Source organism: Lutra lutra, chromosome 2, assembly GCF_902655055.1.
Source record: "Lutra lutra chromosome 2, mLutLut1.2, whole genome shotgun sequence".
Taxonomy (NCBI): domain Eukaryota; kingdom Metazoa; phylum Chordata; class Mammalia; order Carnivora; family Mustelidae; genus Lutra; species Lutra lutra.
In genome coordinates, this window is record NC_062279.1 from 53,686,001 (window position 1) to 53,758,089 (window position 72,089).

At 38.3% G+C, this 72,089-nt stretch overlaps 1 protein-coding gene and 1 long non-coding RNA gene across 3 annotated transcripts; one reads left to right on the forward strand and one right to left on the reverse strand.

Annotated features, from left to right (window-relative positions):
• Positions 1-13,830: 13,830 nt before the first annotated feature.
• Positions 13,831-14,474, forward strand: LOC125092920 (uncharacterized). Its single transcript, XR_007125103.1, has 2 exons — positions 13,831-13,991; positions 14,045-14,474. It is a non-coding gene; the product is annotated as an uncharacterized LOC125092920 (long non-coding RNA).
• On the reverse strand, positions 14,262-45,528 carry HPGD (15-hydroxyprostaglandin dehydrogenase). 2 transcript variants are annotated; one of them, XM_047717424.1, is made up of 7 exons: positions 45,264-45,523; positions 44,847-44,970; positions 41,431-41,537; positions 33,416-33,512; positions 19,969-20,045; positions 17,497-17,660; positions 14,262-16,512 (listed from the first exon to the last, which is right to left on the reverse strand). In XM_047717424.1, exons 1-7 carry the CDS (start codon positions 45,354-45,356, stop codon positions 16,374-16,376), a joined length of 801 nt encoding a protein of 266 aa, XP_047573380.1. In that variant the 5' UTR covers positions 45,357-45,523; the 3' UTR covers positions 14,262-16,373. The 2 variants fall into 2 exon arrangements, with proteins under 2 accessions (XP_047573380.1, XP_047573381.1); XM_047717425.1 differs by lacking the exons at positions 14,262-16,512; positions 17,497-17,660; positions 19,969-20,045 and adding an exon at positions 33,116-33,131 and having other exon boundaries at positions 33,346-33,512; positions 45,264-45,528.
• Between the last annotated feature and the right edge of the window lie 26,561 nt (positions 45,529-72,089).

A 72,089-nucleotide genomic window follows, 5' to 3' on the forward strand; every position in this document is an offset into this window, starting at 1 on the left:
TCCCTGTTCAGCAGGGAGTCTGCTTTTCCCTTGCCCTTGTGTGCACTCCTGTGCGCGTGGTCTCTCTCCTGCTCTCTCTCAAATAAAATCTTAAAAACAGATATAATTGAATGATTGATTTCAACTTGTAATTTAATTGAAAATCAGGAGAGAGTTTTTCTAAGTTTGCAAACACTGCTAAATGCATGAGAGAACTTCATATTTGGCATATTTATGAATTTAATTTATGAGATTTACTAGAGCAATTTAATTTTTTTTTTTTAGATTTTATTTATTTATTTGACAGAGAGAGATCACAAGTAGACGGAGAGGCAGGCAGAGAGAGAGGGAAGCAGGCTCCCCGCTGAGCAGAGAGCCCGATGCGGGACTCGATCCCAGGACCCTGAGATCATGACCTGAGCCGAAGGCAGCGGCTTAACCCACTGAGCCACCCAGGCGCCCCAACTACCAGAGCAATTTAAATAGCTGAGAAAGTACCTGAGAAAATTTTGCTTCTTATGTCAGGCCAGATCAGGCAACAAATACATTAATTATAAATGCGGTCTGTTAAAAGCAATTAAATCAACTAATTTGTAAGAAGGCTGATTGTTCAGTGAGTTCTGCAACCTGAGCTATTCAGATAGCAGCAACCAATCTGAAAGTGATAGTTAAATTTTACTAATTTGAAAATAGAATTACATGATATATATAAAATAAAGTTAAAAGCTTAAGGGAAACTTAATTCTAGAATTTTTTCACTTTACTAAACTGAATATTAATTTTAAAAAATCCCAGTAACTAAGATTTGTCCTCTCTGTGCAAAAAAGAAAAAAAAAAATCCTGAGAAAAAATAAAATCTTACATTGGCAAAAGCCAGTCTGTGGAGAGAGAAAAAGAGAATTCAAATAGGTGAGAAGAAAAGGGCTGTGATGATACTTTGGTGATCTTTCCAGCAGTCTCTCCATCCCTGTCCTTCGATTCTTGGTATGCTAAGAATTACTTTCACTTTAAACTAAGGGTGTCAACTCAGATACGTTTTTTCCTAGAATCCCTTCTGCAGAAATGTCATTCGTGAAACACAAACTGGACATAGTATCTTTTCCAGTAATAGTAAATTTCTGAGAGCCAGAAATGTTCTCCAGTGTGGGAACCCTGAGACCCAGAGCTCACTCCTGGGCTGCCATCATTTCTTTCCAGATCAATTTCCTGTTTATTAAAATAATGTGAATTTAATACTTGACCACTGCTTCATATGACTATTGAGAAAATAAATAACAAACTTCGACATGTGTTGAAACAAATATTTAAAGTTGCTGGCACTGCAGTTCCATGTCTGTGGTCTCCCTAAGGTAGTTTAAATTTCATGTGTTTTGTAATATTGGGATAATAATGGCATATGTCTTAGAAGATTGTTACCAGGTTGGAAGTGCAGAGCTTGACATGACGTCTGGAACAGCATAAGCCCTCAATAAATGCCACTGATGATGTTGATGCTGCTTTTTTAAACTTTGCACATGGCACACAGAAAATCTGTCAGTAGCTCTCCCTCCTTTCCATTGCTCATTCCCCATGCAGCGTGGCCAATTCTGATCTGTGATTGTGCTCCTGTCTGTGCTTACCTCTTCATCTCCATTATTACTACATTTATTAAGGCCTCGTTATCTCTCCTATAGGATTTTGCACTCTTTTCCCATTTAGTTATCTGGACATCCAGGACAGCTTTTGTCTATTCCATTCTGAACACATCCCAAGAATATCTTTTCAAACACAACCTTTTCCTACTTTTCCTTATGAACATCCATGAAAGGTTCTTTATTGCCAACACAAAGACACAAAGCACAGACCTCTTAGAATGACACATGGGATGCTTTACACTAGCTTCCAATCCTCAATTTTATGCTGAACTCACAGAGAACTGATTATAGTTTGCTAAACTAATTATGCAGTACGCCTCTCCCTAGAACATCTTCCACACAAATTCTTAAAACTCTTTTGAGGTGGGGCTCAAAATTTTCCTTTTTTATGAAGCTTCCTCTTCTCTGACTCACTCAGAGCAAAGTTTCCATTATAATTTTCCCATCAGCCTTCTGCATAAAGCCATTACGATCTTTATGTTTGTTTCCCAAACACAATTGAGGGCAAGCATGTGACTCACGTACTCAACCGTGGCTCCTTGATGTCTAGTACTATTCTTGAAGCAAGGTGATTATTCAGTAAATATATGTAAAATGGAAAGGTAGATCTATTGATATTCTTGAAATGTATAATATTAAATGTAATTTAAATTGAAAATTAAATTTAAAACTTCAGTCAGTAAATATCTTACTTAAGATATCTAAGAAGATTTTTTTTATGTTATTTGTTTTTTTTATTTAGTGATCCATCACTTAACATATAACACCCAGTGCTCATGACAAGTCCTCTCCTTAATGCCTGTCACCTTTCTAGCGCATCCCCCACCCACCTCCCTCTGTCGCCCCTCAGTTTGTTCTCTGTAGTTAAGAGTCTTTTATGGTTTGCTTCCCTCTCTCTCTGTCTCTTTTTTCTTCCTATAGGTTCATCTGTTTTGTTTCTTAAATTCCGCATAAGTAAGATAAGAAAGTTATTTAACTTTCCCTCCTATTGGGGAAGACTATTTAGACTATAATACAGAACTAAATTAGTAAAGCAAGTTTGTGGGACGCCTGGGTAGCTCAGTAGACTAAGCGTCTGCCTTCGGCTCATCATGATCACATGTCATGGTCCTGGAATTGAGTTCCGCCTCTGGTTCCTTGCTCAGCGGGGAGCCTGCTTCTCCTTCTACCTGCTGCTCTCCTAGCTTGTGCTCTCTTTCTCTCTGGCAAATAAATAAATAAATAAAATCTTTTTAAAAAATAAAGTAAATCAAGTTTGTCCCTTTAGGTAGTGGAAAAGGGAAGAACAGAAAAGTGTTTCATTCTTTGTTTTTACGTGCAGCTTAAGACACAGAGTAAGCTTTTCTTTTTCAAGGTCTGTTCTTTGTTGTGTAATTTTACTTTATTTTATTTTTCCAGTGTTCCAAGATTCATTGTTTATGCACCACACCCAGTGCTCCATGCAATACGTGTCCTCCTTAACACCCACCACCAGACTCACCCAATCCCCACCTCCCTCCCCTCCAAAACCCTCAGTTTGTTTCTCAGAGTTAAAGCAAGATTTGTCACAAACTGCAATACAACAGAGTTGATGGACTATATTCAAGTGAAACAAAAGGGAGCTTTAAGAATGACTTACTATTTATTTTTTGTTTCCCTGTTAATGGGGGAGAACAGCAGAAGAGATGGATTCAGGGAAGCTTGTGACTGAAAATTCGTATGGGGATTCAGCCTCTTCTCTCTACACCAAAATGCTTAAGCAGCCAAGAAAAGGTGAATGAAAAAAGACGCTAGCATTTGCCTTAGAAACCTTTAAAAATGAGTAGTTTTTTAAAAAAGAAAGTTTTAGTGGAGGTTGCCATTTCTATCCTTTCTGGCTTTCTAGACATCAAGTTGTGTTGTGTTTTGTGTGTGTTGTGTGGTGTGTGTGTGTGTGTGTGTGAAGATCTCCAAAAAGTGTTTTTCTGCTGATTTATTTATTTATGTCTCTTTAAGTTTTGAATGTCTTATAGCAATGACAGAAAACAGGATTGTTTGGAGTTGGCAATTCCTCATTACGAGCTCACCATAACTTGTAATAAGATGAACAAAGATAACGGGAAGAAGAGATCAATGCCTGCTCCCTTGTATTGTGCATGAAGTGATACTGAGAGGCAGCATCCCAGCAACCCTGGTGACTGACTTGTGGTGTGTTAGAACACATGAAAAAATAATTGTCTGGGATGGAGTCCTGTGATGGATGAGGGGGTTTGGGATCCTGTCTCATACTCGTCCCGCCCCCTCCAAACCACTAAACAGTTCAAGTCAACTGGATAGTAGAAAACACTTAACTTGAACCAGTGGGGTTTGGGGAGCCATGGAAAGGCCTGCTTTTCTGACTTAGGTGCTACTATTACAATATGAAAAGCTTATTCATTGTTCAACTGAATCTGAGTCAACGCTGATTACAAACATCTGTATGCAGGCAATTAAATTCAGAAATCTATGCCTTATGCTTTTAAACCAGGCTAAATCTGAAAAACATATTTCTCTCTAGTTTAGCTAAATCCCTTTCTAGTATCTTTAGCCTAAAACTCCCTTCACCCCCATCACCCATCCCCTCAATTTTAAGTTTCTCCCATTTGCAGGAATCCTATCCTAACCATCCCCCTTGCACATAGTCCTATGCCTGCCTTATGGGACAGATTCAGAAAGAGGATAAAAGAGAAACAGGATAAGCAAAAGCCAGAGGTGGGGTTTGGGGAAGCCTGTAATTTGATAAGGATTAGCTCAGATTAGGCAGGATTGGCAAATTGTGGTCTGATGGTGAAAGGTTTGGAATGTCTGGCTGGAGCTCCAGATTTCATGCCTTTGGAAGTAGGAGGCAGGAAGTTTTGAGTTGGCGAGTGACCTGGTTAGATGTTACAAACAGAATATTGAGGGTTAATTGACCAGGACAGACATGGGAAGCTTGAGAGTAATTATGAGAAAATTAAAAGTATATTAGCACATGTAAGATGTTATGAGAATCTGATCTTAGGCAGTAGAAGTGGGTCAGAGAAAAAAGGATAGGGAAAACAAAAAGACCTCAGGCTAGAAAGATCGAATTCTCTGTTTCAATTTTATAACAGCATCATGTTCACCATCATGAAACCCTAGGTGTCTGCTTGGGTAATCTCATAAATATATAACACCCCTTAACTGATAAGATATGGGAAGAGGATACAATAAAAAAAAAAATCAATTTAATCATATCATCTTAGTGACCATCAGAAAAGAGTGATAAAATTCATTTAAGAAAACTGATGCTTAAACCATCCTCGTTGCCAAAGAAACCTCCCCACCCTAACCCTCACTCCTACCCTGATGGGCAGGAAGAATGGAGCAGACTGTTAATCGACTAATATTTTGTAAGCCCTTTACAACAATTCTCAATAAAATAAGCATTGATTTCTCCAAAATTAGGTGGCCACAGTGATCCATTTAAAAAGGTCCTTGCTTTTATAAATGGATCACAAGGTAGGCTAGGAAGGTTAGGAATTAAGGCCGCTCAGTTCTGGAAAGTCTCCTACCAAAATGCTTAGCTATTAAATCGATATGAGAAAGTTAGACAGGAAGCAGAGTAATGAAAGAATACCATAGTTACCCTTTATGATTAAGAAAAGTGTGACCATAAATGGTATAAACTTTGTATAAACTTAATTGCAAAGACCATTATGTAGTATTATAGAATAGACCTGAAGTTCAAAGTAATTTAAAGCTCTTTTGGCCAACTTCTCACCTGTGCAGAGATGCCGTGTACAGGATCCCCAGCACATGCTTAGTATTAGACTTCGCCTATCTCCATGATCAACACATTTTCTACTTTCAGGGCAAATGTATTTCACTTGGAGTATTCTCATTCCAATGGTACATTATACCACATCCCTTACACCTCTTCTTGTCACAGCCCTGTTCCCTGGAGAAAACTGGGTCTATTCTACCTTCCTCCAAACAACTCCAAGTATGTGAAGCTTTGTGCATTTCTCCTTCTTGTGCAATAGGAGAAATGCACAAGAAATAAGAAATTAGGAAATAAAAATAGAATAATAAGAAATTAGAAAATAAGAAATAAAAAATAAGAAATAAGAAAAAATAAGAAATAAGAAATAAGATCCAAACTCCAGATCTCCAAAGTCCTCCTAGAATGCGATACTTTGACTCCAACCCAGTATCCTAAAAGTCATCTGATCAAGACAAAGGAGAGTGGAAATGTTAACTTCTGGTGTTTGGGAAACTTATGTTTTTAAAGATAGTCTAGAATGCTTTAACCACTTAATAGACATTTCATTCTGCAATTCAATAATCTCTATTTGATGCACATCATATTCCATATACTGTTTTTTGTTGTTGTTGTTTTGGTTTGGTTTTTCGGTTTTTGGTGTTTTTTTTAAGATTTTATTTATTATTTATTCAGAGAGAGAGAGAGAGAGAGCATGAGTGGAAAGGGCAAAGGAAGAGGGAGAGAGAAAATCCAAAGCAGAGTCCTCGCTAAGCACAGAGCCTGTTGTGGGGCTCCATCTCACAACCCTGAGATCACGACCTGAGCCAAAGTCAAGAGTCCGATACTGAACTGACTGCATCACTCAGGTGTCCCCCCATGCACTCTTTTCTATGCTGGGATTAGATGGAGAACAGAAACCGATAAAGTTCTTATTTCTGTAGAGGTTGTATTAGAGCAGAAAAGCCACAGCGATGCAAAAAAACAAATGACCAAGACAAACTCATTGACAATCAATGCTGTGAAAGTAAAAACTAAAACAAGTGTGATGCGATGGCCTAGGGTAGGAGAGCTAAACGGTTAAGTTAGAGTGATGACCATAACTGGGGCTGACTCTTAAACTGTGTTCTTCCCCACATGTGATGCTGGTGCAAACAATGTTTAGTTTTCCAGTCTCTTAGCAGCCACTTTATATTAGCTTTTCTGCCTCTGAAACCAAGATGATTATGGTTTTTGAATGGCATGTGCTGAAACTGGCTCCCAGCTTTTGGCTTTCCTTTCTGTACTTCCTTTTTCTCTGTAATTCTGCTCTCTCAAATCCTTGCTACTTTGTTGTCCTAAGCTCCAATATTTGTCCTGCTGCCATGTACCATTTTTTAAAATACTCTTTTTTAAAAGATGTATTTATTTACTTTACAGAGAAAGTGACTGAGTGAGAGAATAGGAGGAGGAGCAGAGGGAGAGGGGGTGAGAATCTCAAGCAGACTCCCCATCGAGTGTGGATTCTGATGTGGGGCTCAATCTCATGACCCTGAGAATCGTTACCTGAGCTGAAATCACAACTGGACAGACACCCTTGCTTAATTGACTAAGTTACCCAGCCGCCCCTGTGCAACATTTTACCTCTGTTCTATTTCATTTCTCTGCACCTTAGTAGCTGTGATCTACTGTTTTTCAGCACTCTTGAGGATTTAAAAATTATCCAGTGTCTCCAAGGAGAAGTAGTAAAAACACCACACTTATTTCAGTGAGTTTCTATTCTCTCCAGCATCTTGGGCCCTCAAAATTCTGATTGCTTGGATAGCTTTCCTTTGCCATCAATGAGATGTGTTTTATTATTATCACTCAATCAACCTTTCTGGTTTTCTTTTTTTTTTTTAAAGAATTTATTTATTTGAGAGAGAGAAACAGAGAGAAAGCATGAGATGGGGAAGGGCTGGAGGAAGAAGTCGACTTGCCACTGAGTGGGTACCCCAAGTGGACTCCATCCTAAGACTCAGCATCTTGCCCTGAGCTGAAGGCAGACACTTAACCAACTGAGTCACCCACGCACCCCATTAGTTTTCTTTTTCTTTATATCTCCCTTTCCTTCTTCCTTCTCTTCTCCCCTCCCTCTTTCCCCCTTTTTTTTTCTTTCTCTTTCTTTGTCTCTCCCTCCCTTGCTTGCTTCCTTCCTTCCTTGAAGCCCATCAAGACCAGAGACTACTTGGTAGTTTTTGTATTAAGCATACTGTATTTTAAATATTTTTTTCTGTTTTTAGATTTATCACATATTTTTCTATACCATCTTTGTTTTCAGAGCCTTCTTATACCAGTTAGCATTTTCCCCATAACAAAGAACTCATACATTTGTGGAATAAAACAACAATTTATTTATCTCACAATTCTATGGGTTGGCAATTTGGGCTGGGCTCAGCTGAGTGGTTCTGCTACATGAGTTAGGGTTGGCTAATCTTGGATGGTTCACTCACACATCTGCAGCAAGCTACTGAAGTGGCTGGGAACTGGCCAGTTGGCGTGGTTGGTTCTCCTCCATGTGGTCTCTCATGCATCAACAGGTTAATATCAAGCTTGTTCATTAGGAGGCAGGATTCCATGCACAAAAGTAGAAGCAAGCAAAACCCTCATCAGATATCACACAATATTGATTCTCCTGCACTGTTTTGACAAAGAAGGTCACAAGATCAGCCCATGCTGAGGTGCAGAAACAGACTCCAGCTGTTGTTGAAAAAGACTGCAAAGAATTGTGGCCATTTTTTTTTTTTTATAGCCTACATGCTTGACAAATCATTAATTCTAATAATTTAAGTTTCTTGGACTTTTGTACATTGATAGTCACATTCACAGAAAATAATAACAGTTTATTTTTTCCTTTCCAATTTTTATACTGCCTTTTCATTGCCTGATTGTACTGGATAGATCATTCAATCTCAAATGAAAGCTGACATAGTGAACATTCTTGATTTGTTCCCAATTACAGAGGGAAAGACTTTTTAAAACGTTTCACTGCTAATATCCTTTACTTTTTTGGTGGATGTTTTTCATGAGACTAAAAAATCACTCTTCCATTATTAGTTTTTTAGACACATTGTTGTCATAATTAAGAAAAGATGTTGAATTTCATTTTTTCTGCATCTTTTAAGATAATCATATGATTTTCCTTTTTATTTTGTTAATATGTTCATTTTCACAGAATATATTTGAAAGTTGAACCAAATTCAATTACTATAATAACCCAACTTGTTTTTGTTGTTTTTTTTTTAATTTTTTTTTTAAGATTTTATTTATTTATTTGACAGACAGAGATTACAAGTAGGCAGAGAGGCAGGCAGAGAGAGAGGAGGAAACAGGCTCTCTGCGGAGCAGAGAGCCCGATGTGGGGTTTGATCCCAGGACTCTGAGATCATGACCTGAGCTGAAGGCAGAGGCTTTAACCCACTGAGCCACCCAGGTGTCCCTGTTTTCTGTTATTTTTTGATGTGGAAGAATTTTTTTGTGTTTTAACTTTTAGGATTTTTATACTTATATTCATTATGGGAAAAGTGTGATTGGTCTATTTTTTTTTTAAATATTGTCTTTGGCAGGTCTCCAAGTCAAGGTTACAAATTGTGAATTGTCCACTTTTTCTGTACTCTGGGGGAGTGGATATAAAGTTGGAATCACTTCTTCTTCAAATATTTGGATGGATTAACTAGTGAAGAAATCCAGGCAAAAAAACTTTCTTCTTGGTCTATTGTCTTCCATTTTGTGGGGGAGGGGATTGATGGTACCAAATCTCCTGGGAAGTTGTGTCATTTTTACACATTCTGTCCTGTCAATCCAAGTTTCATAACCCAAAGTTTATTTTAAGTCTTAAACACTTAAAAGGTTTTTCAGTCTGATTTATAATTTCTTTAGCTGAGCAATTCTCTAAAAAATTAGTAGACTTTTAATCTATTTATTTTAGTCAATTTTGTTTACCTGAAATAAGTCTCAAATACCTTTAATTGTGATGGTAGTCATAATTCTCAAGCCTGATATGTTTCTTTGCACCTCCTCCCCACATTCTTCTCTTCTTTCAACACAATGGCAGCTGCCTTGAGATAAGGAGGCTTGGGTGGAGCTCTATACTCACAATTGTGCAGACTTACACTTTTTTTTAAGTTTTATTTTAATTCCAGTTAGTGTAATATTAGTAATATTTTAGTGTAATATTAGTAATATTAGTTTCAGGTGTACAGTATAGTGGTTCAACAGTTACACACAACAGCCGGTGCTCAACACAGCAAGTGCCTCCTTAATCCCCATCTCCTATTTCGCCCGTCCCCACCCACCTCCCTGCTGGTGACCATTAGTGTGTTCTCTACAGTTAAGAGTCTGTTTCTTGATTTGCCTCTCTTTTTATCTCTTTGCTCATTTGCTTTGTTTCTTAAATTCTACATATGAATGAAATCATGTGGCATGTCTTTCTCTGACTGACTGACTTTGTTTAGCATAATACTCTTTACTTCCATCAATGTAATTGCAAATGTCAAGATTTCATTCTTTTTATAGCTGAGCAATATTCTTTTCTGTACACATACCACATCTTTATTCACTCACAGTCAATAGACACTTGGGCTCTTTCCACAATTTGGGTGTTATAGATAATGCTGCTATAAACATGGGGGACAGACCTATACTTTAATGCATTTTTAATGCATCTTTAATGTAGAAAATATTTCTTAGTCTTACCTTTTTGTATTTGAAGTCTAAAGCCAGTTAAATTTTCCAAACCAAAGGCTCCAAATTTCTGGATTCTTCACTCTCCTCCCCCTGCCATTTTTATCACAAACTAGCCAGTTCCAGCCTGAGCTCACCTATGGTTTCTATACCTTGCAAATGTAACCAGAAAATACTCAAACACACTACTAGCATTCTGTCTTCTAACCTCTTCACCTAGAAATCATCCTCAGAAGGCACAGAAGCAATATCATTAGCAAACGTTTTATTTTTGCTTTACATCGTCCTCCATTTTTCTAGCCTCACTGCCCACTATCCACCTACTAAGCCAATGCCACATAGGTAGGATTTGGTTGTTGTCTGGCAACATTCCATTTCTATAACAACTGTATTAGCTAAGGTAATGTCTAGTGCTATAGGAGATGCATCCCCAAATTGCAGAAACTTAACCAAATAGAATTTATTCCTGTCAGACACAGAATTCAATGTAGGTGTACAGTGGGCAGCATTCCAGACAGTGAGTTAAGGATTCAGGCTCCTTCCATCTTGCAGCTCCACCATCCTTCAAATCCCCAGAGTTTACTCAGAGAGTGGAAAAGGAAATTCCTCACTTCCGGGAGAGAGACCTCACAATGCTTACTTGTAGGATTGCTACCACTGCTATTGACCAGTGATCCTGGCCTCCCCTTTTCCAAGAGAGATTTTACTGTAGATTTTCTCCCTCTGGTCATCATTACAAAGGGTGTGTGTGAACAAGTTAGATAAATTTTCTTTTGAGTTCACAGGTCACTAGCTCATGAGAAGCCCATGTCCTGATGGAGAGGACTGTGAGTCTACCAGAGATCTGGATTTGAGTTGCATGTGGTAACTGCATGGGATATTAGGTTGTTTCGCTTGAGCAGGAGTGTGTGTGCTCAGTGTGAGGAGCAAGGGCTTTATAGAGATTGCTAGGTGTGGCAAAAAATACACAAAGAATGCATTTGCTCATCAAAAATGCATGTTCCCTTTCTATTGTGTAGAGTTGTTTTGGGAAGCCTGTGTCTACAGATTCTACATTTCCCAGCATTGTTTGCATTTGGATAGGGTCATGGGACTAGATCTCACCAATGGGCTATGAGTAAAAATAATTTATGTCACCTGCAGGCTGAAATGTTTAAGAAGCAGTTTTCTTTCCCAGTCTACTGCTGAAAGTAAATTACCCCAAAGCCCTAGACAGTGGAGCTATAAGGCAGAGGATCCTGAACCACTTCTGGAAAGCTGCGCTCTGAATACCAGCATTAGATTGCTGTGGAAGCCAAGAAAAAAGTTTGATTATGTTAAGCCATGAATTTCCAGGTTTGTCTGAATCTTCTGCTACTCTTACTCAATGATTACAAAGTATACATAGTTCTAAAAATTTGTTTGTGATTACAGGAGCAAAACATTTGGAAGCCACAGATCTATTCTAGTTCTTCCATTCTATCTATCTATCATCTATTTATCTATTTACCTATATCATCTATCTCTTCGTGTATATGAAACTTATGTATATATATATGCACATATATGAATTTAAAGGCAGATAAAAATTTATTTACGCTTACACATTGAAATTTTAGATAATGGTGTCTGATTAGCATGAAATTGCTTTAGGGCAACCTAAATCTGGGAATTTACCACCTCATTCTCTTACAATTTAAACTCAACCAGTTGAGCCCAAGCATGATAGGATTTACTATGATGATCAACATGTTTTAGTATCACTGAATCCTTTTTTAGCTTCTATGCAGTAATGGTGAGACAGTATTTCTTTTTTTTATTTTTGCAACAGTATTTCTTAAGTACATAGCTAAAGTCACAGCGTAAAACAAATAAGACAAATGATCTTAAGGATGAGTGATAGGAATTAGTAATAAATCCGTACATCTCAGTGCATAAGTGCATGGGCTGTTAGTTATCTGCAAGATGTCTGCAGGGTCATTAGCTACTGAGCAACCAAACCCCAGACCACAGCACCATTTTATTATGGAGTTAGAGTGCTATCTTTACTCATGGCTCTTAAAAAATAAGCTCTAGTGGGTGCTAAGTAGCAAGCTCAAATCTATGATTGCAGCAGGATAAATATCAAATGTATGTTGTGTCTGTCACTTGTCGATTTATTCTCAAATCCATTCCCTTCCATTATATTGCTCAGCCCTTTATCACAAGGGACAGATCCTGTAAACTCCATTTTCCTTCCTCAAGAACAGAACACTGAAGGGCAGGCAGATAGGAGATTTTAGGATCATTTCCTCCCTCTCCTCTATCCTAAGGTCGCATGTCTGTCAGTGGCTGCCTCCTGCAGGGTTCCAGCTCCCACCAGGCAGCTCCAGCCCTGTAATCCTAGCCTTGCTTGGTAACCTTCCCAGTTGCTTCTGGGTTCTGACACTATCCTGAGTCCCACCAAGATATGGAAGTGATTGGGCTTTCCTGCTGGTTGCTTTGTCATCCCATCCGTTTCCTTTGGCTCTTCAGTTCCTCTAATACCTTTGTATCTATTTCCCCATATTAGATTCCTCAGACTTGAATGCTCTTTGCCAGATCAGACCTTAATCAATGCATTAATATTTGCACTAATATCCACATAGAACACAATTTATTGAAACATGTACATATAAATGTACCAACAAAGTAACTGGGAATTTTTTGTTGAATGAGAGAATTTATGTGTGAAAGTGTCACTTGAAATCTGGGCGAAAAATATATTTTAATGGTTTAAAATTAAACATAAAAATTTCTGTTAAAGGGGCAGCTGGGTGGCTCAGTCGGTGGAAGATCTGACTTTGGCTCAGGTCATGATCTCAGAGTCCTGGGATCCAGCCCTGCATCCAGCTCTGTACTCAGCAGGGAGTCTGCTTCTCCTTCTCCCTCTGCCCCTCCACCTGCTTGTGCTTTCTCTGTCTTTAAAAAAAAAAATCTGTTAAAATTTAGTGTAACTATATGTTGATAATGAAATTTTAGTAAGAAACAAAAGTTGTGCTAAAACATTTGAATGGTGGGTGCCTGGGTGGCTCAGAGGGTTAAAGCCTCTGCCTTGGGCTCAGGTCATGATCCCAGGGTCCTAGGATCGAGTCCCACATCTGGCTCTCTGCTCAGCAGGGAGCCTGCTTCCTCCTCTCTCTGCCTGCCTTTCTGCCTACTTGTGATCTCTGTCTGTCAAATAAATAAATAAAATCTTTCAAAAAAAAGCAAAAACAAAAACACATTTGAATGGAACCATTGGATTAAAATGGTAGTATAATTAGAAATTCAAAAATAGTGGGGCGCCTGGGTGGCTCAGTGGGTTAAAGCCTCTGCCTTCGGCTCAGGTCATGATCCCAGGGTCCTGGGATCGAACCCCGCATCGGGCTCTCTCCTCGGCGGGAAGCCTGCTTCTCCCTCTCTCTCTCTCTGCCTGCCTCTCTGCCTACTTGTGATTTCTGCCTGTCAAATAAATAAATAAAATCTTAAAAAAAAAAATAGAATTAGAGGCAATGCTTGCAGTCAATATTAAAACAAGTAGCTTTTGAACCTTTTTGAAACTGACTGTGATTCACAATAATAAAGATCTTAGATTGAGAATGTATATATTACATATCATGAGACAACTGCCGTGTTTTCTACTCATTTTCTTCCATTCTCTTTCACCATATCCTAGTCAATGTGACCCACAGAGTTTTGAAAACATGGTTCTAGGTGTGTTATAGGAACCATAACAGTCTTCACAGATTTATCCAAGAGATTAAGATATTACTAATCCTCGTTCACTCTGTCTTCCTCTATTGCTTTTGTTAGCTCAGCATGTTTTCCCACATTTTGGTAATGGCCGCATAATTTTCCACTTGGAATTATTCCTGCCCACCTCTCCTGTCCCCCAATGCTCTTTTTTCAATACCTCTGGGAGAGGCATGTCATCTGGTTCTGGTCAAGCAGAATGATCTTTGACCACACGGACTGCCTCAGTACCCAGTACATAATCTACACAAGGCCAATGAGATCTTCTGTCGGAAACAAGTTCTGCCAGACTGAAAGCTGGTGGAACTCCGGCTGTCGATCCTGAAGCCATCATATGGACAGAGCTGCCTAGGAGGGAAGCTAACCAAAGGGAAGAGACGGAATAGTGATGCCAGCATTTGTGAGCCTGTAGTCAGTCACTGTCCCCCCACAATGTGCATGAGTAAATTCACCTTTAGAAATTCAAATGTGAGAAAGAAGCTCCCCTTCAGATGATATTTAGTATGTGAAATGACTGAATTTTATTAAAAATTTACATCCTCAGACCTCTTCAGTAGCCTCAACTTGTGAACAGATAGAACAAAAATAGAAATCATCACAGTCACTTAAACTTTAAATGGCACAGTAAGTATCTGAAATTATTTGGATACAAAAATTAAGTTTGTTGGACATTTCAATGCCATTATCAAGTCTTAATCTTATTTCATTGTCCACATATTTTTAGTTAGGCTGTTCTGGGAACTCCCCATTTATTAAGAAAAGTACATTTGAAAAAAAATACACATTATTTACATTAGGATTTTCACTGAAAAAATACAATTAAAGAAATTAAGGCTTCCCCTCCCCAAATTTAATTTTTTTCCCAACCAGTATGCAGAGATATTGTATAACAGTATATATTTATTTAAAAAGCTATTTATAGCAGATACATTTTAATGTAAAATAAACTTTTACAACATAACTCCCTTTTTTTCAGTTCTACTCCGTATTTGATTTTAAACGTCTGCAGAGTTCACTGATTTGAAACAAATTCCATTCAAAGCACAGAGTATACTAAAGGGTGCCCATACAAGAAAATCATCCATAAATGAGAAGTTTTAGCTACAGTGGTTAACATTACAGTAGGAAAATATGTAAGGTAAGTGACATTTCCACATGCCTGTATTATTCCCTGATGAGTTACCACCACAATGTATGAACAAGCTTATGCATGATTATAACCCTTCTCTATCAGATATTCACGGATGCTCATCGCTTGTTTTTCAAATATATTATGTGAAACTCTGGACAGGAATTATTCTTATTAAAATTACTCCTAAAAAGTGAAGGCAATATTTCCCTATGGCAGAATTAAAACAGAGCAAGTTATGGTAACACTCTGGTGTCTCTAGAAAATCCTCATGAGTCTCTCACATGGAGGCCATTTGCTCCGAGATGGGAGCTTTGGACTTAACAGGCAGAGTGAATCATTTATACAATTTTCTACGAAAAAATGATTGGTTTGGAAATCTTGTGCTTTCACTATTTGTGGCATTAATTGCTTGCAAATAATGTTACCCAAAGCAGTTGCATTTACTGATCCTTACTGAAAATACTTGACTGGGAAAATAGCAAAACTTCACAGGCTATCTTTACCTCTTGTTATTATGACTTGGACACAAAAACATTTACAACTGAGGCTGTGACAAAATTGATTTCTTCTTCTCAATAGCTATATATAGAATACTAATTAAATTCTGGAGATTAGAAAAAGAAGAGAGTTCTATTAAAAATTAGGCACTATGGAACTTGGTACAAATGAAGTAACCTGAAAAATGTTACATTTGTATTTTTTTTCTTTAATGAGGTGATCTTAAATATAATATCCTAGGAGCACTATCATTTTTGCTATAACTGTTAAATATTTCATTCCTGAGATTTCTAGAGGAAATTAAATTTCTTAAAGTAAGCAAACAAGAAAGAAATTGTTTTCCTAGATGGGAGGCTGAACTGTGGATCAATATCTCAGCCAGTTACTTTGTCATTTTCCCATACATCAGATTCCTCATTTGGGATATATTCACACGGTAGTTTATTCTTTAACTACTGGTCCCAAAATATGCCACATCTGTAAAGAGCTGAAATGTTCAGCCAAAAGATGGAATATAAGTAAAAGTTATTGTTACTAAAAATTTGCCATTGTAGGTAGCTTCCCTTTTTTCAAGTGAAAACGTAAAAACAAAATGAGATTTTTACATCTGGATTGATTAAATAACAATTCAAGTATCTCCTTTAAACTGATATTCTGAAAAACATTAATGTTTATGTACCACAAATTTAAATACATTTTCTGAAATGCAGAATATTCCTTGGATATTCTTTGTTTTAATCATTACATGGACTATAAAGATCAAGTTAGCTTTGGTTCACATCCTTATTTTTGATAGTTCCTGATTTTTATCCAAATACCTAACTAATCATCTAGAAATAAAGTTAATATCAAATGCATGGAAGAAAGCTTCAGACAATAACACAATTACATTTCATTTTAAAAGCTATATTCTAATGAAGATATAGTCTAATAGAAGTCATTTGTTCTTATTTTCAGTTATGGCAGGTATATAAGATGTTCACTGAGTTTTTGCATGAAATGGAGTCGTTTCATAGTCTTGAAAATGAATTCCCTTAGAAGTTGTGATCTTCATAATAGCGCCATTCAAACCATCATCTTCAATGAGTGTTATTAATCCACTTGCAATCATTGATGGGCTAAAAATAAAGGAAACATTGGTTTTTAAAAACTCAATATAAGGCATAATTATCACTACACTTTGAATTGTTTTTGAAAAAAAAATCTACCTTTAACATGTAATAGGGAAATGGTATCATGAAGCTATGGCTACCTCTGTATTTTAGTCAGTTAGATAGATATCAACTAAATCAGATGATAAACTGAGTGGTAGATTTCCATGTCCAACCTTCTGCCATTCTGACAGGAAGAATTTATGAACTTATATTTATTGTTCAGAAAATGATTATTTTCTCATCTTTATCTTATAGTAGATCTTAGGCTTACCAGATAAAAATGGTATCAAAATAGAAATATGAGGAATTATAGATAACATTAACTGAACATCTATTATTTAATTGTTGCTCTTTTAAAAACCTTCCACCTATTAATGTATTCACGGACTTTCCAAAAATGCTATTTTAGCATTTTTTTCTAGTCTATAGGTGAGAAAATTGAGGTATCCATGGGTTGACAGATAAGTTTATGGTCAAGGGTGGAGGCACAATTTGATCCCTTTGTCATGACAGTTATGATTCTGTGTTGTGAAACCAACTGCTTGAACTCAGACACTGTTCGCCAAATATGTGCATTGAGAAACCATTTCTTAGGAAAACAGTTGAAGCTAGGGGGCCATATGAAATTTCACAAAAAGTAAATGTGAATATTGCTTGGAATTTAGTCAAATTAGGTATCATAACTTCCACAGGCAACTAAACACCATATATATTTTTTTAAATCTCATTATGGCCAACGGCATTATGATGCTCTGTTTCTTGGAATTCATGTGTAAACATTCTATTCAGACACCCCCAAAAATATTTTTTAGTGTGTCTGCCAAACCAGCACTTTGAAGCACCCTTAGTTTCTCAGATTTAAAGGGTTATTTTTTCCCATTTTATTGCTTATGTCCAGATAGTACTTTGCTCCATCATAAAAAGGAAGATTGGTATAGTTTTACTTACTCCAAAATTCCATAGAACTTCATCATATCCTTAATATGATCCTTATATTCTATATATTGTCCCATGTTTTCTTCTTTCTCAATGGATTCAAGAATGGGTGTATTAACAAAGCCTGGGCAAATGGCATTCAGTCTAACACCACTGTTCATGAGATTAGCTGCCATCTGTGGATCAGAAGTAGAAGGTTGCAGGTTTCAGTTGCTTTCTAAATGTATACCATGGGACACACTGATAATTAAAACCATTTCAAAGACTCTGATGTGAAAAATACTAGTCAGATATTCTTCTAGCGATCTAACAAAGACAATGTTAAGGTTGACTGGTAGCAGAAAATAAAAGAATACATACTTAAAGCATTAAATTAATTCCTGAAAGCTTCAGATAATTAATTCTTTAAAAATCAATATTTCTGGGAAACTCCTGAAAATACTTGATTATCTAAGCTTCTCTTATCTACTGAACTCTGCAGGAAGCGAAACGTAAAAAGCCAAGGCTCAGAAATTAGTATCTCAGGTTTGCCTTCAAAGATTGTATAACAAGAGAATATTTCCTTAAAAAATACTGTTAGGGGTAAGTCTGGGACTCTGATTCTAAAGACACTCTTGATAATATGCACTATGCAGAAGACAATGTAAGCATCTTCAGACTAGCATTTCTTGGTTCAAATTCAACCTATTGATTTTATTTGAACTATTTACAAAACAAAAGATAGTCAATTATTTTTGGATTCCATTTACTTACTTGCTAAAGTTTCTTTGTAACCCCTAAAATCAACAGTCATGGAGCACTTGGGGTCGTTTATGGATAAGCACAGAGCAAATGTTCCAACTACGATTAAAAAATGCCCTTGTTTCAGCTCTTACACTATAAACAAACATCCTCTTTGTGATATATTCAGTCTATGTCTTTCCCATTTTTGTGCCTTTTGTTGGTGACTTTGCTACTTAAAACGCCTCCCAAGCATAGTGGTGAAGTGCTGTTCAGTGGTCCCAAGCGAGGGAAGTCTGTGATGCGCCTTACAGAGAAAGCTCATGTGTTAGATAAGGTTCCTTCAGGCATGAGGTATAAATACTGTTGCTCATGTTCATATATTACATAGTGAACACCATGCATATTAAATAACATGTCTTCACATAGAAATATATGTAAGACTAGGCTATGTATGGTCAAGATGCTGTGAGCATAGGCTCGAAGGAACCCCACATTTCCCTGAGGAACAACAGTTCAGTATTCTCTGATGCAGTGTTCGCAAGTGATTTTATAGAGCTAACTACCACAAATAATGAGAATTGACGGTACGGATTTACGTTCTTATCATTGTAAATAGGAAATTCCTGGTATTTAAAAATTGTTTTATTTTTTTAATTTAAATTCAATTAGCCAACATATGGTACATCATTAGTTCTTGGTGTAGAGTTCAGTGATTCACTAGTGCATATAACACCCAGTGCTCATCAGGTTTATTTTGTTTTGTAATACTTTTATGTGTTCATTAAAAGTTGAATTAAAGATTAAATCTATGCAAAGTAAATAAAATATTTCAATAAATTTGAATTAAGAGCATGAGAGCTGCTTATCTTCCCTTTTGACTGAACATTTACCATTCATGCATCTAGTTTCTCTATCCCCATCTCTTCTCCATCTGTCTGGCCCTTCTCTTGTCTCACCTCGATTAATCACGGCAGTGATTCCCCCAAACTGTTCTATCCTCTTCTACACCTGTCCTAATACATTCTCTAAACAATAGCCAGAATGGTCTTCTGAAAATGGAAACCTGATCTTGTCACTCCTTTGCATAATAGACTTGCTGATGGCTGCAGTTAGAATCCATCTGAGCTCATTCCTGTGGTCCATAAGCTGCTTTTTGATTAGCTTCTGCTTCTGACTCTCCCCTTGCTCCTCAGGTTCCATTCAAAATGCCCCCTTTCAGTTAATAAAAAGGCAAGCATTCTTACTTCATGCCACCAGTGCATGTAGTCAATCAGGCCTAAGATATTTTTCTTAGCTCTGTACACCTGTCACCCTAGGCCCCATGGAGACGTCATCCTTGACTACTCTCTCCGGTAAATTCCCGTCCCATCCCTCTGTGCTAGCCTTTTTATCTCCAACGATAAGTAATATCTAGAGCACAATACATATTCTACTCAAGAAGGCCTGAAGTTAACAATTTTTACATTTGGAGTCAATTTTAAAAATAAAGAGTGCCTTCCTTTTTTTTTTTTTTTAACCCTGAGGAAATTTTTCAATAACACATCTGTGTTTAGGGACTTCATTTTTAAGAGATCTCTTCTTCATTTGCTCCTTGATGGGATCTGAAAACCACTTTTATAATAACGATTATAGGATAATTTATTTTTCTCTCTTTAAACCAGATGCACTGAATTCCGAATTTATTCCTTCTGCTTTCTAGAACTCATGTTTCACATATGCACAGAAAGAGAACAAGAGATAGTGCGGTTGTTAGATCCTCACCGCTGCTGAGCGTGTGAATCCAATTATGCCGTGCTTTGAAGCACAATAAACAGGCTGTTGTGCCACAGGCATGAGCCCTGAAACAAACAAAACATTTAAAGAATTTCACTAAAAAATAAGCAGACAAAAATCCAATAATTGCTACACGATTGAGTAATTTGTGCCTGTTCCATCTGAAGCTTATTCTACAAAATACACGAAAATAATTACGAGACAATTTTCCTTCCATGATCTCTACTATACTGGCCAGAATTGATGGCGTGTAAGTTACAGCCTAGGAATGAAGCCAAGAGTGATATGGAAGTCCGTCTGTCTTCCTGACCCTTGGTCAAGACAAGTAAATGTTATCTGAAACATAAGCAGAATCACCTTTAAACCCAGTAAGTTACCACCAATTTTCAGTTTTTAAGACTTGATTTTTAAAAAGTATCTATTCTACATTTTGTAAAACTTCCAAATGGCTGAAGTGTAAATTTCGGAAAAGAGACTTGGAGAGGACTTGTCTTTGCTATGAATTAGTAGACATTTCCCCCATCACTGACTGTACTGATGATCCCTCTAAAGGATTTAAGAAAAGTCAAAGTAACCGCTTTTGATTCTGATCTGTAAAAGATGCTTAGTTCTTCTTGTCCATGACTCAGGTAAAGAAGGCCAGAAATTAAAAAAAAAAAAAAAAAAAAGAAAAGAAAAGAAAGCCAGAAATAAAGATGTATGGTGCTATTTTGTTTCATTTCATAATCATGTGCTCTAACAGAATTCAAGCAATTTCAGAATTGGTTTAAATTTCCACACATACACAATAGTAAGTATTGGAATGTATGATTAAATTCTTGGCCTGCAGAAACAGTAATTGTAACACACTTAGCATCTCTTCCCCCTTACCTCCTGCCCAACCCTCAAAAAGATACAAAACAATAGGCAAGACCTTTTACTGAAATGTTACTATCTAGTTTATTTCTCATCATTGTCAATTCCATGATCAACAGCAATTAGAGTTAGAGCCATCTGTACATTTCAGTTTTTAACAAATTTCCCCCATTAACTCATTTTAACATTTTTCCAGTTGGTGATTTCTGAGTCAAGAAACAGTGATCTCTGATTACTATAATGTTATTAATATCAAATGTCACGCTAATAAGACTAAATTATTCTGCTGAGACATGTTCATCTCCACCCAGCTAACCAGTCCCAGAGCACCACCAATCAGTTGTTGAGTGTGTTATGCCAAAGTTCAGCAATAAATGAGACCTTAACCACTCTCTGGGTGCCTGCCAGGTCTCAATTTATAAAGTATGTTTGCTCAAGAGCACTTTAAATCACTGAGGACGGTAGATCACACATAGCGCGTCCACCCAGTGATCTCAAAGGACTATACCGTATGGCTCTCTTGTTGTTGTTTCTTAGGTTAAGTAAAATGTGTGAGTTAATTAAGTTCATCGATGTCAGTCAACAAGAATTTATGATGCCTGCACAGGGTACACAGGTGTGTTTGGGGTTGTGGACAAAGGGAATAAAGTAGGAGCAGCCAGGCATTGGGGCTGCGTGCTCTAAGTTCCTTGCTGTTTGCCTCTCCGTAAAACTTTACAAGACAAAGGAAGTTGGTTGAAGAATGGTGTTCACGGATGGCAGGAAATGCAGAATAACCCTTCATCAGAGATAAGCTGACACAGCCACCGAAACAAAAAGCATAAGGACACCATTCATAAATGTTGTCAAAGATGAATTTGGGATGAATTTTTGTTACTTGTGTGAAGGTACTGAACTTCTGAACCCAAGCTAGTTCAAAGTGTCACAGAAGTGAAATAAATCAAATAAGGTGGTTCCATTTAAGAAGCAAGCACAAAACACAGACATTCCTCTAAAGGTACAATTGGAAAGGTGACCAGAATGTGAAAAGTTTGTTTGCATTTTTAAAGTGGCACTTGCCTTTATGAATCTTGTTAACATTATAATGACATTTTCACTGACATCCTGAAAAATGTCTACTTGTGCATTGCTTTCCCTTTCTGATATTAGCTCAAAGGCTGTATAAGTCAGTATCAAACATTCAGAAATTGTGTCCATTTTAATTTTTTTACAGCTTTACTAAGGTATAACGGACACACAATAAACCCCATATATTTAAAGCATTCAGTCTGATAAATTCTGACATATGTATACACTCATGAAACCATGATAATGGTTTCATGGAAATCAAGATAATGAACATATCCATCACCAAAAAGTCTCCTCTTGCTTGCCCCTTTGTCGTCTCTTCCTTCTGCTTTCCCCCTCCTTCTAGGCAAACACTGTTCTGCTTTGTGTCACTGTAGTTTGCCTTTTCTAGAAGTTTATACAAACGTAATCATATATTATAAAATCTTTTGGTCTGACTTCTTTCACTCAGGATTATTAGAAGCTTTATCTATGCTGTAGTGTATATTAATAGCTCATTTTTCCTTTTTTTTTTCTGAATAGTATTCCACTGTAAGGATATACCCATCAATTGCATATACATTCACCTGTTGATAGATATCTGGATTGTTTTTACTTTTAGGGTATTATAAGTTAAGAGAATTCTTTTTTTCAATTACTTAAGCAAGTCACAGTTAACTTAGTTAAATAGAGATTTTTTTTTTCTTTATCTTCCCATATATATAGATTTTCACTGTTGCTTCTTATTTTTCAAACAGGTAGGGTGGGTTAGTGATTTGCAGTATTTTCTCCCCAGCTTGCCAATGGACAGTCCAGGTGGAGACTTACCATCTGTACCTCAGTTTGCTATAGTGAAAAGAAGACAAAATGGATCAAGAAAGTTTTTTTTTTAAGGTTTTGTTTTTATTTTTAACTATGATTTTTTCTGAATATTTCAGACATCCAACATTTTCTATTAGACCTCAAGAGCCACTTCTCTTTTACACACAATATTATTGCTATTGTGGTTTAGTTTCAGTATTGGTCAACTGTACTTCTGTTACTTACCTTCACCCTACAATACTAATATATGTTGTTTCTATGTGCTTCAAATAAAAATATATTCTGAGGCTGGGACTCAGGGTCAGCACATAGAATTGTGCAGCGTGTGCATGTTATGACTCTGGAAACACCATTAACTTGGTTGTGTAAATTGTGCACTGCCCTAGCCCTCCCACCCCCTATGCTCCCACCCCCGCCAAATTTCTGCTGTTTACAACCTGCACAACTATACGTGGCAGCCATCTCTGGTAGAGGAGGATGACTGAACAAAAGAGACTGTGAAGAAAGAACCAGTGGAGGTAGGAAGAAAACAAGTTAGGTACCCTGCCATAGAAATTAAAGATAGTATTCTAAGAAGCCAAGAGTGGTCACTGTTATCAAAAGCAAAATCAGGGGCGCCTGGGTGGCTCAGTGGGTTAAAGCCTCTGCCTTCAGCTCAGGTCATGATCCCAGGGTCCTGGGATCGAGCCCCACATCGGGCTCTCTGCGCGGCAGGGAGCCCGCTTCCTCCTCTCTCTCTCTCTGCCTGCCTCGCTGCCTACCTGTGATCTCTGTCAAATTAAAAAAAAAAAAAAAATCTTTAAAAAAAAAAAAAGAGCAAAATCAAATGAGAGTCATGCCCCTTGAGATGTGAACATGTCTCAAGATCACTTATCTATAAGTAACACCCATAGTCTCACATTTTCCTCCAGCTACAGTTCTGTATCTCTTGACAACACAAAGTACTGAAAAGAGTTTCTCTACTCCTTGTTTCTACTCTCCTTGCTTCCCATTTGCTGCCCAACTCACTCTACTCGAATTTTCATTTCACTGCTCCCATCAAACAGATCTCATGACCAACATTTTCTTATACTATTTAACCACTCAAAAATGTCCTTTTAATCAAAGTTGTCGAGAGGGACTATAGCACAGTGGTTTGGACTTTGGGTGCTAGGCTGACTGAGTTAAGAAAAAAAACCTTTTTTTTTCAGTGAGAACATTTTACTTTTAAGATTCTTTTTTTAAATTTATTTGAGAGAAAGAATGCATGCAAGCACAAGCAGGGGGAGTGACAGAGGGAGAGGGAGAAGCAGATTCCCCGCTGAGCAGGGGAGCCGGATGTGGGACTGGATCTTAGGACCCTGGGATCATGACCTGAGTTGAAGGCAGATGCTTAACTGACTGAGCAGTCACCCAGGTGTCCCCAAATTCAAATTTTGAATCCATCACAATGAGCTATGTGACCTTTGAAGAAGTGAGGGCTACCAAGGTGTTTCTGTTCTGTAAACTAGAGCCATCATGGTAGCAGCTGAGTCCCAATTGAGCTAATTTACATAAAATTCTTTAAGCAGTGCCTGGCACATAATAAGCTGTACAATTTGCTATTATCTTATATAAATATTTTTCCTTGGGATGAAACATCTCCAGATCTTGTTTTATAGACTTACTTATCCACATTATATCTTTTTATCAGAATGTACATTTTGACATTTGAATTAAAATGCCACAAATCTGGTCCATGTCCTAACTTGCTTTGGTTTCTGAACCCTGGCAAACCGTGGGCTGTTGTTAATCCTAATTCAAGAGGATTTACAGAAGTACATTAATTTAAGATCTGTGTGTTTAGTAGCTTTCAAGTACCAGGCATAGAGAAGTAGTCTTTAAAATATATTGAGGGGCACCTGGGTGGCTCAGTTGGTTGAGCACCTGCCTTCAGCCCAAGTCATGATCTCGGGGTCCTGGGATCGAGTCCAGCATCAGGCTCCCTGCCCAGTGGGGAGTCTGCTTCTCCTTCTGCCTCTGCCCCTGCTCCTGTGCTCGCTCACTCTCACTCTCTTTTTCTTTCTTTCAAATAAATAAAAAATTAAATACTCTATTGAAATGTGTCAGACTAATGAGAAGACCCCTGGTGCAGGGCAGAGAGTAGACCTTCATTGGCTGAACTGCTAGATTGGTGCCTGTCATCTGACTTCAAGGGACTTTTGCCAGTATTAGAACTCCATGACCAGCTGCTGGAATTAATTTGGGTTTCTAACATCTTGCAAATTGATACCTATAGACACAGGCTCTTCATGTTAAAGGACTTAACAACAACAAAACAAGGGATTGTGGCAACAAGATGGCAGTCTCCAAAGAAATGACATTTAAAAAAAAATATTGTAAGACATTTTTATTTATATTTAAAAGGTCAAGAATAGAGTATTTATCTCTAAAACTCTCTCTCTAAACTCTCTGAAGCTTTTATCTTTAAAACTCTAGACCCAGAATGGTACAAAGTTCACTCTAGACCCAGAATGGTGCAACGTTCACCTACAGAATCCCAAAACGACTCTCACCAAAATATAACATGTCTAATTAGTTATAGGATTGTTTATCATGACAATAGGTTTAGAAAAAAAAAATCAAAAGAAGGAGAAATTCTACCCACAAAATAGAGAAATAGTTTCTACAACCACTCAGGATAATAACACCAAATAGTCACTGACTGATGAGATAATTACGAAGAAAAATTTAAATACCTGAAAATTACATATGCAATTACAGAACATACAAGGAAGTCATTTAGAAAAATATAGTTTCCATTTCCACATTAGTTCTTCCATCGTTAATATCCTTTCTGCCCATATTTACAACAGATAGCTTTAATCCCTATGTCTCATAGAAGTTAAAAACTCAAAAAGATCTTGTGTAAAAAACTGAAATCCGTTCGGACAGGGCAATTGTACTGGACCTCCAAAGGTCCAAAAGATTTTCTTTTAAATGGGTAGAAGCCATAGGAAACAGATTACACAGAAGTGCTAAAGAATTCAGCTTAGGAAAATAAATTGAGAGTCTAAGGATACCAGTCTTTGCATGATAAATGGTAGCTCAACAGCTATGCCAAAAAGCAGGAAACTGAGCCCCTCATGTTTTCTTTACAATGCAAAAGGAAACCATGTACCCACCTTTCTGTTTTTAACTATCACTTCTCTAAGAGGAGGGAAAAGGGAGAACTGGTGAGAATCTGTTTATGTTCATGCAGAAAGCTGACCAAAGTAATGGGGACACTTCCCCATTATGTGATGTTCCACATAACAGAACACATTATCCGATGCTGCTTTTTTTCTCTCAGTATATTGTCTGCCATTAACAAACCGTGTTTTATTTATTTATTTGAGAGAGAGAGAGAGAGAGCGCACAAGCAAGCAGTGGGAGGGGCAGAGGGGGAGGGAGAAGGAGGGGAAAGAATCCCACGCAGATTCCCGGCTGAGCAGGGAGCCCTCCGCGGGGCTTGATCTCACAACTTGGAGATCATGACCTGAGCTGAAATCAGGAATCAGATGCTTAACTGACTGAGACACCCAGGTGCCCCTAAATCATGTTTTAAAGTGTGACAGGACATAAAAAGTGGTCTAAACCTTCCTAAAACCACTACATCTTCTATAATAAAAATCTCTCCAGAAAGGTAATTTTGTTTGTTAATAATTAACTTTACTAATTCTTGGAAAGTGGCTTCTAATGTTCCAACAAAATTTTCCTTCCTAGAAGTTCAGGCATTGCCTGTGCTGTGATCAGAGGAAACGGAGATGAACTTCCATAGCCATTCCATGAATCTCTGGAGGCTAGTTGCTCAAAGTGTGGCTAGTCCTTGGACTAGCACCAGAATTTCATGACCTCTCCTAGACCTACTGAGTCAGAATTTACATCTGAACAAAATCCCTAGGTATCTAAGCATCTAGGTAATCATCTATGCATGTTAGTTCCAGAAGACTATTCATTGCCTAATCTGGCTAGGAAACCCTAAACATTTTTATCCATTCCTCAAAAGGCCAATTCATATATATTTCATCTTTCTTATTGATTCCTTCTAGTCTGTACCTTCTTAATCATTTTAAGCCATAAGACAGCACAATGGACACCATGAAGCACGTTGACTGTACTAAACAAGAAAGGTGGCTTGCAGGTTCTTAACAGTTGGCATCTGGCCAATGAAGATCAAGATAATGTAGGATCACCTACTCTATGGCATACACTTATAATAATGGCAAAATAAAATCTGCTGTTATTACTACTGCTAATTCTCAACACATTTTCCAAGTTATATACAGTTGTTTGAAATAAGTTGTAGGGAGTTGGTAAAAGGTAAAACTCATATAACCAAGAGTTTATCACAATGCCTGTGACTTGGCATTTCCTAAATATGTTAGGTCTTCTTTTTACTTTTGGCCTGGAGATGAAAGAAGGTGATGAGTATTTTAGCTCACCTGAAATTTCTGCTCTGTTATAACATTCCAGTCCCACTACTGCTCTTCAGGCCATGGGAGACCCAGGGCCTTGAAATTCAGTATCCTGTTTCTGTTAAAAAAGTCTATGCCATTTTGAGGAACCTCCATGCTGCTTTCCAGAGTGGTTGCACCAGCTTGCATTCCCACCAACATGACCCAGCAATTGCACTGCTGGGTATTTACCCTAAAGATACAAATGTAGTGATCCGAAGGGGCACGTGCACCCGAATGTTTATAGCAGCAATGTCTACAATAGCCAAACTATGGAAAGAACCTAGATGTCCATCAACAGACGAATGGATAAAGAAGATGTGGTATATATACACAATGGAATACTATGCAGCCATCAAAAGAAATGAAATCTTGCCATTTGCGACGATGTGGATGGAACTAGAGGGTATCATGCTTAGCGAAATAAGTCAATCGGAGAAAGACAACTATCATATGATCTCCCTGATATGAGGGAGAGGAGATGCAACATGGGGGGTTGAGGGGGTAGGAGAAGAATAAATGAAACAAGATGGGATTGGGAGGGAGACAAACCATAAGTGACTCTTAATCTCACAAAACAAACTGAGGGTTGATGGGGGAAGGGGGTTGGGAGAGGAGGATGGGGTTATGGATATTGGGGAGGGTATGAGCTATGGTGAGTGCTGTGAAGTGTGTAAACCTGGCGATTCGCAGACCTGTACCCCTGGGGATAAAAATATATGTTTATAAAGCTGTAAAAAAAAAAAAAAAAAAAAAAAAAAGAAAGAAAGGATGAATACCCAAGTTTTGTAGCAACATGGACGGGACTGGAAGAGATTATGCTGAGTGAAATAAGTCAAGCAGAGAGAGTCAATTATCATATGGTTTCACTTATTTGTGGAGCATAACAAATAGCATGGAGGACAAGGGGAGATGGAGAGGAGAAGGGAGTTGAGGGAAATTGGAAGGGGAGGTGAACCATGAGAGACTATGGACTCTGAAAAACGATCTGAGAATTTTGAAGGGGTGGGGGGTGGGAGGTTGGGGGCACCAGGTGGTGGGTATTGTAGAGGGCACGGATTGCATGGAGCACTGGGTGTGGTGCAAAAATAATGAATACTGTTATGCTGAAAAAATAAAAAAACTAGAAAAAAAAAAAAGTCTATGCCATGCTATCCATTTGGTTCCACCATGCTCATAAGAGATACTGGTATATAGCTCTTCATGTAGAATATTTACCTAGTTACTCTCATACCCCCCTTCTCCTTTCTGTACATGCTTAATGTAGGTTTAAGTAGAAGCTGCTCCTTACAGAGGTATCTTTAGCACATTCACCTCAACACAAATGTCAAGCTAATTATATCAGTTTAGATGAAACATATAGCCAAGTAAGTAAGATACTGGGTTGGTATTTTAGAAATCAATGATTTTTTCAAGTATTTTCTTGAGACTCTAAATGTTTTTAAGTTTTCTTACTTACTATTTTCCATCTCAGGAAATGAGACCCTAATAGGATCTCTCACAAAATGCCCCTGAGTGGTTGTCCCAAAGGCACAGAGGATACCCCCAGAGCTCACTAGGACCTCTGCAGCTAAGTACATAGGCAAGTGGGAGAAGGATTAGCAGGCAGATTGCTTTTCCTGTGACAACTACTTCTTCCTTCCCACTGTCAGAAGCAATGAACTGTATAAGAAGCACACTTGACTCTCATGGGATGTCTTGTGCCAGATGATGGGTGTCAAACCCGACTTCAGGCTGATCTGTTGTTGTTCCTCTCAATTTTTTTTTTTTAATAGTTAAGGATGACTATGTCAACATGAGCGCAGCTTTACATACTGTGTTTATAGACAGAAACTCATAGAGAGGAGTCTAGTGGTCAACAGCGCTCAGAACATCTTCTGGAGCTCCCAGCTGGCGCACACCCTTCCCTCAATACACGGTGGAATCACTCTCCATTTGACTCCTGTTTGTTAAACTTATTAATTGCATTTGATACTTGGTCTGCGTCAGTGGTCATTACTCATTAACTTCTCTGCCCAAACCAGTGTTTCAACTTAAGGTTTTACTGACAGCATAAGAGACTGTGAGGAAAGACTGGTAGAGTTGAACAGCACCCACAGCTATTCCATTAGTGGACTGACCAGTGGGAGGGAAGTAGGAACAAATCTGAAGAAAGAAAGTTCAGAAAACACTTTTGGAAAACACAGAGGAAGTAAGCATTAGAAATTTGGTCATTTATACCTCAATAAAGCTGAGGTGAAAAAATACTTTGACTCTGGCAACTCCTCAGACATTTTGGTCATCTGACCTCTCCCAACAGGCTATGACTTCAAGGGTATAAAACTCTTGGTAACATTTCTGAGGAAAATGTAAAGCCAGAGAGGTTCTCACTGATCTTTTTCTACTATTACAAAATCCTGAGTGTTTATCAAACTCATCTCACTGTGGGAAGAAGAGATGTTCTTGCTGATTGGATAGACGACAGGGTAATTTATCTTCATCCTCTTTGTGAGATTAAAGGACATTAATGCCAAAGCCCAGGTGGGAAGAAAGGTGACAAAGCTTGTCCAGGTTGGCCAGTGACAAAAAAGAAACAGTATAAAGGCATCAGGTATGGAGGTTGGGCATTATGGAGGGAGAGTACGTCCCTACATAAGCATGAAGGCACCAAATTAAACACAATGGACAAAGATAAGCTATGCAATCATTATAAGCAGAGATACCCTGCTGGCTGGGAGGAATAGTAGGTGGAGAAGAAGTCTGGAATGCTATGATATTCATTAAATTGTAAGAGTGCCAGAAAGGTAATTTGAAACCAAGATGATCTTATTGCTGAATCTGTATTTATTCAGTTTCATCTGCATGACTAGAGAAAGATCCACACATGGTTCCCAATATTGACTCTGAAACAGGTAGAAGCCAATGAACACCCAGAGGTGGGTAGTGTGATAAAGCAAGCTCTTCGCCAAGAGAGCAAAGTGGACGTCTAATTGTAATCCTTAAATTGCGCTTGCCAAAGATGTGTTTTGACTTGTGCCTTTGGTAAGCTCCTCAGATGTTTTCAGGGCTTTACTCTGTGTGTCAAATGGGGCAAAAGCTTAAGATATCACTGAGGGTTAGTCATGTGGTCTTGAAATTAAAGCAGTGCCCAGAAGGCTTGAAGATAACTAGCACATTTCCCTGGTTTAATGGAGTTAGACGAATTCAGTTTCTTTTACCTCAGAATTGGGCTAAACTCATCAGGGATAGAGAGCCAAATTAACAATCTCATGGACAGAAGAGTTAGATAACCCGGTGGTTAAGACAGAAGAGGTCCTGAATCAGGTTGCTCACGTGGGAATTCCAGCTTTACTGCTTCCTTGCTGTGTAAGCTTGTGCAAGATACTCAAATTCTCCTACCTGGATTTCCTTCCCTACAAAAGGGAGATTATAGAATCCACTTTGTGGGGTGGTTGTATTAAATGAGGTAAGGCACACACAATGTTTAAAATAGTAGCATGTAAACAGTAAGTGTTCAATGAATGTTAAGTGTGATGACACCTTTAAATATTTTTATTGGCTAAAATGCAGTACTGCATTGTACATCTTTATTCATGCTCTGAGGCAAATAAGCCTCCTTTTTTTTTTTTTTTAAAGCCTCCTCTTATGGTACAGAATGTCTTGAATAGAGTTCTAAATTGATTCAACCTTGAGGCTTCCAGACTTCCTGGGAATGAAAGAAGTACTTCCAGTGACAGAAGGGCAAGGGGCTCCCTGAACAGAATTCAAGCTTCCCCAGTCCTTGTTAGCCCTTTAGCTTTAAGACACAACCCATGGGATTATCTCTTGATCACCACCCCAGGTTTTTGTACATTTCTATTTTTATTAAGATATCGAATACTTCTTATTAATTCTCTAATTGCTTATGTATTTTTCTTTATAATTTTATTTCAAAATAGTGCAGATATAGCCATGGCAATTTGACTCTAGGGTTTCAGACTCCCAGAATTTAAATGTGGCTCTCTCTTAGGCCAAATATCTAAGTCTTGCCCATGCTCTCACCTTTTACCACATCCTCAGAATTGAAATCTTATCATTTATAAGTAGATATTACATTAGGAAAAATAACCAATTTACCCTGAAAAACTTGTAGAATTCATTCTATAATAACTTTAGGGATGTTATTTTGTCTTTAAGCAACCCAGAAATGGAAATGCTCATTTGTTTTTTGTGAACTTCTCAAGAAGGAGATTTCTAAGCCTCCCTTGGTGGCAGTTTAAAGAGACTTAAGGACCATCTGACAATGACACACAGAGGAAGAAGAAAGAACAATGATGGGAAGCAGATCTCTGGTGTTGTCACAGGTGTCTCCACAACTGACCCCTGAAATACAACTGGAGCTGGGAGGTGAGGCACAATGGGAGAGGCGGGGAACACCTGTTTTGAGCACCTGTTTTGAAATTACCACATGACTGAAACCAGATAATGTAAGGAAGTGTCCCTATTTTGGGACAAGCAGAGTTTAGACCACTCACTGTCAATACTGGTCAGACTTCTAAAACTTCAAATGAAATTATCATTTGAACTACTGAAAAAGCATTGGTGATTTTTTCCCCCCTAGAATTTTAGAAGTCAAATCATCTGGTTGAGTTGTTCCAAAGTTTCTGCCAAAGACTTAAAGCCACTATTGAGTAATATGGTATCAGGTGGTACTAAATCCTACTGTCCTGACTAAGACAGAGTTTGGATTGCACATTGTGGTAAAGATGGTTAGCCGTGGACTGGAATCCGTTCCTTTCTTAGGCACAGAGCTAGACTACATTCTCAGGCCCTCTTGTAGTTAGATGAGCCATGAGATCAAATTCTGTTCTGGAACCTCAACAAGAGTGAGGTTTGCCATTACTGGGCTGGGGGTAAAAGGGTTTAGAAAAGCAGCTTTTCCCCCCTTTCCCCCAGTGTTCTCTATTTCTGCTACAGAGAAAGGAGTCCCCCATCCCACGGCACCCCACCCCCACCAGCATAACTACGGAAGCTCCGTGTCAGAGACCTCAGCTAGCCAGTTTTCCCAATGACTGCCTATAGAAGAGGGTCCCAGCAACAAGAATCTTGCCCGGGACCGATACATGAGTGAGAAATATGCTTATCCTAAATTTAAGCCATTACATTTTTGGGTCTATGTATTACAGCCATTTAGCATTGAAGGATGGCAGAATAATTCACCCCAAAATGTACCACTTTGGCTTAAGGATTATTTAGAACTAAAGGCACTTGAAAAACAGCAGGTGTAAGTAAGATGGGCTTTCTGACCTCTCCTTTTGCTCCTGAAAGCAGGTGATGAAACTCCCATGTAAAATATGTCCTTCCTATACCAGTAGGAAAGAAACATTCTTATCATCAGAGATGGGGAGTCCAGGCCAGGGAAATCTGTACAGACCTTCTTAAAATAATTCTCACCTTCCTTTAAGCCCCCTATATATTTTAGTGGTTTTCCCATAATTACCTCTTTTTGTTCACCCTTGTTTATAAATGCTTAGGCCTAGTCATTCTTGGGTCTTGGTTTTTCTATGGGGACTCTCATGTACATTTAAAAATCTATACACTTTTTTCTTGCTCATCTGTCTTATGTCAGTTTAATTCTCAGGCCTGGCCAGAGACCCTAAGAAACTACAGGTAAAGTCTGGCCTCCCCTACAACAGATTTCAATTACGATATACTCTTTCTAAAGTCACATGGGACTAGAGATACCTTACTGGCTCTAGCACTCTTTTACTTTGTCAAAGATGTTTTCATATGCATTACTGCTCAGTGCCACAGTAAGTGAGCTTAAAAAGTCACAGTTTAAAGTGACAGAAGTAAACCTATACTCCAAACTCCTGATATTATGCAATAGAAAAGTCCACAGAGCCAGTAAAAACAAAACCAAGTAATTAAACAAATTTTAAGTTCCCAAGTTGATAATAAATATACTTTGAATATCTACTTCTGTGATCCAAATTATCAGTAGGAAGTTATTATTTATTTTTTAAAAATTTTTTTTATTTATTCATTTGACAGATAGAGATCACAAGTAGGCAGAGGGACAGGCAGCGAGAGAGGAGGAAGCAGGCTCCCCGCTGAGCAGAGAGCCCGATGCGGGGCTCAATCCCAGGACCCTGGGACCATGACCTGAGCCGAAGGCAGAGGCTTTAGCCCACTGAGCCACCCAGGCGCCCCAGTAGGAAGTTATTATTAATGAAGATTTATTTTTGTGGTCCAAATTACCAATAGGAAATTGTTATGAATGTCATACTTGTTCTTACCTGCTAAAGAGGACATATTGATAATGATGCCGCCTTCACCTCCGTTTTGCTTACTCATGTAATCCAAGCCAAGGTAGGTTCCGCTGATAACAGAAACCTAATCCAGAGACATAAACGGGAATAGCAACATAGCCATGATGCTTTATTATATATCACAGACTGAAGTTTTTATGGTGATTGTAGACACCCAGGGAGATTTCTGCACATACTACCTCTGAAAGGCTTTCAAGTGGCTGTTTGCTTTTTTTTTAAAAGCGAGTCATTGTGTAGCTTTTCTTTTGTTTGCCTACAGTTGCCGAGCTTCTCACACCTCCCCAAAAGTTCACTTAGTTGCCCAATCTGAAACTTTATGAAAAAAATTGTATTCCCATAGTGCTTTGACACTTGACCTCAAATCTCAGAGCCTTCGAGAACTGTATATGCAGTATTCTTTTACTTCTCTAAATATTGGGCACAAAATTTATTTACCCTACTTAGCATATCATTCTCAAATCCAGGTCTTTCACACACATACATCTGCTCTGTTTAATTCTCTTGGATTTGGGGATACATAATAGTGGAAACCCTTGATTTCCTACACCGTTTTCATGTCATTTAAAAAAAAATTTTCTAATAAAAAGTCTATTTGGCATTTGTATCTACTTCTTCCCCATGTAACACAGAGGAAGGTGATCTCCCCAGGTTTAGTGTGGTCACCGATTAATTTCATTCAGTTGCAGAAATCCCATTCTCTTTGCTAGTGACTGGCTTAAGAGCCCACAGGTGACCCATTTCTAGCCAGTGAAACCTGAGGAGCAGTCAGCAGGAGGAGGTCCAGGTCAAGAAAGGGCAGTGAGAGAGAATGTGGCTGAAAAGACTTGCTTTTAAGAAAACCAGAAAGATACGATTAGTCCTTTCCCACCCCTCTGTATGGGTGTGATGGCAGGAATACATAGTTACATTGCTAACATTCTTAAGATGAAACTCTGTGAAGAGAGACAGACCAGAGAAATGAAAAGAAACTGCATTCTGGGATCACTGCGTGGCAATATTAAGCACTCCTGACTTCTGTGTTGTGTGAGATCACATAACTCTTTCACTCCGTTTCAAGACCTTGACTTCTTGGTCAGTTGGACAAGGGGTCTTCTGTAACGTCCGCCACTTAAACTTGTTCATCACTCTTGCACTGGCTTTTTGAGAGTTTACTCTGATTGGTTACTCTCCTCCCCATGTAGGCAACCTTTCTGTTTTGGGGTTTTTTTTTTTTTTAAGGTTTTGCTTATTTATTTGTCAGAGAGAGAGCGCGTGTGCACAAGCAGCGGGTAGTGGTAGGCAGAGGGAGAAGCTGAGCAAGGAGCCCAACATGGGACTCGATCCCGGACCCTGGGTTCATGAGTTGAGCCTAAGGCAGCTGCTTAACCGATGGAGCTCCCCAGGCTTCCCTGTTGTATTCTAACATTGGAGAATTTACCACTACAAAAACAACTTGTGGTCCGAAACTTCTACTTGAAGCCTCATTTTCCATTTTAGATTTAAGAACTCTTCCTTCCAATTTGACTTTGAGAAGGTGAACATTTTCTTTTGACATCTTAATTCCTACTTTTTGCATTCTTTACAATACTGCAAAGAAAATGACATGACAGTAATGAGTCTGGAACAGAGGGCATACAGTGGTGGTTACCTTCTTTTTATTTTAAAAAAAGTCCCTTTGGAGTTTTCCTGACACACAGTCAATGTTGCCATTCTCCCTAATACTAGTTCTAGAACAAAAAAGTAAATTGAAGATTCTATTCACTTAAGCCATGTGTCAGTATGATATTAAGTAGGCTTAGGGAGAATGAGTAAAATCTCCACGAGTTCTTTTACAAAGAAAAAATACAAAACATTAAATGGTTTATATAAGAAGGAAAAAATGTACATGGCTGAAATAACTGAAGTCAGTTAGATTCTGGTAGTTTCTGCCTAAGTTTCTAGCATGTTCAGACAGAATTTCTGTTTACGCATATTGGCGCTATGCTTTTATTCTCAGGTATTTACGGCTTTGCTGACACCCTGCTTTTGTGTTTTCTAGATCTACTAGATGCAGCCAAATAAAAAAATTGGGAATACTTCAGCTTTAATTTTTTTAAAAAAGGAAGATTTATTTCCAGGTCTTTGGTGGAGGAGGATAAAGGATTATTTTCCCATCCATTATCAAGTTAAGAACTGGGTAACTTTTCAAATGAGAGTTTTCCTCTGAATAAAACAGGGTTTAATGCTTTGGCTGGGGCATAGGTAATATTTTCACCTCCTCTCCTACAACAATCTCTTCCTTATTATCCCAGGCAGTATAATCAGGGAAATGTTAGGAAGCCACAGAATAAAATGTTTTTGTTAATATTCTAAATATATTTCTTATTCCTTGGCAGTATTTATATAGCACATAGATTGGGTCATTAAAATATCAAGCATCAAGGGGGGAAAAAAAGAAAATAAAAGTTACAGGCATGTTCTAGCTACAAACACAAAATAGCGGGGATCTATAGTATTATTTTAGTCTATCATAAAGGTACTCTCAATTTTGTATTTGACCTCCAAAAAATTGGGATTTGACTCTCAAAAAGAGAAAAAGAAAATTTTATGGTTAATTTCACATAGTGTGAATAAAAATTCACTTACTGGCAAAATGATCTAATTAACATATGCTTACTCAAGTTTTGATTATGAATAATTTCTAAATATAATACCAAAATTATAACTGTTTTGTATTCCAAATCTTAAATTAGTTTTTCCCACAGATTTAAGTACCCTATAAATTAAAACCACTCATAAATTTCCCTGTACTGGGAATAATTATTAAGTAACAAAGACAAATGGATAAATGGTAATAGCATATTTGTTTAACTCTTACCAGGCGTCATATCTTCTTAATATATATTAATATATATTAAATATATTCATATTAATATATTAATTATGTTATATTAATTATATTGCTAATATTAATTAACCACAATTAATTAATATTAATTAAATCATGTATTATATGTGCAATGCGGTATATATTGCATATATAATACATAATATGCTATATATTATATATATATTTCCATAACCTATATACAAAAAACACATGTGCATGTATTCACTACTGAAATTTCCTAATATATCATTTTCCTTATCTTAGCTCCCTCCCTTCTGAGGTTCCTTTTAGTTTATTTCTGGTTCTTGTGCTACACTCTTAACTCTCATTTTAAAAATTCTGTCATCTAAATCATGAAATATTGCCTTTAAGGTTTCTTGTCTTTTCTTCAGCCCAGTTCTTGAGGAGTACTAATACAGGTGACCACTTTTTTTTTTTCTCTGAAATCCTTCCTCAGCTTTTGTTTCTCTGTGTTCAGTCTTTTTTCATTTTTTTTTTCAATATGAGAAATATCATTGTATTCCCCTTTGCAGAGCTACTTAAAATTTAGCAAGTTCTGCCTAACCATAATAGTTCCACTAGATCTTTAAACATTATGGAGTAGGAGTAACAAAACAGGAGCAGTTACTAATTTAATTTGTAATCAGCATCCTTGGGAGCCAAGAAACAGGAGTACATTTGACCACATTTCTCCCCATCTCCTCAACTCTTCCTTAGAGGCAGAGTACGACAGAGGAACCCACTTTGTATATAAATGAGATTGTGACAATGAAGAAAATGTAAGGAGGAGAAATATAATTTATTGAGTGATGCTATGTAGTAGCCTGCGGGATACTTCATGTAAATGAGGGCTTACTTAAGCTTAAACATCCTTCTGGGTAAGGAAATTATCTTCATCCTTTTACAACTGGGAAATTGAAGACCAGAGACATGAAATAAAAGTTCATGAATTCTAAATTCAGAACTGTCATCTAGTTTTGATGGAATCTAAATGCATACTCTTATTAGTACAAATCTTTTGTCAACCCTTGTATTTCTGAAAAAAATAATCAACCACAATAAGCCATCTATTTTGTTTCGTTTTTATTTGAGTACACTAAGCGATTCAATAAGTTAGTTACATATCCAAATTATATTATAAATCCCATATGAATGGGAATGAATTTATTCAGGCTTATTAAAGATCAGAAAGTAAAGAAGTATATTACAGAATGGGCTTATCAATATTCAAAGTTAAATCTACCTCCACCCGCCCAATTGCCAGAGTAACCTTTGATAGTCAAAGATTCAGTCTTCCCTGAACATTCCTAATGAGCTCTGGGTAGCTATAAATAAAGCTACTGCAGTTGGCTTCAGATTAAGGAGGAAGCACGGAATAGCCTAATGAAAACAAAAGAATGGGAAGAGGTTTAATGTATCCCTTGTGTGGGAAGAGCGATGAGTTCTGCTAAGTTACGGATAAGGAAGTGGTAAGTTTGGTAAGTAGTAAAAGTAGAAGGACAAATGGTAGAGCTTGGCAAAACTGATGTATTAGGAAATAATCCAAACATTGTATTAAAATACGAAAATGAATATCCATGTATGTAAAATATCATAGAATGGTAATTTATGTCTCTAGTAAATATAAATTGAACATCTACTCTGTACACAAAACAAAAATTTTATGCCTTGAAAGAGTTTATAGCCTACTGGAATAAATTGCACAGGTATAAAAGTAATTCTAATAAAATTTTAAAATTTGTAAGCCCTATAGGTATCATTAGGGCATACAAGATTCCAGAAGAGGAAGAGATATGTAGTAAAGTCCTTTAACTAAGTGGTTACTCTGACAGAGACAAGAACATAGAGGAACATACAACAGAACATGCCTGGTCTCGTGAAAGGAGGCAAGTTACATCCAAAGTCTAAAAAATATACAAACCAAACACAAATATTTGCAAGATAATCAAGTTGGAAGGATAATGATAGGTCAGACTCCAATCTAGTCTTGAACTGGGTGTTGCAGGTAGGAGGGGAAGTAACATGTTTTCAAGTTATATATAGGTAACAAAGGTTATATCTTGCTCTCTAGATGTAAATTAAATAAATGTCATTAGTTCCTGGAGTTAAGCTAAGGAGTGCCCTATGTCAGCAGAGTTCAAAGAAAAATAAAGGCCAGATAATTTCAATGAGGAAGGATCCAAGACAGTGAGTTGTAACCAAAGGAGTCAAATAAAATTCTCCTGGTCTTCTAGAACTTTCTATTTGCAGATACTGTACGGATTTCTAGCCTGTAGGAAGTGTTTATTCACCCAGGACGTTAGCCCAAACATGCCCTCTCAGTCAGATGAAGATTGATAATTCTAATCCCATTTTCTTTGTGATAATGTCTTCATTATTTTCATGTTCTTTATATTAACTCACATCATTGCAGTTTTCTGAGAGCTGATTTGTCTTTTTTTTTTTTAAGATTTTATTTGTTTATTTCAAAGACAGAGATAGCACAAGTGGGGAGATGTTAGTGGGAGAGGGAGAAGCAGACTCCCCACTAAGCAGGGAGCCTAATGAGGGACTCCATCCCAGGACCCCAGGATCAGGACCTAAGCCTAAGGCAGATGCTTAATCTTTTAACTGACAGGGCCACATAGACACCCTGACAACTGATTTCTTAAGGAAAAGACATAGTAGGTGTCCATTATGAATGCAATGAATATAGGAACTTCATAATGTAGTGATCTTTGTCTATGAAATATCTATAGATATTACAGATGAAACTATTAAAAATATCAGTAGTGAGAAAATTGTTGTGTGATTCATGCTTTTTCACTAGCAGAGCTTGATGCAAAGAAATTATTGTCACTTTATGTGGTTGTGGAAAGTGCCATTAAGTTTATAAAAATATATTCTTAAATATTCCTGAAGTTTTCAATTCATTTTTTTTTCCATCTGGCAACCAAAGGATGCAATGAAATATGGTTCATAATAAGTCAGGGACAACCACCAAAGATTAATAAAATGTGTAATTTTCAGGGCACTTGGGTGTGTCAATCAGTTAAGCATCTGCCTTTGGTTCAAGTCATGATTCCAGGGTCCTGCGATCCAGCTCTGAGTCAGGCTCCCCGCTCTGTGGGGAATTTGCTTCTCCTTCTCTGTGTGCCCCTCACCCATCAACTCGTTTGCATGCACGCTCTCTCTCTCTCTCTCAAATAAATAAAATCTTAAAAAAATAAATAAAATAAAATGTTCAATTTTCTTATCAGCAGAAAAGAATTAGAGGTATCCAGTGGAATTTAAGAAAGGAATGGAAAAAGATCAAAAGCAAAAAAAAGAGAACTTAGTAAATTCAAAATATGAACTGAAGAGACGCTTGGGTGGCTCAGTCGGTTAAGTATTCAACTCATGATTTCAGCTCAGGTCATGATCTCACAGGTCTTGGGATTGAGCCCTACATCTCGCTCTGTACTCAGCAGGAAGTCTGTTTCTCTTTCTCTCTCCCTCTCTTGCTGCCCTTCCCCCTACTCATTCTCTTCTCTCCAAAATAAAGTCTTTAAAAGATTAATTTAAAAATAAAACATGAACAAAAGTGTAAGACATAAATCCCAATAAAGGGTGATGATAAGTATAAGTGGCTTAAATCCACAAATATAAAATGTAGATATGCTCAGATGTGACTTAAAAAATAAGAGCTCATGCTATACTGTCAGCAAGAGACAAATTTAACATAAATGTTGACAGGTCAGGTCTCTAAACACACACATATATCCCAGAAAGACTTTGGGAGAAATTTGACACATAAATTTTAAGGTTATTCTGAAAACTGATGATATCTAGGAACACTGGACAAATTTTAAAAAGAGCTGGAAGGAGTACCTTTCATTCTCAATTAAAGAACTTCAGGTATCTGTCAAGTTTGGGGAGAAACTTTGTACCCTTATCAAAGTGGTTCAGCTCTTTCGTGAGGTAGTGTAATTTTCATTACTCCCAATCAAGTTATTAGAGCTACGAAATTATTCATGGGAATGTAGATTCAAGGCAAATATTTATTGACTAAGCACTATCTTTAAGATATTGTGTTGATTACTGAGAAAGAAAAAACATAATGCATCCTGTTTTTAAGGAGCTTATCATGAAGTAGGGGGCCACTCCCTGTATGTTGATACACACACAGTGGTCCTTCTGTACTTGACACATGCCTGCTTTGCAAGACTTGTAGAGTGACCTTAGCAAGGGCAGGGTGACCCCTCCACACAGCCTAGCTCTTACAGCTTTCTTTGGCTGAGGCTTAAGTTTTACTGAACCCCAACATCTTATGTCAAGTGTGTTTATAAAATGGGATAACCAATCAACTTGTGATACAGAGGATAAAAGAGAAATTTTATTTTCTAATTCTACAGTTCTGTAATTTAAGAGCTAACTGATCATCAAACATTGTAGAAATTATACATAAACACACACACACAAACACCGACTTTCAGATAAAAATTCTAATAATTACAAAGTAACAGTCACTTTAATCTTGCTTTCTGTTACATTTCTGGAATTAAATTAAGACTTAGTTTTTAAACAAGTTAAGCCAGGATTGACTAACACTTTTTTGTAAGGGACCAGATGGTAAATAGTTTAGTTAGTGCCCATCATGGGGTCATTGTCACAGCTATTCAACTCTGCTGTTGCAGCAAAAAGTAGCCACAGACAATACATAGATGGATGACCAGAGCTGTGCTCCAAGAAAACTACAGATGCTAAAATTTGAGTTTCATATATTCATGTATTTCATATTACTTTTACATTTTTTCAACAATTAAAAAATGTAAGACCCATTTTTAGCTTTAAGTCGTACAAAAACAGGTGGCAGGCTAGTTTCACCTATGGACCACAGTTTGCTCACATCTAAGTTATGCAGTAAACTACAGGGTTTATTTTTTTTTTCATATTTCCTTTTAATATTTTTAAGACAGATTTATTTGCATAATTAGAAGCCTCAAATGTCTTCCCATTTGTAAAAGGAAATGCTTCTTTTCCAGCTTTCTGCAACTTGCCTTTTTCTATGTTGTAAGTCATTGTATTGATTCCATGAATGTAAGAACCTTTTCTTCTTTAGAAGCATTGTTTTATTACACAAGTTTAGACAATAAACATGGCGAAGTTAGCTTACCAAATTAATCTGCACAGTTTTTTCCCAGTTTTTCTCATTATTCACACCAGCATTATTGACCAAAATGTCCAATCTTCCAAAGTGGTCTACAACTTTTCTAAAGGTATCTAAGGAAAAAAAAAAAGAAGAAGAAGACATTATAGATATGGTCTTGTGTCTTGAAATTAATTTTCATTTATCTACTTTTGTAATAAAAAATATGCTCTTAGACTGAGACTTAATGCCTTGCTTCCCGAAGCATGGTTTGTGAGCCAACAGTATTCACAGCATTACCTAGACACCTGTTAGAAATGCATCATCTGGGGTGCCTGGGTGGCTTGGGTGGTTGAAAATCTGACCTGGGTTCAGGTCGAGTGAGGTTGAGCTCCGCTGGGGGCTCTGTGCTCAGTGGGAATCTGCTTGGATTCTCTCCCTCCCCCCTACCCTGACTCATGTGCACTCACAGACTCTAAAATTCTTTCCTGAAGAAATTACCGAAGTTCTGTGGCTTAGACTATGACAAAAATCCTTTTTTTAATATGTGTTATATTAAACACAAGTTGTCTCATGTATTCAGATCCCTTATGATCATGTCAGAGAGTCTGATACCCCAGCTAGTAAAAGTATACTTTTCATCCAGTTGATATGGATACTGTAACTTCAATATTGACTATTCATTCTTTTCTCTTTCTCACTATTATTGCTACTTTGTATTACTCATTTGTGTAAAATCTCCGTTGGACCTGATGAAGTCTGCATAGATCCTCAGGCCAGAAGTTCATCCATTACGTTGTCCAAAATCCACATACCCAGTCCAGTCCTTGTAAATCTTCCTCAGCCATTTCATACTTGGCTTTACCACTTTTGTATCAGGAAACACATTATTTCTCAAAGCAGCCTTTGACAAGAGTTCTATAGATTTAAACTCTTTTGTTGGGCCTTTTACCATTGGTTCTAGCTCTATTACCTGAGGCTTTAGATAACAATCATGGCTGTTCTTCCAGATACCAGAATGTATTCTCTGGTCTTAGGGCCCATCTATGAGTTCCTTGAAAACAGTAAATCCACACAAACTTTATTTTGATTGAATAAAATCTAGAATTATTAACAACTGCCACGCATACTGAAAAGGGCATGGATTCATCAGTTCCCAAATAGATAAATTACTAGGCAAGTTAATTGTCAAAAATATTGCAAAGGCCATTATATATACAGTATTGCACCATACTGGAATAGAAAACAACAAAATAAAAACTGTTTACTTTTTCATGGAATTTTTAAACTGCTTGAAATCTCAAATTGATTCCAGAAAGGCCCTCTAGCAGAAAACATCTAAGGAATACTTTTTTTTTTTTTTTTTTTTGGCATTCCACCTGAAGCATGTTCTACTCTTCAAAAATCACATCCATCTTATAGGAAATTAGATTGTTAAGTTCATAAATCTAATTGCTTCTTTAATTTTCTTTCTCATTCTGGTCTCTATTGCATTCCTTATACTCTGCCCTTATCAATATCTAATTCATCATCTTCTCTCTGGCATACCACAGAATTTTGGGCTCAGACAGTTTACAATTCAGCTCTTGTTGACATTTAGAAGCTTGGGAGACTCTATAATTTACTTACACTCTCGACATTGTATTATTTTCATTTGTAATATGAGTTATATCCAGATCATCTCCAAGAAACTTTTCACTTCTGTATTTATGTGATTTCAAAGAAGTCTCCCTTGGCCACAGCCTAAACAGCTTCAAAAGCTATAGATAGCATTATATCCTAAAATTGTTTGATTCAAGGCCATGTCTTCCTTACATGCAAATAAATGCTGATGTTCAGACAACATGTGGATTTCTCATGACAAACATGCTTTCTCCTGGTCACTCATGATGTGTCTGAGTTTCCTCCTCCACAATCACTTACCTTAAGGAATGTGTTTACAGCCAAGATACTAATTTTAAATACTGGGAAGCAAAACAATTAGGGTTAAATGTCACATGTGAAACTACATAAATTCAGGCAGAAATAGCTTTCAGATGATCTATACTGTTTCCTATTTCATCAGCATGGATGTTGGAATTTGGCATGACTTTATCCTTGATCCAAAATATCATACACAATCAACAAAACTTTATCCTCTGGCAAAATATATTCCACTAGCACTGTGGTTCACAGATCTCTTCTAGTCGTGCTTGTAATTCACGTTATAGGTCTTTATTAGCGTTTTCAGATTTAATTACATAATTTCCTTTAAAGCAATTACCTTTAGCTATAGGGGAACATTCCCTTCTAAGGTACCTCTTCATTTTCATCCTCATACAGAATATCCCAACATTTCAAAGAAATTCACATGTCAGTGTTTATTTAAGGATGGGGTGCTAGAATGACTTTTATGGAAGATTTTTGGCCCCTTGATTAATGAAGTGCCTAACAATTTAATCTTTCTTTTTTTTTTAAGATTTTATTTATTTATTTGACAGACAGAGATCACAAGTAGGCAGAGAGGCAGGCAGAGAGAGAGAGAGGAAGGGAAGCAGGCTCCCCACTGAGCAGAGAGCCCGATGCAGGGCTCGATCCCAGAACCCTGGGATCATGACCTGAGCCAAAGGCAGAGGCTTTAACCCACTGAGCCACCCAGGTGCCCCCAATTTAGTCTTTCAAATAAACTTTGTGAAATACATATATTTTATTTTTCTACTTTTTTTTCCAGAAAAATTTTTTTCATACAAATCTATCAGGGCTCCATATGACCAAATCTCTTTATCGTGCACACCAATATTGTCCTTGATATCTCACAGCAGATTGTTCTATTTTAAGGGAGGAGACCAGAAACAGGAAAGCATTGAGGAAAGTGTGACAGAAACTTTTCTTCTGTAATTCTAACACTGCAGTACGGCTATTATTATTCTTAAAGTACCATATCAGAGGGGAAACCAGAGAGAACATTGGGTTGGAAATATCTAGCACGTCTGTGATTACGATCCTTGAACTTGCATTCTAGTATGTTTAAAAGGAAACATTGCCACATTTGGTTGTCATTGAACTTTGCATCTTCCAGCCTTCTGGGAGTTGTTTGCCACAGTTCCTTAGCCTATTTCAACTTTCCAAGTTCCATCTGCAATTTCAGTCTTTCAGTCATCACTGCAGCAGCACAGTGTTTGACTATATAAAGGAATTTTGATTACATCATGTGCTGCCAAATGACTAAAATAAAAGATTTCTCAAGCAGTCTTGGTTTTCCCCCCTTAGTTTTTATGGCTATCTGGATGTCAGTAGGAAACATAACAGTCCAGGCTATCTAGTGGAGTTCAGAAGTGGCTGCTCTCCAGGAGGCAGCCGATCTGCCTGCACCGAGCAAGGCTGGCTCTCTGGCCCGGGCTGCCTTCAGGTCGTTGCTTGTTCAAGGCGTGTTCGGTGTTGATGGATTGATTCCCGTCTCTTACCTCTCAGTTGTTCCTGGTCAGCCACATCGCACTGAATGAAGAGAGTCTTCTGAGGTTCAAACTGCTCATCCAAGGCAGCTTTACATTTTACACCTGCTTCAAGATTCCAATCGACCAGCGCTACCTACGGACGAGAGGAGAGGGAGGCATCGAGGTCATCGCAGCTAGTGAAACAGAAGAACAGTAAATAAACACCAGGACGCTCCCCCTCTTGGACCTCAGATTCTGCAGTTAAAGTTCGGGGTCTCTCCCTAGCCGCTTTGGAGGTCTGCTCGAGACCGTCAGCCTTGGCAGCTTTTGAAAGCGGCACGGTGGGCAGCCCGGGGCGCGGCCCCCTGTCTCCCGCGGGAGTCCTTCGGTTGGTGCGCGAGTCTCGGGGTGGGAGGACAAGTTTCCGCGGCCGGGCGTCACGCTTACCTTAGCGCCCTTGTGCAGGAGCGCCTCCGCAAAGGCTCTGCCTATGCCCTGCGCCGCGCCGGTCACCAGCGCCACTTTGCCGTTCACGTGCATGGTGCGGCCGGGGCTCCGGGGCGGTGGGCGAGCTCCGCGTCTCCGCGCCGCCGCGGCTTTTATGGCCCCCTGCGCGCGCGTGCAGCCCTGCCGGGCGCTCTCCTGCGAGTGGGCGGGGATGAAACTGTCAAGCCCGCGCCGGGGAACCCACGGCTGTGTCACCTGGCCAAGCTTCGCGATCTTTGCCTTCCTGACTCGCAGCTCCGGTCAAAGCCTCCCCTTGGTGTCTGGCTGAGTGGCTGGCAGGACGCTGACAGGAAAAACAGAAAGGTTATTTCTAAAAAAAAAAAAAAAAAAAAAAAGCTTCAGTCCGCAAAGACCACCCTGAGAAGAGGAGGGCAGAGGAGGGGCTCAGGAGTTTGGTTTCCTCCTCCTACCCTAACGTCTTCCCCTCTCTCACGCCCCCTTCCTCAAAATAAAAATAAAAATAAAAATAAAAATAAAATAAATAAAAAGCAAGCAAACAGAGCAAAATCTTAGGGGTGTTGCTTTTTGTCTCAATCTAAGTTTATGTCTGAAATCCCAGGTCTTGGAGACTGGAGTGTCAATTGTGTGTCATCTTGAGAGGGCTCCCCAAGGGCGGTAATCATGTACTTGCACAGGACTTCCAGAGTCGCTGTTAGCCTGGTGAACTGTTGGCTCAATGGAATGCTTACTCATTGAATCATACTAGCTTTGAAGGCCCAGAGTCGCCAGAATGGAAAGAGGTTCTCAGTCCTCCAGGAACTTGAGTACAAGCTGTGTATCCAAGATGGGCTGTTCTTCTGACCTAACCACTCCTTTTCTTGTTATCACCTGCAGGCTTCAATTTTAATTCCATAAGCTTAATACCTGGTTGGCATGTATTATGAACAAAGAAACCTAAGCATTTGGGGACATGAAAGTCAGGCAAAAGGCTTAACTAAGAGCAGAATGAATCCTTTGTGTACATCTTTGCTCTTTACTGGAGATATGGTTGAAGGTGACTGGGTTGGCAGTGAAGGCGTTTTGGAGGGCTGTGTGAAATACGTGTTGTCAGTAAGCTGCAGAAGAAAGACTTCCAAGTTGATCTGAAACTGGGTCTTCAAAAAATGTTGAGAAGTTAAGACAGGAAAAGAGATTTACATTCTATCATGATAATGAATAGTCACAATGTAAAGAGTACATTGAAGGATCATATTGAAGGGGAACAGTAGAGGACAAAAAAAAAAAAAAAAAGGAAACAAAACAAAAACCCAATACCTCTAGTGGCATGCACAGAACAGAGAAGAAAAGGGACAAGCTCCTCAGCAGGAAGGAACCAATCACAGAAGGAACCACTAGAAGAACATTGGACCATGCCAGAGGAACAATGTGTTGCAGTACATATGGGGAAAAATAGCTTCAAGAAGAAAGGAGTGGTTAATTATACAGACTAAGGAGCAAAAGGGAAAAACAGATGGAGGAATGCTTTGAATTTTTCAAGAAAAGAATCAGTGTGAATAAATTTACAAGGACTAAATGGCTGAAATTTAAAGAGAACATGGCTGGGGAGAAGAAGGGTATCGCAGGAGTTCAAGACATTAAGTGGAAAGAAATAGATTGGACAGTAGTCGGAAAGATGAGAGAGAAGGACAGGAGGACTGATTCAGCTTAAAAGGCAAGCAGTCCGTGAGAGGCAGAGGAACCCGAAGCCACTGCAGGTGCAGGAGAGCGTCTGCTTCAGACTCACACAGTGTGGATTTGGCTCTTATCTCTGTTTCTGACCAGCAGTGTGACCTTGGGCAAGTGGCTTCAACTCTCTGTGCCTCAGACTTCTTCTTAGTAGAGTAGCAGTTTCTATAAGAATTTGGTGAAAATTAAGTTGGGTAATACCTATAAAGCACTCTTCCAGTTTCTGGCACAAAGTCATGCAATAAATATCTGTTCTAAATAATTACTTCTGGATCATTTGTAAATAATACATGTGAGATAGAAAAGGAAACGTGAGAACGAGTTGGTTGGTTGGTTGGTTTGGGTATTTATTTATTTATTTATGTATTTATAGTACATGGGAAGAATTGGGATCTAGGGCAGCGAGAACCTTTCAGGCCCTTTTCTCTCAGCTTCCATTGTCACCGTCTTTGTTCAGACCCTTAACTTTCTCCTGTGATAGCCATAGGTAGTTAAGTTAACATCCTACATTACTTTGCCCACAAATTTCCTAAATCCAATTTAGCTTCCACACTGCTCCCAGGAAACATTGTAACTGATAGATCTAGTCATGTCTGGACATTCTCATTTTCAAAATCTGTAAACTATCCAAACTCTAGGGCACTGCATAGGAGGGGGCATAGCCTAGCCTTCCGTGCCCCGTGTCCTTCTTACAGCCCCTCTTTAGAGTCTAGGAAGTGAAATCGGTTAAAACCTACCCCACTCTCCAAACCTCAGACCGCTGCCATTTTCTGTCTTCTCACCTGAGGATGATTCCCTTCCTAGTTTCTTCACTTGTCTTCCAACTCAGCTATGAAAATTTTGCAGTGGAAACACTAATCTCTTTATTCTAATGATCTATCTCTATCTCTGTCTCTCCAGCTTCCCTTAAAGGGAGAACTGAGTCTTTTTTTCTGGATATCTCCACCATCCAGCATAGGGCCACCCAAAGTGTGGCTTGTACATGTTGAATGAAGAAAAGTACAGATAAATAGAGATATGTGTTTGAGAGAAGATGGAAAATTTGAACTAGATGGTGAGATTCCCCCCTCTATTGTGATTACCTTTTTACACAACTTACAAGTTAAGACTGGAAAAAATACATTGGTATGGTATTTTTTGAAGCAGAGTGTCTTGATAGTTTTTCATATTTTGTATCAAATATACATTTTGACTTAAAAATACCTGCAGGACGCTATATATGTATATTCTAAAACCAAACTAAGTCTTCCTTACCCAGTAAACACATCCCCCTGTGGTTTCTGATATACATTTCTCAGCTTATGTGCTGATAACATTATTCAGTTTCCTTGACACTAACTATAAAATTTTATCATCAATGTAATTTGTGTAAATAAAAAAATAATTCTTAGGTGAGACTAAGCTAAATCTGGGACAAACCATCATTCATGGAATTTTGTGAAACATTCCTATTTACTGTTATACTTTATTAAGTAACTGAACAAAATTCTCTTTAAAAATTAAATAACAGATTAAAAGAGATGGTTCTTCTCTCAATACAATTCCAAGTATTGGGTACTGAACATTTACTCATCTCATAAAAGCTAAAATCATAGCCTCAGGAATCAAACTGCCTGGCTCTGAATTCAGCTCTGCTGCCTCCTAGCTGTGTGACCATGAATAAATTACTCAACTTCTCTGAATCTCAGCTTTTACATCAGTTAAATGAGGATGAAATAATATTTATTTCACAAAGTTGTTGTAAAGACTATATTGAGATAAATAAATTCAAGTGAAGTGCTTGGTCCAGTGACTGGCACATAGCAAATGCTCTGAAAATGTTATTGTCACTAAACACTGCATATATATAGTTGCATTTATTATTTACAACCAAACAGTGACATAGTTGTTATTGTGGTCATTTCACAGATGAGGAAAATAGGGTTAAGGACGCTAGGGAATTTGGCCAAGGTCACTGATCTAGAAAAGGGAAGGAGGCGGTTTTCAGTCAAGGTGTGATACTGAGTGGTACTTCTTCTTTTTTTTTTTTTTAATTAAACTTTTGAGATAATTATAGCTGAGCAGTAGTTTTAGCCATGATTGAATAGTGATTTCCTTAAGAAAGGCAAGGTAAAAATAGACTTAAATTCAAGTCAGAATTCCTAATCACATATATGTTTTCAAACACACACTTGTCTCTGTTGGCTCAGTTCTGACCCGCTAAAACGAACCACTCTTAACTTGATTCTCCTTCAACCCATGTCCGGGGTGTGCATAGACATTCCAAGATGCAACTCATCATGGGCCAAGTTAAAGATAGAGACAAATCAGTCACCTGTTAGCGATCAGCTTGTTTAATTTTTAAATGACCACATATAAATCAATATAGCAGACTTTTTTTTTTTTTTTTTAAATAAAACCAAAAAGCTCTGCTGAAATAAGGCAGTTTCTACAAATGTTGGGATCAAGAATTCTTGTTCTGGCTTTGCCTGCGTGAACTAGAACAAAGGACCTCTCTATGCTTGAATCTATACTATGTTCTTAGTCTTTCGTGTGTTACCACATTTAGTCCTACAAGATATATAGTATTATCCTCATTCTACAGTTGAAGACACTGAGACTCATGGAAGGCAAGTGACCTGCCCAAAGTCACACTCTGTCATTTAGCAACAAACCCAAGTTCAAACCCAAGTCATGTAACTCCCAGAGCCTTTGCTGTTTCTGTTCTACTCAGCTGTCTTATGTGTATGCTCAAATGCAGTCTCTTCTTCTTTGCTAATCTTATGATCTTGGGCCAATTACGATTACTCAACCTCTGTAGTCCTGAGTTCCCTGAGCTGTGAGATGGAGAAAATTTTGACAGACCACAGAGCTCCTGACAGTGCCTGGCACATATTTGGTGACCCATGAATTATTACTATTAGATTTTTCTTCCTTAATGTTCATATTTCTTTCTGGACTTAGATATAAAGACTTCATTCAAAATGGGAAAACAGTGGTGTTAAGGGTAGAGTTTCAGCTCCAAGATACAGGTACAAAGTGTTAAACTTTCATAGTGTATTAGTCTACAGGGGTTCCCATAACAAAATACCACAGTCTCTGCAACTTAAATGAGAGAAATTTGTTTTCTCACGGGTCTGGAGGCTGGAAGTCCAAGATCAAGATGTCAGCAGGTTTGGTTCCCCCTGAAATCTCTCTCCAGGGCTTGCAGATGGCTGCCTTCTCCCTGCGTCTTTTCCTGGTCTTCCCTCTGTGCACAGCTCCTGGTGTCTCCCTGCCTATTCAGATTCTTCTTCAGACAAGGATACAAGTCAGATTGTATTAGGGACACCCCTAAAGGCCTCCTTTAATGTAAGCATATTTAATGTAACCCCGTCACGTTCTAAGGTACTGGGGGCTTCAACAGATGCCTTTAGGAGGCAGGTGGTGACAAAATTCAGCCCAAAACAGATGGGTTTTCTGGTTTGGAAATGGAAGTCTACTTATTGACTAAGCTCTATTGGCGGGGGGGGGGGGGGGGGGGGGCGCTCCTGGGTGGCTCAGTCATTAGGCGTCTGCCTTCGGCTCAGGTCATGATCCCAGGGTCCTTGGATGGAGTCCCACATCAGGCTCCTGGCTCAGTGGGAAGCCTGCTTCTCCCTCTCCCACTCCCCTTGCTGTGTTCTCTCTCTCTTTCTCTGTTAAAGAAATATATAAACTCTTTTAAAAAAATAAATAAACTCTATTGGAGAGCCCTATAAATGTAGTAAGGATTGAGCCTGTTTTGTAGCATGTGATCACCAAGGCATCACACATTCCTGTGACTGGAAAGAACTGGGAGGCCAGAGACATGGGAGGAGAGTGGTCAAGATTACACCCGTGTTGGTAAACTGGGCCAAGGAGGGAGAGAGAAAGAAATTCCTCTTTTGCCAGTGATCTGAGGATTGAGAGAAAAGAATCTGAATAATTGCTGTACCCAATACCAGCTGGAATCAGTTGTAAACAATGGCTCAGAGTTAACTTCTACTTACTATGCTATGCTTATACAGTTTGTATGATTTATTCAACAAATGTGTCCTAGGCACCAAAGATATGTCCTGCACTAGGACACAAGGACGTGCCATCAATAAAACACATGGTCCTACCCTCCATAGAGCTTGTAACCTAACCTGGCTGGGGAGGCAGACACTCATCGGGACACAGGCAGGTGTGTGGGAGCAGGGGTCAGAGAAGCTTAACCTAGAAGGTGCGACTGGGGAGAGGCAAGTCTTCCAGAGAAAGTGCTAGTTCTCCTGAAACCACTCCTCAGAGAGCAGGAGAAAGTGTAGATCTGAAGATTCTAGGACCTCAAAGGAAGGGGAGGTCTAGGTATTCAAACAGTCAGGAGAAAGATAAGAGTTTGGGATGATGGTGGGCGTGCAGAAGATGCGGCTGGAGAAAAACACAAGAGTCAGACCATGGAGAACCTTTGAAGGCATGAAATCAGCTTCAGATTTCACTCTCAGATAATAGCAAGTCACTGGATGGCTTTAAAAACCTGAGAGACCTCTCAGATTTGGGTTTTGAAAGATTATCTTAGGCTGTGCTTGGAGAATGAGCTGTAGTCAGGGGCAAGAGGAGCAGATCAGCCGTATTTATCCTGTTTTACTGTTAACAGAATTTAGGGGTTTGGGAAGAACAGGGGAATTAGCGCACCAGTAAGACTCCAATACGATGCCGACCACAAAAATCAACCTGACAGGACAGAATCAAGTGGAAGAACGTCAGTGAAACCTCTGGGGACAGTCACCCATTCACATTTCCATTGGTCTGTTTTCTATTTTGAGTTGGCAGTAGTCTGTATAACAATGAAAAAAAATGTTGTATATAATTCTGGATGTCAGGGCTTGTACATTTGGGTCTTAAATTTGGGGAAGGAAATTTTTTTGTATTTGGCTGAGCTGTTCCCCATGTGGGAGGGTATTTATTCTTGCTGAATTTTGGGGTAGAATTCTAGAAAATCTTTTAGGACTGGCCCTTTGGCAATTTAACAATCTTGGACAGAGAAGAGTAACCACATTTCACAGTATGATGAGGAGAATGAAATTCAAGTTTCCCACACGTAAGGGTTTCCTTATCATTTTTAGATCTTCCTAAAGAGAGGGGAGAGAACAACTTCTTCTATTTTTGTGGTTGTGTAATAGGAGGTCTTATTAGACATGGAGACTTCTGAAAAGTACCAGCACAACTGACCTAAGTCTCAATACCCTCAAATACACAACCAGAGTCCTCTGTGGAGGGAAGATTTGGAGTCTAGAATGTGCACATGTTGCAATGTGCCCTTAGCCATGAGAATTTTTTTCAGGAGATGCCACCACAGGTCCTGGTCTTCAGTATCTGGTAACAATATGGGCCACATTTCAGAAGCTCATTGCCTAAACTTTTTTTAATAAGTGATTTCCTATGTTTTGTAAATTCTTAGAGATTTTAAGGTAATAAACCTAAGAGACTTCATAGAGTAAGGTGAAGACACAATCAGTGAATCCATTTTTGGTACCGAGGGATAGATATATCATAGAAATCTAGCCTTGGAAACTTGTAGGATTTGTGACTTGGAAGTCAAGCGAATTTGCCCTCGTGTGGGCTGATGTGAATACGCTGCCTGCACATTTGCAGATCAAATGCTCAGTGTTCTCATCTGTAACATCATGGCTTGGGTAAAGTGGAGACCATAAGCTGCAGGGGTTCACATCTGCCCATCCCACTTACCACATGCTCTCTGCTCTTGAACTATTGCTAAAGAGTGGTATTACTTTATAACAACGTAATTAAAATCACTAGAAAGAAAATAATATGGAGGCTAGATATAACACTTACTGGTACTATGAAATTTACAATGTAGGTCTCTGCTATACTGGATCTAATAACACAAACTGCAACAAATCATATATGTTAGGTTGTAGAATTCAAACTGGCCATCTTTATGTCAGAAGCCTACAAATATTTATTTATTTATTTATTTATTTATTTATTTATTTATTTACTTCAACTCTCCCTTTCATTTTCATTTGAGATTGGAAACAACATAGTGCAGAACTTGTCAGACACCAAGGGATTTTTAAATAATAAATAGGAGACACATTTGTTTCAAATGGGGACAAATACATTAACTTTTAGGTTGAAAAAATATTATACTCAAGTTATGTAACTCAATAACTCAAGTTATTGTCATATACTGGGGCTGTCTTATGTTTATGAACTGACCTCATCAAGATAATCTAAAATGAGCAAGTAGCAATAGTGAAGTGCCTTTACAATTTACTGAGTACATTTCATGAACATTTTCTAGGTGATCAGGGAACATGCTAGAACTTCTGGAGCTATAGCTGATTAAAGCAGCCTTTCACATTTCCTCTGCTCCATGTCTCACAAAAGACCACAAACAATAAAGGAAGTCAGGGCAAGTGTATATTCTTCCAGATACTCCTTTTAAAAAATGTTATAGTTTGTTTCATTTTGGTTTAAAATGTATTTGGACATATCTAGAGAACTCAATTATCAGGCTTTTTAATTGAATCCGGACACTGAAGTTGTCTTTTCAAGATTTTTACTTCTGTATCAATATGCCAGTTTGTTTGCACTCTGCTTTGGAATTTAGTTTTTCTAATTGCTGTCAACCTTTGAACCTACCTACAAGGTGAGATCTCATATTATACTGTGTAAATGACAGTACAAGCTAACTACAGAAAAATTTCCTACTGATAGGCCCTGTGGGTTTCAACAATAACTATGCAGTAACCTAAATATCCTGTGAAATTAGGGTAAGAGTCTGGCTTAGAAAGAAGAGTATGGAAGTGAGGACAGAGACAGAGACAAAGACTGAGGAAGGAAGGAAGGAAGGAAGGAAGGAAGGAAGGAAGGAAGGAAAGAAGGAAGAAAAGAAGAAAGGAAAGAAGGAAGGAAGGAAGGAGAAAGGGAGGGAGGAGGAAGGGAGGGAGGGAAACATTAGCACAGAGCTGCCTGAATGGGTGTCTAAGCCCCTTGCTTGGGAATCAAGGCCTCTCTGCTCTGAAGAACCATGACGGTCTGGGAAGGGCAGCTCTCAGTAACAGGAGCAATACAAATGACTAGTTTAACAGTCAGATAAGACCAGATGTCTTCCCAGTGACTCACTGTGAAGAAAAATTCAGTTTCACTGTGTGAAGACAATAGCACTATTAGTAAACTTCTTTGAGAAGATTGGACACTTTGGAAACTTGCCTGATTTGGGTTTTGGGGGCAGCCCAGACTTGAAGAAAGGAAGGGAAATGATCTATCCTTTCCCTATATTTCTCATCTGTTTAGCTCACTATCTCTCATCTTCCTTAGGTGTGCTGGAATGGTAGCTCACAAATTTAGTTTCTTCTTCTAGATTTCTACTCAATGTTCTGGGAAAATTTAGGCAAAATATGTATTTCCTCATTTTACATACAGGTGGCTTTTATTTTTCTCCTTCTAAAACAAAAAAATGTTTCTGCAACCTGCTACTTGAGTAATTTATAGGGATTTTGTACGAGTTAATAAGGTAATAAATCATAGCAGGTGAGTATACTTATTCCAAAGAATGCACCACTATGTCTAGTTGACATTGCATTGATTTTTGGGGAGTAAATACTTTATTAATTTCTACTAGAGAGAAAGGCCTTTGTGTCTTGTTATTTTTGGAGTTAAAATCATGTAATAATTCTCTCTGCGAGCTAGGAATCAATTTAGTGAACTGGGACTGGAGAATAATTTATTCTTTGCTACCACTGATGTTAATTATTTATCATAAAATGGAGCGGGCCAAGAGATAATCTCAGACTTTTGTTTTGGAAGAAGTCTTTGCTGTATATTATATGCTGTATATTATATGAACATTATATGTTCCAATTCTTTTACGTTCTATATGAGTAAATTAAAGCAGTAAGGTAAGTGTCTTTTCTTCGGTGGCACAGCTTTCATTGGTTGGGTCATATCTGAAAGCCTGATCAACCGTTCCAGCAAGTACGTTTTGTATTACATAGGTATCTTGCTGAAGAAGACAATTACAGGATTTATAGGTACTGAACATTACCGAAAACCTTACATTAGAATAAAAGGAGTTTGTTACAGTGTTTAGGGTTACAGTGGCTTGTTTTGGTTAAATAGATATGCATTGTTTACCTGGAGTGTGTTTCCAAAATAGTGATGATGATGATGATGATGATGATAGTTAACATGCATTAAGTTAATAAATTAATTAACTTTTCTCACTAATGGCATTATATTAAGACATTTACACACATTATTTCATTTATTCCTTAAAATGGTGTGGTGAGGTTGGAACCTGTTATTTTTTTCTGATTTACAGAAGAGGAAAGTGATACTTAGAGAAGTTTAGTAAATTGTATGACTTGACACCATTAGAAATGGCATAGCTGGGGCACCTGGATAGCTCAGATGGATGGAGGGTCTGCCTTTGACTCAGGGATCAAGCCCCACTTTGGGCTTCCAGCTTAGTGGGGAGTCTGCTTCTCCCTCTCTCTGCACCCCCACCTTGTGCTCTCTCTGTCTCTCTCTCTCAAATGAATAAATAAAATCTTTTTAAAAAAATGTTGTAGCTGACCCATGTGACACCACCCCATGACTTGTCACTTATTGTTCTGATATACATTTGAAAGTCTGCCAAATTTCATGATCATTTATATACTACCACTTTTTTTCTGACTTGTGTTGAAATGAATGATATTTCTAGCAGACAGTATTGACAATATTTTAGGCAAATTTTAGAAATATAGAAGGACTAAGGTACTGGGCATTGGGTTAGCTATATGTTTAGGTGGTGCTGAGTAGCAAGATCCTTCTGGACTGAATTCTAAAAAGGAGAGTGGTAAGGGAAGTCTTCCAAAGTGGAAAGAGCAGTAGACACGTATCCCCCTTTACCACTTACCAGCTGTTCAACCAGAGACAAAGTTATTTAATCTTTCTCAGGTCAGTTATATAAAATCTGAGATGAAGATAATAGTCCTTCTAATGATATCAACAGGAAAGTCAAGTGATAAAATATATCTTAGCACAGCACGAGGAAGATCATTAAATGTTAATTGATCCCAGGGAGTTCCTGGCAAAGTTGGAACACATTTCAAGGGACTGTATTTTAGCAAAACATTTAAAGGAAGGGGGAAATGATTAGATAAAATGAAAACCCAGATACTTTGAAATGGTTTCCTGGTAATTCGTAAATGAAAACAGGAGGAGAAAGAATTAAGAAATGTAGGGGATTGTGAATAATGAGTAAAATGAAATTTAAATTTAACCATAAATAGGTGAACATGTTCTTAATTGTTACTATGAACCAGTGAGATGGCAGAAATAGGTTGAGAGCAGGGAAAGGGGAGTACAAAGCATATGTGCCATCGTAATTCCAAGACTCTAAAAGAGAAATTATTTGAGCCAAGAAAGAAGGAAAAAGAGGCATGACATTACTTATGTGGTGCATACTGAATCCAGTTTGTATAAATAAAAAGGTATATTCAACCCCATTTAACTTAAAGTTACTGCTGCCACTTCTAGTCAAAGTCTGGTGTTGAATTTCGGAGGGATTTTTTTTTTTTTAAGATTTTATTTATTTATTTGACAGACAGAGATCACAAGTAGGCAGAGAGGCAGGCAGAGAGAGAGAGAGAGGAGGAAGCAGGCTCCCTGCGGAGCAGAGAGCCCGATGTGGGGCTCGATCCCAGGACCCTGGGATCATGACCTGAGCTGAAGGCAGAGGCTTTAACCCACTGAGCCACCCAGGTGGCCCCGGAGGGATTTTTAAAAATGAAAAAAATGAGTCTTGACTTTAAACAGTTTATTACCCAGTGGATGTGAGTTGAGCAGGTGGACAGCACTTGGCACACAGGGAAGGCTCCAGAGTGACGAGGCTGGTATATTTTGTCTCTTTTCAACAGAAAGAGCAAAGCATGTGAAAAATACTTGAGCTACTTTACTGTCAGTTTGGAGTTCTAAAGGTAGATGAAATGCAAAGAGGGAAGTACAACTGTGCTGAATTCTAATCCAAAAGGAAGAACCGATTTGTATCCTGAGATTTGATAATAAATTCCTCGTCTTGGTGTTCGTATTGGCCAAAGGAAGAAATGCTGGAATTGGTCTTTCAAAAGCCAGATTATGGAAAATGGAGAAAACATGAGAGAGATACCATGACTCATGACTATGGTTCAATATAAAGAAATATTGTTGGAAATGTTCATGAGGCTTTGCAATAGTCAAGTTCTGATTTACAACCCAGAGTGATCACTGTTAGAGGCATGGATTTGGAAGGAGTTCTAAGACAGGTGACGGGGAAAGTGTTAGCTCTGTATTCAACAGCTTATTTAATATTTACTCTGTGCATGGGTCTGTGATAAGCCCTTGGGTGACAGTTTATTCCCTTCTTCATGGAGCTCACCTTTCACTTTTCCGTCAAGGAGACGGAAAAAAATTATTACAGGTAGTGATGAGGGGTACAAAAAACAATAAAACATTACTGGGATAGAGTGACATGGGGGGTTGGGGGAGGGGAGCTGAAGGATCCCATGGGATCCAATGGTGATCAGAGGCCTCTGAGGAATCAGCGACCTGGGAGCTGAGAGGGGAACAAGAAAGGTCAGCTATATGACAATTGATCGAAGAGTGAAAAGAAAGCATAAGATTTGAAGAAGAAAATTAAGATCAAAGCTTTCTAATGGAAAGTACATTTAAGTACATTTCTAAATCATGGCTGAAGTAATAAAAATGTTTATAAAATATGTGAAACAAGGAGTACCTGGGAGGCGTGGTCAGTTTAAGCGTCCTATTCTTTTTTTTTTTTTTAAGATTTTATTTATTTTATTTGACAGACAGAGATTACAAGTAGGCAGAGAGGCAGGCAGAGAGAGAGAGAGGAGGAAGCAGGCTCCCTGCTGAACAGAGAGTCTGATGCGGGGCTCGATCCCAGGACCCTGGGATCATGACCTGAGCCGAAGGCAGAGGCTTTAACCCACTGAGCCACCCAGGTGCCCCTGAGCGTCCTATTCTTGATTTGAGCTCAGGTGATGATCTCAGGGTTGTGAGATTAAACCCGTTGTTGGGCTCTGTTTAGGGCTCTGCGTCGAGCATGGAGGCTAACTGAGATTCTCTCTCTCCCTCTCTCTCTGCCCTCTCAGGTCATGATCCAGGGTCCTGGGATGGAGCCTCAAGGCGGGCTCCCACCTCAGTGGAGAGCCTGCTTCTCCCTCTCCCTCTGCTGTTTTGTTGTATTCTTCTTTATCAAGGAGAACGCTATTTGAATTAGAAAGAACAAAGCAGGGGCACCTGGGTGGCTCCGTGGGTTGAAGCCTCTGCCTTCGGCTCAGGTCACGATCCCGGGGTCCTGGGATCGAGCCCCGCATCGGGCTCTCTGCTTGGCGGGGAGCCTGCTTCCTCCTCTCTCTCTCTGCCTGCCTCTCTGCCTACTTGTAATCTCTCTCTGTCAAATAAATAAATAAAAAAAAAATCTTAAAAAAAAAAAGAAAGAACAAAGCAAACATGGTCTGTAGATCACAAGAGACTTCGAAGATTGAAAACTATCACCTGAGTACTTTTAACATGAGTCAATGATTTATCCAAATACTGACGTTCTTCAGTGTCTAAGCATTTTCTTTTGTGATTGAAGACCAGCCATGAACAAATGAGGAGGAGCACGTGACAGATGACAGAAGACCAGAAATGCACAAATGGCTATATTTCTAGTGAAGGTGAGAGTTGGGGGAGTGCAGCTGGGGAAGGGGTTAGTCCAGATAAATTCCAGAAGTTGTGCTGGGATGACTCTGACATTTATCTGCAGCATTTTATGCTTGAATATTGGACCAATTATTTGGGGGCTCTTAATGAGGCAAGATGATTACTATTAGGAGCCAGCCCAGGTACAGTTAGGATTTCTTATGCCAGACTAACCTATGGATTTCCTAGGATAAAAGGCAAGTAGTAAAATAATTCTAGATTTGAGAAAGGCATATGAGGAAGAAGTCTGGTTTAATAACTTGCTTTCTCAAGTTAACATTTTACAAATTCCATTTCATTTCAAAAAGCACACAACTACCTTAGAAGGGGCAAATGTATTTGTTGATAATTAAATGCCATTTTTCATTATTAATAATTCTCTCTCAATCCCCCCCTTTTAAAGAAATTTACATTCCAAGTAAAATGCATAAGATAAATGACAAGGTGTTTTTAGTAAAGAAAATATCCATTTTTGTTCTTTAATAAACTAACAAATTCTATATTTGCCTTTGGATACTATAAGGTAGGATAAATCTATTCATAATGAATATATGGTTATATTTACATCTGGTAAAACAGTATGTGACCTAAACCCTGAGTTCATTCATTCTTTGAAAGTGGACTTAAATAGTATACTTCAGTCTTCAGTCTATTATAAATAAAACTATGTACAGAGGTGTAATCATCCAATTGTGCTAGTGAGCTGTAATATTACATGTGTGATTTATGAGTGAGCTCACTTGGTAAGATTTTAAAATTATTTTTTAGTTTGAAGTAACTTCAAATTTAGAGAAATGTCCAAAAAAAATAGTACGAGGAACTTTTTTTCATAGACCCACTTGAGAGTTGTCAATGTGATGCCCCGTCATCCCATATTTCACGCCAGTAAACATTCTCCTACCTAAGTACAGTATAACCACCATGTTTGAAATTTTAAGGGATATCAGATCAGTTGCAGAATAATGCCAGCAAATGCTTCCTGTTGTTCCATGTTATAAATGTTGTATTGTCCTTATTGTTGTTATTCTTATCAATTCAGTTTTATACATGTTTTGGTACATGTAAATTGGTAATTTATTTTTTGATGTTTTCATAAACATGTATTTCAAATGTCTTTTTGTTCTATTAAATTTATGTGGTCTCCAAAAAGGATATAATAACTGAATATCGATCATTTGAATTATACTGTCATTGACAAAATGGCACCTGTTCATGACTTTGCTAACAATATGAAACAAATCATTCACATTTAAACATGTAAGTAAATCAGTCTCAATTGTATTTACATAATGATGTGATCCATAATAAAATATTCATATATTATTCATTTTATCATTTTTGTCTATAGCAAGTAGAGTTATTTATAAGATTTGTAAAACTTGGCACATGAACTAGAATGCATTTGCTATCCTATTAGCAACATTATTTTAAATGACAAAATATTTGTTAAGAAATATGGCAACATTTATTTTTATTTGCTAACATCTTATTGTCGGGCATTTAGATTATTTGCATTTTTACTGTGTTTTTATTTCTTAAGTTATTTCCTTAGGTTAAATTCCTAAAAGTAAAATTTCTAGATTAAGAGAATATGCCAGATTAATGTTCCCAAAATGTAGTACCAATGGATACTCCCACCAACCAGTATGAGACTGACCATTTCCCTGCTAACTAATACTGTTATACTTTTAAACCTTTGCCAATGTGGACAAACAAAATTAAACCATTGTTTTTATTTGAATTTGTAGATCTTTATTGCTGGTGAGATTAAATATTTTTCATTTTTTTAAAAATAATTTTTAGTTTTTTATTTTTAGTCTGTGAATTGTTTACTCATTCACATTATCCAATTTTTTTTAAATTTTTTTTTCTTAAGGTTTATTTATTTATTTATTTGACAGACAGAGATCACAAGCAGGCAGAGAGACAGGCAGAGAGGAGGAAGCAGGCTCCCTGCTGAGCAGAGAGCCCGATGCGGGGCTCGATCCCAGAACTCTGGGATCATGACCCGAGCCGAAGGCAGAGGCTTTAACCCACTGAGCCACCCAGGTGCCCCACACATTATCCAATTTTTATCTTACGTTATTTTTTAAGATTCATTTATTTGAGAGAGAGGGAGGGAGCACATGAGCAGGGGGAGGGAGAGAAAATCTCAAGCAGACTCCCCACTGAGTGTGGAGCCAGATGTGGGGATCATGACCCAAAGCTGAAATCAAGAGTTGGACACTGAACCTATCATGCCTCCAAGGTGCACCCAATTTTTGGTCATATTTTAAATAGCTTCTTTGTCTGATAGTTACTAATGTTACGAAATTACATTTTAGAAATACATTCTGAAGAGGTTATGCATTAATTAATATGATGATATCTGGGATTCTAGGTAGAATAATCCAGTAATATGGTGGGGACAGATACAATGAGAGTGGTCATGAGCTGACAGAGAATGTGGGAAAACTGGGGAAGACTTCAGGGATTTTCACTGGGCATTCCTCTCCATTCATATGTACATACAGAATATCGTTCCAAAAAGTGGATATATGTTTGTATAGCAATGATTTTGTATATCACAAGGGATGGACTTAAAAGGATAAAAAGAAACTTTTGGTTTCAAGGGCTTAAGCATGTATCAAAACATCAAACTGTATGCTTTAAATATGTAGCTTTAGGGGTGCCTGGGTGGCTCAGTGGGTTAAGCATCTACCTTCAGCTCAGGTCATGATCCTGGGTCCTGGGATTGAGTCCCACATCAGGCTCCCTGCTCAGTGAGAAGTCTGCTTCTCCCTTTCCCTCTTCTGCTCCCATGCTTGTGTTCTCTCTCTTTCTGTCTGTTTCAAGTAAATACTTAAAATTTTAAAAATTAAAAAAAAAAAAATATGCAGTTTCATTTGTAATAGCCCCAAAGTGGAAAAAGTCCAAATGTCCATTAATTACAAATAAATGGATAAACAGATATTATATCCACCCATACAATGGGACACTATTCAGCAATAAAAATAATGAACTGTGACATTTAGGAATCTGAAAGTAATTATGTAGCATAAAGGAAACCAGAATAAAACAAAAAGCAAACACTTTGTGGCTCTCATCATATAAAATTCTAGAAAATATAAACTAATTTATTGTCAAGGAAAGTAAATCGGTCATTCTCCAAAGGGCTGGTAAGGGCAGGGAGAGGTGATAAGAAAATACTTGGTAAATATAAGGGTGTTGGGTATGTTCATTAACATGATTATGAGGGTTTAATGGGTTCATATGTATGTCACAGGTAATCCAATTGCACACATTAAAATATGTGAGTTTATGGCATGTGAGGTATACCTCAACAAAACTGAAAAAAAACTTTCCTTGAAGGTTTAGATCTCTTATATTTCACATATGAGTGAAACCACATGATAATTGTCTTGCACTAAGGGGAAGGGAGGGAAAACTCAAAGGGAAGAGGACAGAGAGGGAAAGGAGCCATGAGAGACTCTTGACTCTGGGAAACAAACTGAGAGTTACAGAGGGGAGGTGAGTGCGGGGATGGGGTAACTGGGTGATGAATATTAAGGAGGGCACATGATGTGATGAGTACTGGGTGTTATAGGCAACTAATGAATCACTGAACACTACATCAAAAACTCATGATGTACTCTGTATGTTGGCTAACTGAATTAAAAAAAAAAAAAAGTTCTCTCTCTCTCTCTTTTTTCCCCCAGATACCAGAAGGTTCATCAACTCTATTTAATCATCTTTCTCTTCATGCTTTGGGAAGGACAGCCCTCTTTTTGTGGCAAGTAATATTGGCAAGGAATAAAAATTGTTTCTATAAGTCAACAAAAACTCTAGTTCAGTGAGAAAAGTCACATTTCTGGACTATGGGATTCCCCTTTTTTCTATTTTCCTTTGCTTTCCTGACTGGACAACAATAGCCTTGAGGTGAACAATCCAGAGGTTTAGGAGCAAACAAACCCTTATTTGTTTGGACAACTCCCTCAACTCCAGGAAACACACCAGAATGAAGTGGACACACTCATGTCATATAGCTGTAGTCACTAGAACGTCTGGGGAGGCATTCCAAAAGCATATTCTCTCTAGTGTGGTACAGGCTTTTCCAGACCCTATTAGTTACACACACTGTTTCAGTATGGCCCCTGTAGTCTTATGGCAAGTGCCATAAGACTGGCAAGTCCAGCAAATGGAATTCTGGACATCAAGGACATGCTTCCTTTGAAGTACCTGGGGAAGAGCTGGATGTTATGTGATGTGATGTGAAGGGAACAGATTTTTCTTTTTCACAACCTCCCCTTCCTCCAGGTGATCTCTGGACCTGCCAAAAAAAAAAAAAAAAAAAAAAAAAAAAAATCCTTTGATCCAGGCCACAAAAGAGGACCACATACACTTTCTAACTGGCCTTTGTCAGCTATGCAAATTAAATCAAAATTGAAAGAACTAAGAGGTTTTGCAAGTTGCCAGTGTTATCTATACTGGGTCTTCTTGGCCAAAATTGTGTCAAGACTATGCCTTAACCAGTCAGAGAGAAGAGAAGGAGGCCCCCTAAGGGCTCAGACAATTCATGGTTTTCTCCAGGGCATGGGAGAGAGAGAGAAGAAGCATCTGCCTTCCCTTACTACACTAGGGTGACTAAAATACACGGTGGGGACCTGCTAGGTAGTAGATGGAATGACAGTTGCCATAGAAACTGTGACATTAATCTGGCATGTGCCCTGGCCTGGGCAGGTTAGAGAGTATGGTGCAGCTCATTAGATCTGCCCCCATTCCTAGAATTTATGGGGACTCTCCCATGTGTATGTGCAGATATATGGGATTCAATTCAGGAAGATGGCTCTCTCACAGAGGCTCCCCTCCTGTGTTTTTACACTGAACATGAAAGCTCTTCTCCAGTGTGAACTCAGATGTCAAATGACATCAAATTTATGGTTAAAGAATTTCCCATATTCAGTGCAGGTATAAAGTCTTTCTCAAATATGAAGTCTGTAGCATCAAATGAGTCCAGAGTTTGCCCAGAAGATTTCATATTTTTAACACATTCATCAGGCCTCGCTCCAAGGGACTCTCTGGTGATTGCCTGGGATGGAGCCAAAGCTAAAAGATTCCCCACATTCACTATAGTAGGAAACCCTGGCTCCAGGCAGATGCATAATATTGAAGCTTTAGCTAAAGAATTTCCTGCACTCATGAGGACTTTTCTCTGTTGTGAATTCATGGATGCTAAACAAGCCTGTAGTTGTAGCCAAAAACTTTCCCCAGTTTACTGCACTTGTCATGATTTCTTCCATTATGAAAGGCCTCCTCACACTTGGGGATGCTGGGTGGCATCTTTTCAGCTGGGAGCAGCTGGCACTACAGAAAGCTGGTGTTGTCAAGAAGCCCTTCCCACAGGTGAATGGCAGCCCTTCCCAAGGGAAGACCTGTCCACATCCCGTCTTCACTGTTCTCCTTCTGGTGCTGGTGAAGATGTGGGTTGAGCCAGAATTGTTTTCCACAGCTTCACAAGTGCTCATCCATGGCACAAAATGTGCCTCACCACCTGGACCCACATCTCACAGAGATGAGCCTTCTGGAAGGATGGACCTAGCTGTGTCATTCTGCCCTGTGACATTATTCTTCTGAAACACTCTATACTGAAGGTGTCCCCTTATCCTCTGGTCCACACCAGCCATCTAGGGAGGCTCTGTGTACAAAATTCTCTGGCATCACATGGTACTGCCATCTCAGATCCTTCTCAAGGAAACCCTATTCCTCTTGGGAGATGTCACTCAAGGTCAGCCACACTCTTAAAACAGTCACACGGAGGCAGTTTCTGCTATGGGACTCCATGGATACAGCAGGCTGGTAGCTTTGCTAACCAAGGAGGGGACCCTGGAATGAGAACCTCTGTTCCCAGCTGGCCCAGAAGTGTGGTGACTGCAGAGGGAAGAGGCAAAAGACCCAGAACAGCCAACACAATTTTGAAGAAGAACAAAGCTGGAGGACTGACATTATCCAACTTCAAAGTTTACTATAAAGCTAGACTAGTCAAGACAGGGTAGTATGAAGTGAAAGAAAGACAAATGAAATCAATAGAACAGGGGAGAGACTTGAAATAGACCCACATAAATGTGGTTAACTGGTATTTGACAAAGAAGCAAAGAAAAGACAAAATAGCAAACAAAATAATTTGAACAAATTGTGCTAGAACAATAGACTGCCACATGCCCCCCCCCCCACAAAAAAATCTAGACAGAAACCTTTACAGTTTCTTTCACAAAAAAATCAACTCAAAATGGGTCACTGACCTAAATGTAAGATGAAAAATTATAAAATTCCTGGACGATAACATAAGAGAAAAACTTGGGTTTGGCAAGGACTCTGTAGATCCAACAACAAAGGTATAATCCATGAAAGAAAGAACTGGTATATTGGATTTGATTAAAATTAAAAATTACTTCTCCAAATAAGACTCTTTCAAGAAAATGAGATTACAAGCCACAAACTAGGAGAAAAAATTCACAAAAGATACCTTTGTTAAAGTGTTGTTATTGGTTGAAAGAACTCTTAAAATTCAACAATAAGAAAACAAATGACCTGAATTAAAAATGGGCCAAAGGCCTTACTGGACACCTCACCACAAAAGATACAGGGATGAAAAAGAAACATATAGTGACCTACATCACATATCATTAGAGATATGTAAATTAAAACAACAATGAGATAACCACTGCGATTAGGTTGGCCAAAATCCAGAATGCTGACACCACCAAATGCTTGTAAAAATGTGGTGCAACAGAAACTCTCATTTGTTGTTGGAATGCAAAATGGTACAGCCACTTTAGGAGACAGTTTGATGCTTTCTTACAAAACTAAACATACTCTTACCAAAGGATCTGGCAATGGTGCTTCTTGGTATTTACACAAAGGAGTTGAAAACACGTTCACACAAAAACCTGCACACAGATGTTTACAGTAGTTTTATTCATAATTGCCTAAACTTGAAAGCAACTGAGATTTCCTTTGGTAGGTGAATGGATAGATAATCTCTTGGAATCTAGGCAACTGGATATTACCAGTGCTGAAAAGAAAGAAGCTATCAAGCCAGGAAAGACCGGGAGGAACCTTGAATACATGTTACTAAGTTAAAGTAGCCAATCTGAAAAGGCCACATACTGCGTAATTCCAACTACAGGACGTTCCAGAAAAGGCAAACTTTGGAAATAGAAAAAACATCAGTGATTGCTGGGGCTTAAGTGGGGAGAGAGGGATGAAGAAGGCAGTATGAAGCACTTTTCAGGGTGGTGAAACTATTCCATATGGTATTATAATGATGATGTGTCATCATGTATGTCTTCAAAGACACAAAGTGTACAACCCCAGGAGTGAACCCTGATGGGAACCATGGCTTTGGTTTTTAATAATGTGTCCATGTAGTTTCATCAGTTCTAACAAATGTACCATGTTAGTGGGCACTGTGATCAACAGGGAGGGAGGCTGTGTGTCTGTAGGTGTGTAGAGTATGTGGGAAATCACTGCTTGCTTTTTGTTTGTTTTGCTATGAACTGAAAATTTCTCTAAAAAACAAAGCCCATTTTTTTAAAGGATCCTTTCCTTATCTCCTTTTATCTCCCTGAGAATTACTGGTCACTCTGAAACCGATGTCTCCCTAGCACATGTCCACACTGCATTTGCCTTTGCTTCCGAAGATCTGCTTTTATGTCTCTTCCCTGACAAATGAGCAAGTCCATAACCACTACCATATCCAGTTATCTTCATGGCTTTTCCTATAAAACTTCACTTACACCAGAAGATCAAAAAATCTTCTAAATCTTTTCTATCTTCAGCACGTCCAAATAGCCCACCATTTGCTCTTTGCATACCTAAATTTCTGGGCAAATTAAATTCAAAAATCTAATAAAATGTTGGAAATTATTTGTGATATGATAGAAGAGAGTTATATCAGTATTTGTCCAAAAGGGTCTTCTATACAACTACTTTTTCAAGTAAATATTCAGTTTATATATTTGAAATTTTCCCATCACTTAAGCATTCGTTATTCAAAATGTATTATTATCATCCTTTGAGGCTTTCAGACATTGGACCTCCAGATCTTTGTCCATTCTACTTTTTGCCTTATAGGCTTCTCTTGCTTTTTCTCTATTCATCATCTCTTCTAGAGTCCACAACCCATTATTTGTCTTGCTCACCCATTCTCTAGAGCCATTGTCCACCCATTGGCTCTGTACTAACCATATACTATACTCTATACTAATACTCTTATTATAGAGTAATACTCTATACTAATCTATCCCACTTCTTCATTTTCAAATTCAGGCTGCTCAGGCACCATGAGTGCAAATCACAAACTGTAATGGTGAGTGGTCCTCTCTGCTGCTCTCCCTCTCATGCCCTAGCATGGCTAACATCAGCATTCGAACTACATTCTAACCCCTTCATCTCTATACTCTTCTCTCCTTACTAGCAACACACTTGTGACTATATGTCCTCTCTCCTTGCTTCCAGATCATGCCAACAGTGGCACTTTGGCATAATTCTGATCTCTCCATTTTCACTTTGAAAGCATACCCTTTCCCTCTTCTCAAAAGTACTATTTCACCATTTATCTATTTTCCTTTCCCCTTACTTTTGGTTCCTCTTTTTCTAACAGCATCAGTCTGATGGCATGTAAACATTTTCAATTTGCTTTTCTGTTGAAAATTTTAAAGAAGAAAAAGAAGTCCCTTCCTATCATGTTTAGCTAATTTATTGTAATGTGATTTCACATTTTCTAATTCATCTGACATTTATTTGGATATTTTCTATATTCATTATCTCAAATGCATCTTTCGTAGTCATTCTTCAGTCTGCTGAAATTCGGCTTCCCTTCACTTACTCTTTACTGTCTGTTTTTCTGACATTGGACTGACTGCCCCACAATGGCAGAGGTTTTGATCTGTTCTGTTTTTTATGCACCCCAAGCACCTAAAAGAGTTCCCTTTCTCTTTCTAAAGAACTCCATTTCCTGAGACAGTATGAGCCCTCAATAACTATTTTTCGAATGAGTCGGTGGATGTTGGACACTGAATGAGGCCCTGAGAGTAAGGGGAGGAAGCAGAGCCATGTTAACATTCTCTTAAGATGATGACAATATCCATGCTGCCATGTCCAAGTACACACGGACATTTTGGTCTTTATCATCTTTTACTTCTCTTCTCCACCTGACCTTCTTTATCTCTTACTTTTTTTTTTAAGATTATATTTATTTATTTGACAGAGACAGTGAGAGAGGAAACACAAGCAGAGGGAGCTGGAGAGGGAGAAGCAGGCTTCTTGCTGGGCCAGGAGCCTGAGGGGAGCCTGGATTCCAGAACTCTGGGATCATGACCTGAGCTAAAGGCAGACACTTCACGACTGAGCCACCCAGGCACCCTATCTCTTACTTCTTGAAACATTTTCTTGCCTTGAGTTTCATGACCTTGTACTCTTTTGACCTCTAATTCTTTAGTCTTTTTAGGATTCTTTGCAAGGTCCTCTTCTGTTAACCTGTGGGTGTCAGCTTCTAAGTGTCAATGCCTTCTCTTCTCTTCAGGCATTATAACGACCCTTGAATATGCACATTCACTTCCTCGGGCATCAACTTTTTCTAAATGCAGAGCATTCTTAAATCTAGAACATAGTTCTTGGGACAATTGGGTGACTCAGTGGGTTAAGCCTCTATCTTCAGCTCAGGTCATGGTCTCAGGGTCCTGGGATGGAGCCCTACATCAGGCTCTCTGCTCAGCAGGGAGCCTGCTCCCCCCCGCTCTCTCTGCCTGCTTCTCTGGCTACTTGTGATGTCTCTGTCAAATAAATAAAATCTTTAAATATATATATATGTGTGTGTGTGTGTGTGTGTGTGTATATATATATATATATATATATATATATATATATAAAAGCCCAGTTCTTGAACCTAAAGTCCTATCCATACTTGTCAATCTCTCCTCTGTCCTCCAGCTGCCCACAGAATCATGTCCTTGTTCTGTGCTCTGTGAATTGTGGCACTAGTCCTTCCACTTTCCCAAGTCAGAGACCATGCTGATAATCTCAGTCTTCCTTCATCTTGTGTTTCCTTTTCTAATCATTTTTCCTTCCCAGTCTATTTTAACTCCACAATATCTTTAGACTGACAATAAAAAACAATAGATTTGTGAACAATTCTAGTCGACCAATAATCTTAAACTTACCCGTTACTGTGAAAAAAAAAATTGCACTGTATTATAATTCTCTGTTCCTTTGTCCCTTTCACTCCAGAGTGTGTAAATCCCTTAATGACAGGAATATTCTGTTACATTCCCAGCTCCTCACACATGACTTGAAGGTCAAGGTGTAGATAAAAAGCATTTGTTGGCCAGTTGACAACAGACCATTCAGCTTAGAATGTAGGACAATAAAAGGTAGAGAACAGTATACAACAATAATAAATGTAAAAACCTGTTTAAAAAAAAAGTTTGTTAGAAGGATAAGTTATTCGAGATAAATTATAATCTTTAATGATTTACTTGTGTCAGTATGTCTGAGTTTCATGGTATGGAGTACATAATAACTGTGAGTGTGTATCGGGGCAATATTTTTTTCTTAAGATTTTATTTATTTATTTGACAGACAGAGATCACAAGTAGGCAGAGAGGCAGGCAGAGAGAGGGAGAAGCAGGCTCTCGACACGGGGCTTGATCCCAGGACCTGAGATCATGACCTGAGCTGAAAGCAGAGGCTTTAACCCACTGAGCCACCCAGGTGCCCCTTGGGGCAATATTTTAAAGCGTTGTTTTGATAGAGGAGATAGACTAGGTTTACAGATTTGAATTTAAGTACACTATTTGATGGGTGCCTGGGTGGCTTAGTCAGTTAAGCATGGGACTCCCTTGATTTTGCCTCAGGTCATGATCTCAGGTCATGATCTCATGATCCATGTGAGATGGAGTGCTGTGACAGTTTCCATGCTGGGCATGAAGCCTACTTAAGAAGGAATCTCTTCCTCCCTTCCCCTCTCCCTTCTCTCCCCCTCCAAATCAAAATAAAACAAAATAAAGTAAAATAATAAAACAAATAAAGTATATTATTTGAATATAATTTATTAGTGTAAGAAATTGTATTAGTGTAAAATAAAATTAGTGTAAGATAAAATTCCACGTAGAATTCTCAAATAATTACTACTACCCTTACTAAACATGAAACCTGCCCATTCTATGCACATATACTCTAAACATCAGCAGATAGAGGGTATATGGCTGCTGACAACTAGAATAGCATGTTTGGATCCAGGGAAGATTCCCTAAGGAGATACTTGCCGTGCCAAGTAATAATTATTGGCAGTGTGTCAGCAATGTAAAGAATCTGAGAAATTCAAACTACAGCTTGGCCAAATTAATCTTAATATGCTGACATTAGAGTTTTTGAAAACTGTAACGCAGTTGAGAAAAATATTAACCTGGAGACAAAATTATGACCCTTAAACATTTTATTTTTTGATACATTGTTAAGAGGATAGACCTTAATTTTAGGATAGTTTTAGTTTCATAGAAGAATTGAGCAGAAAGTACCGAATTCCTATGTACCCTCCCCTCTCCCCACACTTGCATCCTCCCCCTCATCTAGCTCGCACATTTCTCTTTTTATTATCTTTTTATTATCATTTGTGTGGTATATTTGTAACAATTGGTGATCTAGTATTGATATATTATTATTCACTAAGGGCCATGGTTTCCACTGGGCTCATCCTTTGTGTGGAAGAGTTCTATGTGTTTTGACAAATGCATGTCATATACCCACCATTATAATGTCATAGAGAATAGTCCAGTTGCCCTAAAAATCTCTATATTCTACTTGTTTATTCCTCCCCTGACTCCGCCCAAATCCCTAGCAACCATTGATCTTTTTAGTGTCTTTAGAGTTTTGCCTTTTCCAGAATGTCATGTATTTGGGATCATACAATATGTAGACTTAGAAACTGGCTTCTTTCACATAGTGATAGGTGTTAACACATTTTCAATGAATGCTTTCAATGTACAAAGCATTAACCTAGAAGCTGAAGAAATAAGAATTTCTCCATATAATGAGCTCATGATCTAGTAGGGTATGCGTATATGGGAATAAATAAAGTACAATAGATAGGGATAAAGTATCAGATTCTTATTAAAAACACAGGAAGGGGGGGCACCTGGGTGGCTCAGTGGGTTAAGTGGTTGCCTTCAGCTCCAGTCATGATTCCAGGGTTCTGGGATCAAACTCTGCATCAGGCTCCCTGCTTGGTGGAGAGTCTGCTTCTCCCTCTCTCTCTCTGCTGCACCCCCCCCTTCCTGCTTGTGCTCTCTTTCTCTCAAATAAATAAATAAAATCTTTAAAAACACAAACACACACATAAAGGTAGGGGTGCCTGGGTGTCTCGGTCAGTTATGTGTCTGACTCTTAATTTCTGCTCAGGTCTTGATCTCAGCGTCTTGAGTACAAGCCCCACATAAAATATATATAAAGCATAATAGAAAAAAAAAAAGCAACTTATTTATAGGTGGGGGCAAATGGAAGACAATTTAGTTAAGCTTCCCAAAGCAAGTGATTTCTTAGTTGTGTTCTGAGAGATAAGTAAGGTTTTGCCAGAACAAAGGAGCCATCTTTCTGCAGTTTCTTTGTTTTTCTAATTTCTGAATTATTAAATACATTTCATATATATCCACTTAAAAGCCACCCCCTTCCCTATATTTTTTTACATGACACAGGAATATATTGGTAATGTAATCTGGGTACACAACAAATAGATATGTGAGCACATTTTTAAAAGAGCTGCTATTCATGCAGGAAAAATGATGTTACTGGCCCAATCTGCTCATACTTTGTTTTTCTGTCAGCAATAATAAGTTTGTGGCCAATATGGCTGGAATTAAGGGTGTTGTCAGGGACTATAAAAGAAGGTCATCTGTCACACACTGAAACTAAACATACGACCTTCAGTTCTAGGCCAGAATAAATTATCAGGATGCTTTTCTTGTTCAAACATAAATATGCAGACACATATATACAATATTTGTCTGAAAATCTTGTTGATTTTTCCTTTAGGCAAATGTCTATCCTGATAAAATGAGTACATTAAAATGATTCTGTTTTATTTGAGTTTTTTTTTAATTCCCATGCCCTTTTAGAATTTTGAGGCATTTATAAATGTGAATTGGGTAAAAAACACTCAACAAATATTTTTTGGATGAGAGCATAATTTATAACCCAGAGAATGAAATATGTGAAACTAAGTATTGCATTGAGATATTTAAATTTGTTTTTTTATATTTTCCCTAATTGCTTATTCATACCCTATAAATTAGACCATAGAGTCTGGATCACTGCGAATAACTTTGAACGCACGAGAGGGTCGTATCATCA

What these genes read in the sequence shown, in the direction of transcription:
- HPGD (XM_047717424.1), bottom strand. Translation starts at nt 45,356, where the DNA reads ATGCACGTGAACGGCAAAGTGGCGCTGGTGACCGGCGCGGCGCAGGGC. An exon ending in TCCTGCACAAGGGCGCTAAG is followed by an intron (nt 44,971 to 45,263) that starts GTAAGCGTGACG and finishes TCTCGTCCGTAG; the next exon opens with GTAGCGCTGGTCGATTGGAA. An exon ending in AAACTGTGCAGATTAATTTG is followed by an intron (nt 33,513 to 41,430) that starts GTAAGCTAACTT and finishes TCTCTGGATTAG; the next exon opens with GTTTCTGTTATCAGCGGAAC.